Raw genomic sequence first — 71788 nt, 5'->3', positions numbered from 1 at the left:
GGGTGGAGCTACAGCTGCTCGCCTACACCACAGCCACAGCAACACCAGATCCTTAACCCACTGAGTGAGGTCAGGGATCAAACCTGCAACCTCATGGTTACTAGTCGGATTCATTTCTGCTGAACCAAACAGGAACTCCATCATAGCTTTTAAGCATCCATCTGGTGCAGCATCTTCATCCTGGCGACTCCTCTGGGATCTTTTGACTTTATCCCACTCCTGCTCCAGCTAATTCCTACAGCCTTATGGGGGGATGTAGAATTCCCCAAAGGGTGTGTTTTTCTCCATACAGTTGGATTAAAAACCAACATCGAAATTGAATGTGGAAGATGCAAAAGCCACCACACTTACCTCATTTCCTCCTTCTACCCCATCACCTCTTCCAACCCCCTCAATCTCCCAGAAACTGTTTAACCTGAGATTGGGTTGTTTTTGTAATTACTCCCACGCTGCCATGCCCAGCCTTAGACAGGTAGGATGAAATCAGTTGTTTGACAGAGGAATAGAAACTGGAGATGCCTTCAGAGACCCCATATGAATTATCTGTCCCACATTTAATACATGATGTGACTAGGGCCTAAAAAGTAACCAAACAGGAGTTCCCGTCGTGGCGCAGTGGTTAACGAATCCGACTAGGAACCATGAGGTTGCGGGTTCGATCCCTGCCCTTGCTCAGTGGGTTAACGATCCGGCGTTGCCGTGAGCTGTGGTGTAGGTTGCAGACGCGGCTCGGATCCCGCGTTGCTGTGGCTCTGGCGTAGGCCGGTGGCTACAGCTCCGATTCGACCCCTAGCCTGGGAACCTCCATATGCCGCGGGAGCGGCCCAAGAAATAGCAAAAAGACAAAAAAAAAAAAATAACCAAACAGCAGTTCCCATCATGGCTCAATGGTAATGAATCCAACTAGTATCCATGAGGATGCAGGTTCAATCCCTGGCCTCGCTCAGTGGGTTAAAGATCTGGCATTGCCGTGGCTCTGGTGTAGGCCAGAAGCTACAGCTCCGATTTGACCCCTAGTCTGGGAACTTCCACATGCCACAGGTGCAGCCCTAAAAAGACAAAATAAAAAAAAACCTAAACAAATAAATAATGAATGAGGGGGATGAAAGTGGTGTGTACCTTGGATTGTAATTGTATTTTTGATGTGACTAGGGATTTTTTTTTTTTATTGTAACCATTTTTATTTAATATTGTTCTGGAGACAGAGCTTACACAATTAGGAGAGAAAAGTATGAATTTTGAGGAAAAAGAAGTACTATGGATTTTTTAAAGTGTAAATTTTATTCAAGTGTGTCACATCCATTTTCAGTGGATTTCGCTCTGAAGGTGCTCCAGTGGTCTGACTCAGAGGTGGTGCGCCTCCAGCTGTGGGATATTGCAGGTAGGCTGGGAAGACTGGACAAGAACAAGGGAAGAAACTTTGGTTTAACCATCAGGCTCTCAGAAAAAGTGGGGCAACAACACCAACATTTTTTTTTCTCAAGTTGGGATGCTTGAGCTGCTCTGAGGATGGGCTGAATGGACGTAGAGCTTTTGTAGATGTTTTCCGCAAATGTTTTGCCCTGAATACATGTAGAGCAGTCTCTACGTGGGTGGAGGGGCTGGTGGGGTGGTGAACTGTCCAGACCATAGGTGGATGCTCCCACAAGAGGGAAAGAGTGCTCTCTAGGTTTTCAGCTGACTCTGGTGACAAACAAAATAGAGACAATAATAATAGCTAATGCTTATTATGTGCCAAGCACTGGTTCTAAGCATTTTAGATTCTCTGACTCATAACTGCTATCCTCATAACTACTCTAAAGTGTGTGCTCCCCCGACACACACACACACTTGACAGATGAGCAATCTGAAGTACTGAAAACTTGATTTGTCCAAAGTCACATAGTCAGTGATCGAGCAGGGATTTGGAATTGGGGGATCTGGGTGCAGAATCTGGACTCAGCCGCTATGCATTCTGTCCTCTTTCCCACAATGAAAATGGGAAGAGCAGGGTGTCAGAGAGCGTGCCAGGACTAGTTCTGAGAATCACCTTCTCAAGAGCTGTCTCCTTCCTTCACAGGCCAGGAGCGCTTCACCTCTATGACCAGACTTTACTATCGGGATGCCTCTGCCTGTGTTATCATGTTTGATGTTACCAACGCCACTACCTTCAGCAACAGCCAGAGATGGAAACAGGACCTGGACAGCAAGCTCACACTGCCTAATGGAGGGCCAGTGCCCTGCCTGCTCTTAGCCAATAAGGTGTGTGGTCAGTCTTGGAAAATGGCCCCTGACCTCAATCCGTGCTCAGAGAATAAGTGTGTCTAAAATGTACTCCTGTCATGACTTAATGAACCCGACTAGTATCCATGAGAACTCGGGTTCAATCCCTGGCCTTGCTCGGTGGGTTAAGGATCCGGCATGGTGTAAGTCACAGATTTTGCTTGGATCCCATGTTGCTGTGGCTGTGGTGTAGATGGGCAGCTGCAGTTCTGATTCAACCCCTAGCCTGGGAACATCCGTATGCCACAGGTGTGGCCCTAAAAAGCAAAAAAAAAAAAAAAATTAAATTTTTTTTTAAAAAGCACCCTGGGAGTTCCCTGGTGGCCTGGTGGTTAAGGATCCATCATTGTCACTGCTGTAGCTCAGGTCACTGCTGTGGCACTAGTTCAGTTCCTGGCTCAGGAGCTTCCACATGCTGTAGGAATGGCCAAAAAATAATAAAATAAAATGCATATTGATTATGAGTATCCAGTTCCCCTTCTCAAGTTGGCAAAATCTTATCTCCTTTCAAAAGATGTTGAGACTTTTGGGGGAAGAATGTTGACTATAGATTTTTTTGGCAGGGATGGGCAGGTCTTTTGAGGGCTACGCCCGAGGCATATGAAGGCTCCCAGGCTAGGGGTAGAATCAGAGCTGCTGCCACTGGCGTACACCATAGCCACAGCAATGCCAAATCTGAGCTCATCTGCAACCTGCACCACAGCTCACAGCAACGCCAGATCCTTAACCCACTGAGCAAGGCCCAGGATCCACCCTGCATCCTCGTGGATGCTAGTCAGATTCATTTCCTCTGAGCCACAATGAGAATTCTGACTGTAGGTTTTAGATGTTGTTTTCTAGCCATTAGTGGCACTGTTTTATTTTATTTTTATTTTTATTTTTTGTCTTTTTGCCTTTTCTAGGGCTGCTTCCTGCCGCATATGAAGGTTCCCAGGCTAGGGGTCTAATCGGAGCTGTAGCCACCTACACCACAGCCACAGCAACTCGGGATCCGAGCCTCATCTGCAGCCTACACCACAGCTCACGGCAATGCCAGATCCTTAACCTACTGAGCAAGGCCAGGGATCGAACTCGCAATCTCATGGTTCCCAGTCGTATTCATTAACCACTGCGCCACGACCGGAACTCCATAGTGGCACTGTTTTATAATCACAGGTATCTGAGTAATGTTCCTGTCCTTGGAAAGTTTATGGTGTTGACTTTTATTTATTTTCTTTGCCAGTGTGATCTATCCCCTTGGGCGGTGAGCCGAGACCAGGTTGACCGGTTCAGTAAAGAGAACGGCTTCACAGGTTGGACAGAAACATCAGTCAAGGAGAACAAAAATATTAACGAGGCGATGAGGTGAGTAGCGCGTGTTGTTCTGGGGATGGCACGAAGATTCACCCATTTTGAACCTTCTTTTCTTGTTTCTAAACAAATGAGAATAGACCGAGCCACTGGAATGCCAGTTTCTGAAGGTCAGGGATGCTGCTGTCTTCTCTCCTGAGATAGCTAGGGAGAGAGGGGCATTGAAATCCTGTAACTGGCTCTGCTGAATGCCATCTGGTTTTAAGACAGACTGTCTATGGAGTTCCCATTGTGGCGCAGTGGTTAATGAATTTGACTAGGAGCCATGAGGTTGTGGGTTCGATCCCTGGCCTTGCTTTTGGGTTAAGGATCTGGCGTTGTCATGAGCTGTGGTGTAGGTTGCAGACGTGGCTTGATCCTGTGTTGCTGTGGCTCTGGCGTAGGCTGGCAGCTACAGCTCCAATTAGACCCCTAGCCTGGGAACCTCCATATGCCGCGGGAAGCAGCCCTAAAAAAGGCAAAAAGCCAAAAAAAAAAAAAAAAAAAAAGACAATGTCTAGAGTTCCCTTGAGGCGCAGCAGGTTAAGGATCTGGTGTTGGCACTACAGCAACTCAGGTCACTCTCATGTACGGGTTCCATCCCTGGCCCAGGAACTTCCACATGCTGTAGGCATAGACAACGTCTGACATTTCTCCCTTTCTTCCATCCAGGTTCTCAGGCTTATTTTTTATTGTTTTTTTAGAGTCCTCATTGAAAAGATGATGAGCAATTCCAAAGAAGAAATGTCTTTGTCCACCCAAGGGAACTACATTAACCTGCACACCAAGCCCACCTCCAGCTGGACCTGCTGCTAATAGCATTTGGCTTGTGTTTGCTCACAGTCCTAGGAGGTCTTTCTCTGCCTTTTGGTTACCCACCCAGCAATTTTACTAAGTACATTTGAACTGTCTCTTGCCAACTATCTGGTAAGGAGGGCCATCGTCCCTAAGAAAAAACACCTTGGACCCTTGTGTGTTTCTGCTTCTGCAAGTTGCCTCTTGCTTGCAGCTGGCTTCCAGGGCTCAGTCGGTGCCCTCTGTAGAAGAAAAACTGTCTCATCCCTCAATTTGTGAGCTGGGATTTTGTAGGAAGGATTAGAAATCAGCATCTATATTTTAAGGATCATCATTCTCACGTGCTTTTGAGTGGATTTTTTTCCGTTCAATGTATATTGATATCTCCATCTGATAGGACTTCAGGTTGCAAGGAAAATGAGATCAAAGGTCATTTCCCCAATTCCTTGTAGGTCATTGGTTTCAGGTTCTTTTTGTCAGACTCTGAGCTGCAGAAGTGCGTTTGGGGCTACTGAAGGTAAACCAAAAGTCACTGTATTTTTTTAAGCTGAAGACACAATTAGCTTTCTCTTGTCATGGTTTTAAGACTAGTCAAGCTTAGAGTTCCTGCCATGGCACAGTGGGTTAATGATCCGGCTTCGTCTCTGGCAGCTTGGGTTCGATTCTTAGCCTGATGCAGTGGCTTAAGGATCCAACATTGCTGCAGCTGTGGCGAAGGTCACAGTGGCAGCTCGGATTTGATCCTCGCCAGGGAACTTCAATATGCCACAGGTGTGGCTGAAAAATAAACAAACAAAAAGTCAAGCTTTTAAACTATCTGTCTTACGTGGTGAGAGGGCCTCTTTCTCCAAAGAAATGAATTATCACATTAAGATTTTCTGCTGTGTCTCTCCCAGTGGAATGGGGGCAGGGTTTGCAGGTTTCTGGGTTGGTGTCTTGCCACATAACGCCACCAGGGCCATCCGTTGGCTGTGGTGCCCTGGTCTATACCTTTCAGCTCTGAGAGTCTGAATGGAAGAAGAGGGAGAGGTTAACAGATCAAAATCCTGTGGGGCAACTTCCATGAGCGCTATCGGTGGCTCGCACTTAACAGCCATAGGAAATAAATATCATGTATAGACGTTTGCCTGGGGGTGGAGAGTATACAGACAGAAAATCATTAGGTAATTTAAGTGCTAAATTGGATAGAGTTTTTAAGTATCAAATCACTTCTAGACGGTTTAATTTGTTAAATTCTCACAGGCTGGTGATTTATAACCTACTCAAAGTTATGAATATTCTTAGTGAACTCAGAGGCTTAGAGCTCTTTGTGAGACACTTATCAAAATAAGTGTTCTAAGTCAATGCTTCCGTCAAATCTGACGGATCAGAACCACCTGGGAAATGTGTTTAAAATTTTAAAAATAAAATGTTGTAAGATTTTTGATTCCCAGCCCAGCCTCCAATCTTTTTTTTTTTTTTTTTTTTTTTGGTCTTTTTATGGCCGCACCCGTGGCATATGGAGGTTCCCAGGCTCGGGGTCTAATCAGAGCTGTAGCCACCAGCCTACGCCAGAGCCACGGCAATGCCAGATCAGAGCCGCATCTGCAACGTACACCACAGCTCATGGGAATGCTGGATCCTTAACCCACTGAGCGAGGCCAGGGATCGAACCTGCAACCTCATGGTTCCTAGTCAGATTCGTTTCCACTGAGCCATGACGGGAACTCCCGCCTCCAGTCTATTGAATCAAAATGTCCAGGCGTGAAGCCTGGGAATTTGTTGTGGTTCTTTTGTTTTTCACGTCTTCCCAGGTGATTCTGATCAGCCCAACGTGGAAACCCTTGCTGGAGAACATGATAAAGATACAGAGACCCAGGCCTTCCCTTCAGAAGTGACTCTGGGCTTTTGTGGGCTCCGTTAGCTCTCCAGGTGATCCTGACACGCACCAGCCTTTGACAAGCACTGTCCTAAGAGAGAGCAGAGGCCAAATAGCAGAGCCTTCAGTGGTTTGCTTTTAATGCGAATTATTAAACATTTTGCACAATCCTTGGAGACCTCCAAGTTCTCTTTCGTATTAACCCTTTTCAGGTAGGGTTTTTATTACAGTGATTCTGAAAATAATAGTGGACTAACAAGTTCTCTGTGAGAAGAAAATTGATTTTTTTAATCACTGGTTTGAACCCCTGCAAAATCACAAATAAATGGAAAATAAGGATTACATTCATAGTAGTTATTGGCCTTGAATTGAATTTGTCAAAGTGTTATTTTATACCAATGGGGTGTTGTGGTAATGATACATTTTTCAAATACATTCTTTAAAAATTGAGGTAAATAATTTTTCTGGTTATCTGTTAATTTACTAGTATGAGTTGCCTCATTCCAGTTCAGTACTTGGTGTAGCTTCTCAAATACTGCTTGGAAATGTGACCATTTCAAAAATTGAATATGCTTCCTTTTCCCATTTGCTGACAGGATATTCCTGCCTTTTCAAGCATTGCTGCCAGCCCTTCTGGATTTTCTCTCCCAAGTGGTGAATATTAGGACCCTGAAACTAATTAAAGAAGTTGAAATATAACTAATTCCTCTCCCTGTCCCTATCTATAAAGAAAGGGGAAAGTGATTAAGATAAATAAGAAGAGGGGGTTCCTGTCATGGTGCAGCGGAAATGAATCTGACTAGTATCCATGAGGATGTGGGTTCGATCCCTGGCTTCGCCCAGTGGGTTAGGAATCCAGTGTTGCCATGAGCTGTGGTGTAGGTCACAGACCCGGCTAGGATCCCATATTGTTATGGCTCCAATTCGACCCGTAGCCTGGGAACTTCCATATGCCGCAGGTGTGGCCCTAAAAAAAAGAGAGAGAAAATATTGACATGATTAGAAATGTGATTATACTAAAAATAATTCGATCCCACCATTTGGATAAAATTTTGGGGAACATGGAAACTGTTGTGGCCCTTCTAGAGAAATTTCCTTGAGACAAGATGCCCCTCCAACCATTCAGCTGGTCTTTGGCCGAAAAGAAAACATGAGCATTCCCTGCAGAATGTTCTAAGAGACTCACGGAAGGGCTGAGAACAGAGCTGTGGGATCTGACTGCCCTGGCTTTCTACTTTGAACAGAATAGCTGAGTGACCCAACAAGCCAGGGAAGGGACTACAGGTCAAGGAAGGCCCCTCAGCAGTAAGTGATGGTTTGCTCTTTTGTACATGAGCCAGAATTGCTCCAGGATGATTTCCCTAATTCCCTTTCCTTAGCTGTTGCTGAGGAATATTTGGGTTCTTTATTTCCCCCTCTTATCTCCAGATTTAACCCTTTTCTTTAAGGGGTCTGTTTTCTGTCTACGGGACACTATCTCATGGAACAGGAGGCTTTTCCTGCCTGCCTTTCATAGGCATCCTGCTTTTAACATGATCTAAGGCCATGGGTGGAAGATGTAAAAATCAGAGTTCCCATGGTAGCTCAGTGGGTTAAGGACCCAACGTTCTCTCTCTGAGGATGGTGGTTCGATCCCTGGCCTTGCTCTGTGGGTCAAGGATCTGGTGTTGTGGCAAGCTGTGGTGTAGGTTGCAAATGTGCCTCCGATCCAGTGTTGTCGTGACTGGGATTCAGCCCCTAGCCTGGGAACTTCCATATGCTGCAGGTGCGGCCCTAAAAAAAAAAAAAAAAAAAAAAAAAGTAAAAATCTCCATGATAGGTATTCTGTAAAATCCAGTGACTAGATTGCTCATGGAAACAAATGTCAGTGCCCTTTTCTTCTTCACCCTTTTCTCCTTCACTAAGGAAGTATAAGAAGAGGCCTCAGCTGTATATATGACTCATTTATTGAAGCCAAATAATCCCCAAAGCTGTGAGTTGGAATTGGTAGGAAGCCACTAGAAAATGTGCATTGGAAAGAACTCTTACATGTATTTTTGATTCAGCCATAAATACCAGAGACACGAGAATAATCTACATATGACCTTTGTTGTTGTTAGAAAAGCCCTGCCTTCTCTTTGGCAAGTGTAATCTGAATTCTCTCCAGTTTTATCTGCAGAGTTTCAGTATAATAATGGTATTGCTCTGCTTTAGGGTTCTCCAGAGAAACAGAAATAATAAGATGTATTATATACATGTACACACACTCATACATGTAAAGAGATTTCCTTTTTTTGTTTGTTTGTTTTTTGTTTTTTCTAGGGCTGCTCCTGCGGCACATGGAGGTTCCTGTTCTAGGGGTCGAATCGGAGCTATAGCCGCCGGCCTACGCCACAGCCACAGCAACACAGGATCCATTGCCGCATCTGCGACCTACACCACAGCTCACGGCAACACCAGATCCTTAACCCACTGAGCAAGGCCAGGGATCGAACCTGCAACCTCATGGTTCCTAGTCAGATTTTTTAACCACTGCGCCACAACAGGAACTCCAAGAGATTTCTTATAAGAATGTGGCTCATATGATTCTGGAGACTGGCAAGTCCGAAAGCTGCAGAGCTGATGTCCCAGTTCAAGTCCCAAGGCTGGCACATTGGAAGAGCTGATATTCCAGTTCAAAGGCCTCCAGGGAGAAGAATTCTCTCTTAGTCAAGACAGGGTTCAATTTTTTCTTCTATTTGGGCCTTCAACTGATTGGATGAGGCCCACCCACATGGGGGAGAGCAATCTGCTTTACTCCATCTATTGGTTTAAGTGTTAATCTCATCCACAGACACCCTCACAGAAACCCCCAGAATAATGCTTGGCCAAATATCCGGGCACCTCATAGCCCCATCAAATTGACAAAGTTAATCATGACATGCACTTTACCTTACTGTGCGATGGTGCTGTTTTGATACTTTTTCTTCACCTTCAAGTTTAATTTGATTTATACTCAACGTCCATTTGACTAGGAACTAACTGCATGGTTTTTGTTTTGTTTGTTTGTTTTCTTGCTTTTTAGGACTGCACTGTGGCATATAGAAATTCCTGGGCCGTGGGTTGAATCAGAGCTACAGCTGCTGGCCACAGCCACAGCCACAGCCCTGCCAGCCAGATCCGAGCCATGTCTGCAACCTACACCCCAGCTCACAGCAATGCCAAATCCTTAACCTACTGAGCAAGGCCAGGGATCAAACATGCACATCCTCATGGATACTAGTCAGATTTGTTTCCACTGCACCTCTAACAACATGTAAAAAGGAGAAAGAAGATAGGAAAGGAAGGTGGTAAGATAGACGTTGTATCATTTTTCATGATATGAGAAGGGCAGCACGGAAGCACTGGGTACCAGTATCTGACTTGGTATAAACTCCTCCCTCAGATCTGTGAGTTGGATATGTGTCTTGCACTATCTTAAAAATAAAGCAAGCAGTTCTTCCCATTTCATGTTTGAGGGAACAAATATCTCACAATTTGAATGGCAGCCGGTTGAATTTGTAATAAAGCCAAGACATAACTGCAGATCTTCCAATTCCCTATCTCCATTCTGTCATTTAGGTTTCTGGGAAGCCTTTGACCTGAAAAACCTATTTTAGAAAAGGAGCCCAGACATTTAGAGAAACAGAACTGGTCCCTTTTGGGTTTGAAACTTTTGGTGTGTGTTAATAGATTTTGAGATCATATTTAGGTGTGGAATAGAGATGTGTGTGATTAAGTTGGGGGCCAAATTAAGTGCAGTTTAAATAGCCTGCAGTGCAGATACGTCCTGAGATGTTTGACAGGTTTCACTACCAAGATACATCACCCAAATGCAGTGACTGTCATTTAATTTTGAATATTAGCTTTCTTGTTTGCAGGTACAGAGATTTTTTTTTTTTAATTTTTAATTCTTGGAGTTCCTGTAGTGGCGCAGCGGAAACAAATCCGACTAGGAACCATGAGGTTGCAGGTTCCAACTCTGGCCTCACTCAGTGGGTTAAGGATCCGTGAGCTGTGGTGCGGGTTGAAGATGCAGCTTGAATCTGGCATTGCTGTGGCTGTGGTATAGGCTGGCAGCTATAGCTCTGACCCCTAGCCTGGGAACCTCCATATGCCTTGGGTTTGGCCCTAAAAAAGACAAAAAAAAAAAAAAAAAAAAAAAAAAAGAAAGAAAAATTTAATTCTTTTCTATTTTAGTTTATTATAAACTGTTGAATATAGTTCCCCCCATGCTATACAGTAGGACTTTGCTGTTTATTTTAAATATGCAAGTATAGGGATTTTAACAACTGTTCCATTTTCAACTGTTGCTGCCAGTAGCTAACATCTGAGTGTTTCTGTAAGCCAAGTACATGCTCTTCTAAGCACTTCACATGGGTTATTTTTATTTTCACAGTGACCCTATGATTCCACATATATAGACACATAAGGCACAAAAAGGAAGACTTTGCTCAAGGTTAGACAGCTAGCGAGTGGCAGACTGATTTTTAACCTTGAGCAGCGTGACTCTAGAAACTTCCTTTACTATAACACACTGCCTCCCATTTTGTACGTGTGTTTTTTGGTGGTGGCATCCTCAAAGTTTTCCCACAAAACGAGTTTTCACCATACTGAAAACAAAGAGTAATGTATTAAGTGGGTATATAGCTTTTCAAATACTTTTATAATGAAAATGTTAAATCTACTCATTAAGGAAGATGGAGAAAAGGAGGAAAATCCAAACCACCCATAGTCCCACAACCCAAACATAACCTCTGTTTACATTTTGATAGATTTGTGTTCAATCCATTTTTCTATTTCTTGTCTTATCTTTACGGTCACATCTGCAGCATATGGAAGTCCCCAGGATAGGGGTCAAATTGGAGCTGCAGGAGCCACAGTAACATGAGATCCAAGCCATGTCTGAGACCTACACCACAGCTCACAGCAACGCCGGATCCTTAACCCACTGATCGAGGCCAGGGATCGAACTTGCAACCTCATGGATGATAATCCGGTTCGTTAACCACTGAGCCACACCGGGAACTCCAAGGAGGTGCATTTTTAGATAGAATAAAGTGAAAAAGGCATGGGGGCATGCAATAAATGGCAGAGTGAGCTCAAAGAACAGCTAGAGCTGTGTGGGGTCCGAGGAAGGAAGGGACTGTGAGAAAATGAAGTTGGAGGTGAGACCAAATCAAGGAGAGCTCTGTAGGCCATGCTGAGGCATTTGAACTTCATCTTGTAGTGGAAAAATAAAAATATTCAAGGGTTTAATTGTTTTCTTAAATTTTTTTTATTGAAAAATACATAAAGATTATTACCTTTAAAAAATGGCTTAGGACTTCCCTGGTGGGCTAGTGGTTATAGATCCAGTGTTGTCACTGCTGTGGCTGGGGTTGATGCTGTGGTGAGGGTTCGATCCCTGGCCCAGGAACTTCCACATGCCGAAGACCTGCCCCCCGCCCAAAAAAAATTTAACAGAAATTTCTTATTTTAGAATTCAGGAGGTCGGAGATCTAAAATGGGTTGCAGTGGTTTAGAATCAAATTGTTAGGAGTTCCCGTCGTGGTGAAGTGGAAACGAATCTGACTAGGAACCATGAGGTTGTGGGTTCGATCCCTGGCCTCATTCAGTGGGTTAAGGATCCAGCGTTGCCGTGAGCTGTGGTATAGGTCACAAACACGTTGCTATGGCTCTGGCATAGGCCTGCGGCTACAGCTCCTATTCGACCCCTAGCCTGGGAACCTCCATATGCCGTGGGTGTGGTCCTAAAAAGCAAAAATAAAATAAAATCAAGCTGTTGGCAGGGCTGCATTCCTTTTTTTACCCTTTCTGGCTTCTGGAGGCCATGTACCTTCCTGGGCTCATGATCCCCTTCTTCCGTCTTCAAAGCCAGCAGTGGCTTTCTCACATCTAATCCCTCTGACTGTTCCTATCCCCGTCAGGACCCTTGTGATTGCATTGGGCCCACCCAGATAATCCAGCTTACCTTCATGTTAAGATCAGCTGATTAGCAATCTAATTCCCCTTCCCGCATTCACAGGTTCCAGAAATTAGGTCCTGGACATTTTTCAGGGATTGTGATTGTGCCTACCGCAGATAGGAAAACTGAGGAGCAATGGGTTGAAGAACTTGTCTGGCGTCACATAGCCAAGAGCAGGGCCAAGAATAAACAGCTTTAAAATTCAAATAGCACAGGCCTTTTTTTAGAAAGAGAATTCTTTTGTAATTTGACCTCTAAAAGACACCTTGATTAAAAGTATGAATATTCTTCCAAGTTTTCCTCTCCATATGCAGTCTTAGCTGTATCACCTCTTCCCCTTAAAAAAAAAAAAAAAAAAAAAAAAAGCTCGTGTAAGGTTTCTTGCAACTTGCTTTTTTCTTTTCCATGTATCTTGGATCTCTCCCCATGTAAAAACATACAGTTCTACCTACTTCCTTTTAATTGCTACATAGGATTGCATGGATGTATTTTAATTTACTTAACCAGATATCTATTAATATTTGGGTTCTTTTTCCTCTTTTACAAAGAGTGCCACAAAGTAACACCTTTATATATTTATAAACTTACATGAAATCTTCTTTAGGAGCTCCTAGAAGTAAGCCAAAGAGAATACACTCTTTTAAGTTTAAATATAGGGCCAGATTTCCCTCCAAAATGTTGGTACCAATATATACTCCCAACAATAGGATTTGAAGGCCAGTTTACCTATATCTTTTACAAGACTGTTTTCAGCCTTTACCAATCTGATTAGCAAAAAAAAAAAAAAAAAAAAAAATTAATTTTTTTGTTACAGGTGAGCATATATTTAAATGTAATTGTGGTTTGTATTTCTTCTGTTAGTCACCTATTTGTATCCTGTGTCTGTTTTTATTCTGTTGTCTTTTTCTTAGTGCTTTTGCAAAAGCTCTTTGTATATTAAGGATATTAACTTTTTGTCACATGTGTTGTAAATATTTTCCCCAGCTCATGGAGAGATTTTAAGCAGAGCAGTATTATATTTGTGCTCAAGAAATCTCTCAGGTAGTAGCTTAAATACTAGTATAAAGCTTTCAGACTTTATTAGGGGAGCTCTTAGGATGTATTGGAAATTTGAGTATAGGGAATTCCATGAATGCTGTGCTTTAGGAAGGTAATATTGTCTGTTGTATCTACCACAGATAACCAAAAAAAAGCAGAGAAGAGAGGAGATCCCATTGTGGCTCAGTGGTAACGAACCCGACAAGTCTTCATGGGAACACGGGTTCGATCCCTGGCCCCGCTCAGTGGTTTAAGGATCCAGTGTTGCTATGAGCTGTGGTGTAGGTTGCAGATGTACTTGGATCTGGCATGGCTGTGGCTGTGAGGTAGGCCGGCTGCAGCTCCGATTAGATTCCTAGGCTGGAAACGCCTATATGCCCCAGGTGTGGCCCTGAAACACAAAAATAAACGACTAATAATTGAAGAATGCATTAAAAAAAAAGAGAGAGAGAGAAGCTGTTGCAATAGTTTAAGTATGAATGGTGACAGTGGACACAGCAAGTGAAAAGTCAATTTGCGAAATGCAATGAAGAAAGAATCCAGAAGTTTCCTTGTTGAAGACTAACACTGAGGTGTCAGGGTAGAGCTGGTAGCACCAAGGACTTGAGCTCAGGTGATTAGGAAGAAGATGCTGCTGATAGAAATAGGGGAGTCAGGAAGAGAATGTGAGTAGGAGAAATAATTTGTTCAGCATAGATATTTTTATTTATTTTTATTTTTTATTTTTTTGATTTTTAGGGCCACACCCCTGGAGGTTCCCAGGCTAGGGGTCGAATCAGAGCTGTAGCTGCCAGCCTACGCCTAGCCATGGCAATGCCAGATTCCAGCCGAGTCTGCGACCTACACCATAGCTCACGGCAACACCAGATCCTTAACCCACTGAGCGGGGCCAGGGATCAAACCCATGTCCTCATGGATCCTAGTTGGGTTTGATAACCACTGAGCCACAAAGGGAACTCTGTTTGGCATAGATAAATTGAGCTGGTAGTATCCCAGTGGAAATGTCTGTTGGGCAGTTAGGTTTCTGGGTTGGAACTAAGAGAGTGGCAGAGAGGCTGGCAGTAGTTGGTACAATCATGCCCATGTTGGGCATGCTTGGAAAACCTCATTTCTCCTAGAAATGGTTAGGAGCTAGGGGAGAAGGAGAGACAACACCTTGGACATTCGTGGTGATGAAGAGGATTGTCACTTCTCACTGTCCCCCTCTCTCCATCTGTGAGCTGTGGGCAGCCTTCGTTAACTCTGTTCCCAGGGCTCAAGGATTGTTGTGTTCTGTTGGAGAATAAACCAGCTGATGGATTTGGGTTTTTTCCTTCAGTAAAGGTAGTATGATCCATTCTGCCTCCCACAGTGTCCACACTACTTTCACAAGGAAGCCCTTTTTATTGTTATGCCAATCTTGTGAAGGAGGTAAGAACCATATAACTATCTCCCTTTTACAGATGAAGGAGCAGTGGTACAGGAGTTTAAAATTTACTGAAGGTCACCTAGGTGGTAAATCATGGTGCTCAGAGTCAATATTCTTTTTTTTTTTTTTTTTGCTTTTTAGGGCCACACCTGAGGCATATGGAGGTTCCCAGGCTAGGGATCAAATAGGAGCTACAGCTGCCGGCTTACACCGCAGGCACAGCAATGCAGGATCCAAGCCTCGTGTTCGAACTACACCACAGCTCACAGCAACCTGGATCTTTAACCCACTGAACGGGGCCAGGGATCAAACCAGTGTCCTCATGGATACTAGTTGGGTTCGTTTCTGCTGCCCCAGAATGGAAACTCCCAGGATGAATATTCTTGATCACAAGTTTAGTGCTCTCTTTGGTAAACCTTGAGGCCTCCCCTCCAGCAATGTTCACTTAACAGTATTTGTTGGTGGTTTAAGTGGATAGGGCTATGTCTTCTTCAGTGTTTCAAGGGGAAGGTTTTTTTAATTTTAATTTTTTTTTTTTTTTTTTTTTTTTGGTCTTTTTAAGGCCGCATCCATGGCATATGGAGGTTCCCAGGCTAGGGGTTGAATCAGAGCTGTGGCCACCAGCCTACACCACAGCCATAGCAATGCCAGATCCAAGCCGCATCTGCAACCTACACCACAGCTCACGGCAATGCCGGATCCTTAACCCACTGAGCAAGGCCAGGGATCGAACCCACAACCTCATGGTTCCCAGTCGGATTCATTTATGCTGTGCCTCGACGGGAACTCCCTCAAGGGGACGTTTTCTATGAATTTTATTGGTGTTGAGCTAAACAGCAACTGTTGCTCTTTTGCCGGGGTAGGGGTGTGTGATTCTTCAATTTAAACTGAATGTCAAGTTGTACATACTTTTTGTTTTAGTAGCAGAAACCCACCTAAACTTAGCTCTTAACATTTTTCGAAATAGGGCGATGGAAGTCTGGAGCAGAAGAAATACACACTTGAGAAAATGAATTTAGAAGTTTAAATTGACTTTGGGAGATCCCCTTGTGGCTCAGCGGTAACTAACCCACCCGACTAGCATCCGTGAGGACGCAGGTTCCATCCCTAGCCTTGCTCAGTGGGTTAAGGATCCAGCGTTGCTGTGAGCTTTGGTGTAGGTCGCAGATACGGCTTGGATCTGGCGTTGTTATGGCCATAGAGCAGGCCAGTAGCTGCAGTTCAGATTCGATCTCTAGCCTGTGAACTTCCATATGCCTCGGGTGCAGCCCTAAAAAGCAAAACAATAAATAAAAATAAAAAGTAAATTGACTTTGGCCCAGTATTTTTCTGGCAGGGACCTGAGCCAATGGAGCATCCTGTTTAACCATGAACTCCAAGCAGGTTTTTGGCCTCTGGGATTACAAAAAGACTAAGCAGACACAAAGCTCTTCCGTCCCATCCTTTCTTATGAGTGTTGTGATGGGGATGAGAGTCAGCAGGTTGGAGGTGGAAGATTTAAAAAAAAAAAAAAAGAAAGAAAAGAAAAAGCCTGGAGAAGTTTTCTGTAACTTCTTGGCTGGGTCTTCAAAGACAGGTCCCTTTCCAAGCACCTGTGGTCAGTAGAAGCAGTGCCTGTCTTTAAACCTAGTCAGCTGTCTTTCATGAGGCCATGGAACTAGAATTGCCCAGCTCAGAGTAAGGGCTCAAAAATTTTTACAAAGCTGCAAGCAAAGACAGCATGGCCTTGAAGGAAATGGGTCTTTATTAGGCACAGAGAAGAGTCTTCAGTCTCACCAACCCTGCACTGCCACTTAATATCTTTAACATATGCAAGGGAGAAGAAGAAGGCTACTTTTTTTTTTTTTTTTTTTTTTTTTTTGTCTTTTTAGGGCCACAACCAAGGCATATGGAAATTCCCAGGCTAGGGGTCCAATCAGAGCTGTAGCTGTCAGGCTACACCACAGTCACAGCAACACGGGATCCCCACCCCACTGAGCGATGCCAGGGATGGAACCTGAATTCTCATGGATACTAGTTGGTCGGATTCATTACCACTGAGCCATGATGGGGACTCCAGAAAAGGCTCCTTAAACTAAAATCATAGGGGAAATTAAGAATTGGGTTTAAAAGGACCTCATTTCCAAGGGGAAAGAATAACTGTCTTTTCTGTCTCCTGTGCCTCTTTTGTTTTCATAATTTCTCCTAGTTTCACTAAGTATATTGTCCCTTCAGGGTGAACCAATGGTGCATCTAAGATTTGACCTGTCATAAGATCAGTGTCTTTCTTTAGTTTCCTACACGCTAGCTGTGCCTGACACAGGTGTCCAGGGTATCATCTGGGGATGCGCTGGAGGGAACCGACCTTGGAAGTTGCATTCCACGCTCCCTTGACTGCCAGGGACACAGTGCTGGGACTCCTATAACTCTGGACTTGCCAACTAAAAAGTAAACTAGAAATTCAAGTCCTACTTTACTTCCTTCCTAAGAGACCGTGTTTGTTAAAATGCTGAGTGAATAAAGCAAATAGAGGGAAGATGTTAGCTGAAGCTAAGGTGAAGAGATAGATAGACTATGCCCCTCAGCTTAGAAGAGGAAAAGCCTTCATTCAGTGGCCATCTGTGTGTTGGCCTTGAAATAAATTATAGTGCCAAGGTCTAGAAGACTTGTTCTGAACTTTCCACCTGCCTGGACATGTAAACTATGGCCTCTTCCTTTCATTACCTAATAAATGAGTAACATGAATTCCTCTGCCTCCTCTCACAATAACAAATAATGGTATTTGCTAAAATAATAGTAATCTGACCTAATAAAAGAGCTCCCAACAAAGTCATTCATGATTACTGTACCTCTCCAGTCTCTGCACTGGCATCTTGACAATGATATGGATGATAATACACTTAGTCAAAACATATAGGGACACCCACTAGGATGACTAATATCAAAACAAAACAGGAGTTCCCTAGCTCACCGGGTTAAAAACCTGACTACAATCCATGAGATCGGTTTGATCCCTGGCCATGATCAGTGGGTTAAAGGATCTGGCATTGCCATAAGCTGCAGCGTAGGTTGCAGATGTGGCTCGGATCCTGCATTGCTGTGGCTGTGGTATAAGCCGGCAGCTACAGCTCTGATTTGCCCCCAAGCCTGGGAACCTACAATACACTGAGAGTGAGGCCCTAAAAAAGACAAACAAAAGAAACCAACCAAAATAAGTGTTGGCAAAATTTGGAGAAACTGGAACCCTTGTACGTTGGTGGGAATGTTAAATGGTGCACATGCTATAGAAAATCGTACAGAGATTCCCCAAAAATTAAAAATAGAATTACTATATGACCTTTTTTTTTTTTTTTTTTTTTTCTGTCCTTTTAGGGCTGCTCCTGTGGCATATGGAAGTTCCCAGGCTAGGGGTCGAATTGGAGCTGTAGCCACTGACCTACACCACAGCCACAGCAATGCCAGATCCGAGCCGTGTCTGCAACCTACACCACAGCTCACAGCAACGCCGGATCCTTAACCCACTGAGCGAGGCCAGGGGTTGAACCCGAAACCTCATGGTTCCTAGTCGGATTCATTTCCACTGTGCCAGGACGGGAACTCCTACGATATGATCTATTCCACTTCTGGGTATATACCCCAAAGAATTGAAAGCAGGATGAATAAAGAAGAGAGATTTATATATCGTGTTCACAGAAGCAATTATTCACAATAACCAAAACCCGGAAGTGATCCAGCTGTCCACTGACAGTTGAATGGATAAACAAAATGTGATATATATATATATGAAATATTATTCAGCCTTTAAAAGGCAGAAAAAATTTTGTTTTTTTTGCTCTTTGCTTTTTAGGGCCCCACCCACAGCATATGGATGTTCCCAGGCTATTGGAGCTGTTGCTGCCCTCCTACACCACAGCCACAGCAACACCGGATCCAAGCCGTGTCTGTGACCTATACCACAGCTCCATAGCAAAGCTGGATCCTTAACCCACTGGGCGAGGCCAGAGGCTAGGGATTGAACCCGCAACCTCATGGTTCCTAGTCAGATTCATTTCCGCTGTGCCACAATGGGAACTCCCCCCATTTTTATTTTTTAATTTAAACTACCACCACCAACTTTCAGCAGAGAAAAGGTGGAGTGACATGGAAGAGGAAATACGACTTGTTTAATGCTTTGCTTGGTGGACTGCCATTCTCTTCCCTTAGGGAAGCCAGATTTTACAAGGGGAAACTTTCAGGCGGTGATAGTGGTGGGTTTGTTTGTTTGTTTATGGAGTGTATCTTCAGTTGGTTATTAACAGACTCCCTGTGACAGGGATTGAAGTCTATTTTACAATGGTGGGGTACACACTGGCCATTCATATAGGGATCCTGAGCTCCACCTCTGAGTTTTATGCATCTAACTAATGTTCACAGATTTAAATCTAATAATCTGAGTTACCCTCAGCTATTTCACTTGTGTCTTGAGCCAGCTGCTCCCCCCCACCATCCAGGGATAAGGGATTGAATTTAACAAATACTTATGTTGCGCTTACTGTGTTCCAGAGACTGTCCTAAAGTTGACTGATTAAAGTCAACTCATTTAATCCTAATAATTCTGTGAGTTAAGTACTATTGTTCCCCATTTTACACATCAGAAAACTGAGGCCCAGAGAAGTAAAGTTATGCAACTATTCAGTGGTGGACCTGAGGTTCAGTCTGAAACACCTTCTGGTCCAGAGCTCATGCTCCTAATCATTTGGTCCCCCAAAATGATGCTCATGACTGGGATTTTAAAGACCTCAAAGTGATCTCTAGGGGCAGAACAGAGAATGGAAATTTGTCGTGAAGTTATTCCTTGATTATGAGCCTGCCTCTCTGGTCTAGCAGCGGTTGGGGTCTTGAGGGCTAATGTTGAAGCACGGAGAAGGGGTTTGTGGATTTAAGGTCAAAATTTTTGAACCTATGGAATTTCCCTCCAATTCAGAAGCAGTACCTTCCTGACGAATCAGCTGCTTATCCCACAGATTTTGCTATTAGTGGAGTTTCTAGATGATCAAGCCAGGTGAAATGATACATCATTAAACTAACACTAAAAGACACTGAATCTTTCGTAAATCTTTTTTCCTAGTCGTCCCAAGATGCGACCCAAGACGAATCTGCAACGCAGGAGTGGAAACCAGGGGGCGGGCCGAGCAGCGACCATTTTTGTTTTGCGGCCTTGCGCTCTCAGAGCATCTTGACTAACAGGATCTCACGGAGGGGGCGGGGCCTGAGATACGTGATGATTCAAACGGACTAATGAGCTCGGCGCATCTGGCAGAGGCCACCAATGACCGGTCCTGTTGGGGCGGAGCCCACAGGCCCTAGTGGGTTTGGCTGTACCGCGGCTTTGGCGCATTTTCGGCTGGTTTGATTCATCCATTTTGAAGAGACGGGGGAGCGGGGGGCTCGTCAGATTAAGGGGCCCTGAACCTAGGAGCGGCGGAGTTTGAGAAGCCAGCAGCTCGGGGTTCGGCGGCAGCGGCCCTATCGGCCGAAGTTGGGGGGGGTGGGGCGCCGAGCGCGCGGGGTGGGGGGGGTCCTGGTCTTTGGCTTCTCGACTCGGTCCTGTTTCGACAGCGAACATGTCTCGGCCTGTCAGGTCAGTGCGGAGTCCGAGGCCTGGAACGGGTTGGAGGGGGTTGGGGTGAGTGGTAAAGGAGTGGGGGACAGAAGCCTAGAGTCGGCCTTCTCTTGTGCCACGCGCGGCCTCCTCCCTTTCGGGGCCCGCGCGCGCCCTTGAGCGTGGGGGGCCTTGCTGGCGCGCGGGTCTGCGTGGGGGTGGCGGCCGCGCGCTTCTGCGCGCGCTTCTCCCCGCCCCGCGCTGCTGCAGGGCTCGGGGCTGCTCTGCTGCCTCCCCCACTCGCCGCACTGGAGCGGGCGGGGTGTTCCCTGAACCGCCAGCGGCCGGAGGGGGAGGGGTGTGAAGTCAGTGCCCCCACCCAGGCCCCACCTCCTCCGGGCCGGCCCCTTGGAGCCGGCGGGGGTGGGGGACTAGCGGACTCAGTCTCGGCCCCCACCCCCATAATTGAGGGGGGTGGCGGAAGACTGCCCTCTATCTCCAGTGGTTTACCCCCTTCCCCCCTCGGCTTGCGTGGGGCGGGGGGAACTCAGCCCTCTTTCTCCAGCGGAGGGGGGGGGTTGTTCCATCCAAAGGGGGAGGGGCGACCCTGCTGCCGGGCCCCGCCTCCGTCCTCCAGGGTCGCAGCAGGGCCCCGCCTCCCGGATCGGGCCGAGCGTGGGCGGGACCCGTTCTTTTCCCCTCCAGCCAAAGTGAGAGTTCCGGACTAGGCCCTGGAAAATGACTGCAGCCTCTCGCCCAAGTCGGAGTTTTGAGTGGGTTAACTCCCTTCCCCCACACCCCGAGTTCGCTTTTCTCTCCGGCTAGGAATGTCCTTCCTCGGGGAAATGTCCCCTACTCAGGGAGGTGCGGGTTAACTGCTCGACCCAAATCCCGGGTGGTTCTCCTTCCCGCTACCTCTTTCTCTCCTCTTAGCAGTCTACACGTCTCGGATGTTTTTGTAACCTAATCTTTATCCCGGATAACTTTAATGATAAAGGGGCTAGATTTCGGTTAATCGTTAGACTTTATTCTGAGAATTTCAACAAGTTTGTTGTTCCCCCAGCGGACGGTGGAATCGCCCTTTGCCGTCTACTCCTGGCTGTTGTATGGAATGTGCCATTTATGGAGGGGTGTGGCTTAGTCCAATCTGTTGAGGCCTGTTGCAAATAAATGTTTTTTTTTTTTTTAATGTAATATGCTTGATGCTTTCAGCGTGAGATATTGGCTACTTCGCATAGCGTTTTCTGGATAAATAGGTAAAGGGTTAGTTTTTTAATGTTTTAACAGTTGTTGCTTCCCGTACTTCATTCCAAGTTTTGTGAAAAACGGAAGTATTTTGACCTAGAGCTCTAAAGGGAGGTTTGGAACCCCGGAAAGGGTTTTGTTCCACACCATTCTGTTTCCAGACTAGATCATCCATCTCCAGCTGGTGGTAGTATGGGCTGCCTACTCCTACGCTCGGGGGTGGGCGTGAGGAGGGTGCTAACTACTACCTGACTGCTTTTCTGCCTCCTAATTTCAACCCGAATCTCCGTTAATTCAACATCACCACTCGGAAGAGTTTTGCCGACTTTTGGGCACGGAATCGGAATAGATATTTCAGATTATGGTATGAATATTTTTGGGGCATTCTAATTGACCACTGTATCCCATCAAATTATGTAGAGATTTTCTTAAGGCTCAGGACAAATAGACAATATAATAAAGATTTTCATCTGGATTGGATCTTCTGTCTTCTGAAAGTAAAATACTCTGTGGTGAAATTGGACTATTTTAAATAATTGGACCTTTTAACTGCAGTTCACTAGGTTTTGGTGACTTAATTTTTTTTTGTAACTCTCTTACTCATCTGCCTGGGTTTGTGTTTCCAGATTTAGATGTGGGAAAACGAACAGAACTTTTTTTTTCTTGAAAACTTGGATTTTTAATATCAGCAGGTGGGGATAAATATATTAAGCACACTCTCAGTTTTTCTGAAGGCATTGGAATTTGTGCACAGTTTTTTCTTGCTCAGTGTATTAAAAGTAATTTTAACTATTTGCCCCAGTTGAAGAATGAAGTTAATATATCGTGGGCTTTTGGGGGTCACTTCAGATTATTAATTTCAAAGCAACTTGGTTTCTGATTATATATTTTAGTGATGAAGTCTCTTGTAACAATTTTTTAAAAGTCTAACTAACATACTCTTGACCAATAATAAAGCAGAAATAATTAAACTTGAGTTTGGTGGTTTGTTAAATTTTGCAATAAAAAAAATTCTGTCTTAGGAAAGTACTTTTGTTTCAAGGTGTAATTGAAGAATCTGTGTGCTTGAGGGAATTTAACAAAAAAAGATAGATGTTGACCTAGTATCAGAATGATCAACCTTATTTAAAAACAAAACAGTGGAGTTCCCTGGTGGTTACGGATCCAATCAGGCATTGTCACTGCTGTGGCTCGGGTTTGATCCTGACCCAGGAGCTTCCACATGCCTTGGGCTCCTCCCCCCCAAAAAAAGAATAAAACAAAAAAGCACATGTTGGAAAATACCTGTGTCCTTACATCTTCTTTTGGGATATATTTCTGCCCTTAGGCCTGTGTATAGTTTTGAGGGTTTTCTAGTTTTAATTTTTACTGTAACTATTATTCATTTTCATTTTAATATTAACCTAAGTATTTAAAGAAGATTTAGAAATGTACTAAATGGCTGCTTGACACCAGTTTCCAGATGAATGGAATGATGAACTGGTCAGTTACAACAGGGTTTTCCACAGACCTGAATGCAACACCTGGCTAAGTAGTTTTGTTCATACTCTATTGCTGTCTTCGCCTTTTATGGTATCTGCCTCATAGATCAATGAGAGCTCAAATGTTATATAGGACTTGGATTCAAATTTATAGCATAAAATTATGGTCTAGTAGCCAGAAAGAAATAGAGGCAAATTCCTTTACAAGTGACCTTATGTGGGGATCTGGACAAGCGAAGTGCCTTGCATCACACACTAGTAGGTGCCAAGATTCAGCCTAGAACTTAGATTTCTTTCTAGTCCTGCTTATCCTTATCCTCCCCACTTTCCGCATAATCACTTTCCTTCTGCCAGATAAGTATTGATGTCATTGTAGCATATGGCACTTTTAACTTTCCAACGTGTTTTCATGACCCTTATCCTTGTGAAGTAGGAAGGAAAATGCTATTAGTTGTAAAAGATGAGAAAGAAAGCTCAGAGATTTACTGACTTGCCCAGATTAGAAACCAAGTTTTTTGCAATTCAGTTTGGTATATTCTCCAGAGATCCTCTTCCCTAATTGAAAATGGTCCAAGTCACTGAGATCAAGCTGTTTGCTTTTTCTTAATAACATAAGTGCACTCGATGTCTTCTTTTGTTTAGTACTTGAGATGGCAAGGAACCTTTAACATGGAAAGTTTGGGTGTGAAATCATGGGCTCTTACAGATGGATATAAAAATTGTTTTGTATGTTTATAATTATGTTGAGAATTAACAGCCTTCCCAAGATTCCAAATTGCTTTCTTTTCAAAGAGAATTTTGTTTGGATTGTGTCTGGATTTTAAAAATTGATATTCTGTCTTAACCAGAAAATTCGTTTCAAAAAGTCTTCAGTGAAAGGGAAAACTTAGAAACCTGAAAATTAAAGATAGCTTGGAATTTATGATATCAAGTATACACAGGAAGACAATAGTATACTAGTAAATGTGGTTTTAGATGAGGCCTGATTCCTTGTATCTCTTCTTACTCTCTGTCCAGATTGTGTGTGTGTGTGTGTGTGTGTGTGTGTGTGTGTGTGTGTGTGTGTGTGTGAGAGTGATTTATTACTTATGTGTCACTTTCCTCTAAAAAGGCATAAACTCAGAGTTCCCATTGCGCCTCAGCGGTAACAAACCAGACTAGTATCCAAGAGGTAGTGGGTTTGATCCCTGGCCTTGCTCAGTGAGTTAAGAATCAGGCGTTGCCCTTAGCTGTAGGATAGGTTGCAGACGCAGCTCACATACTGCCTTGCTATGGCTTTGGCGTGGGTTGGCAGCTACAGCTCCAATTTGACCCCTAGCCTGGGAATTTCTGTATGCCTTGGGTACAGGCTTAAAAAGACACACACACAAAAGGCATAAACTCTTCTGTAGATTTTACCTTCAAAGATAGTCACCTAATAACTTGCAAAACCTGAATAGTGGGGGAGTTAATTTTATAACAGCACTTTATAAAGTATTCAACATTTTCCAACATAAATGTATTTAATCTGAAAATTAGAATAAGACAATGTTTAAAGTTTGCTTTTTAGAGTATAAGAATAAATGTCGAGTCTACTAGAAGCTTTTGCTTTTATCTTTATTATGATTAGGTAATAGAAGATTTTTAAAAAATTCCCATTTAGTAGATGACAAAATGAGCTTAATATGTTACTCAAGATCATGGAACTATTAAACAGAGCCAAGATTTGAACCGGATTTTCTGAATACAATGCTGGCATATTTTCTGTATTCAATTTTATATGTGTGGTATCCCTGTGTGGTATCCCTCTTGCCTTCCTCCTAGTGTTCAGTGTGAAGATGGTCAAATGCTGTTTTAGTCGTCTCTAAATAGTGTGTATTCTGTGTACACTGGTTTTTAAGCAGTATATTTTCTATATTTGAGGGGAAATATATGTAGCTAAAAATTTTTAAATAGTTTTTTTAACTCAATTTTTAAAAGTGTTTTGTTTTGAATTAGAAAGAACCTTCAATTTACTAGTCATGACTTCGAAGTCAAGGAGCTAAAGTGTAGAAATAATAGTAAAGCTGGATTTAGACTGCATGAGTCTTACCTATTTTCCTCTTTACTAGATTTACAATTATTGTATTTGATTCCACATGGAATTATTACTGGTCCACTACCGGTGCACAATCCCTAGTTTGAAACCATTAGGGGGCCTGTATTTGTGGAGGTTCAGGTTTTTCAAGAATTTTAAGAAGTGCCTATGCTGTATAAATAGTGTATCATCACCAGTCTGGGGGTAGTGCTCCTATAAGCAAACACAGTAATACTCTAGTAAAATTTCCAAATTTTCACACTTAAAAAACAAATCCTCAAAATTCCTGACGTGTGGGTTAAGAATCCGACTCTAGTGCCTGGGGTCACTGCAGAGGTGCAGTTGGATCCCAGACAGTGGGTTAAATGATCTCATGCCGTGTTGGCAGCTGTGGCTTAGGTTGTAGCTGCCCCTCGGATTCAATCCCCGGCCTGGGAACTTCCTTATACGGCAGGAGCGACCATAAAATGGGGGGGGGGAAATGCTAGGAAGTCCCTTATTTACCCTTCATGTTTATTTACTACCATATACATTATGAAAAAAACTTTGTTTTTTCAGAACTTTCTGAATTTCTAAACTGTAGATGAGAGACTGTGGACCTCCAACAGCAGGAGTTAATTTCTTAACCTTCAATTTTAGAAAAAATAAAATGACTGGAAACTCGATAGAGCTATCACTTACTAAGGAACTCTTTTTTTTGTGTGTGCCAATTCCGCCAAGTAACACATTTTTCAAAATCTTGAAACAACTCTTTAAGCAAAGGTACATATTATCCCTATTTAGTATGTGAGATAGCTAAATAAATTAGTAACTTGCCCAGTTCACCTAAGCATTGAGGCGAAGCAGGAATTCAGATGGAAGTTGTGGCCAACTCAAAGCCAGTGTGTTCTTTTCATGAGACACTACCACAGGGTGTTACTCTTCCTTGTGGTAGTAGCACACTCTACCAACTTTAAAGTCAGCTGGGGGGGGGGGGTGTGGATGGAGAAAAGGACAATTTTGTGAAAGGAAAAGGAGACTATGTGAAGGACCTGAATATACACCTTGGTGTACGAAAGAAAGCACTGCATAGTGTGAGGCTTTTGTGGGAAGAAGCGTGAGTGTTAGATAAGTGGCATTGCTTTAACTGCATACATTTCATAATTCAGGACACTTCCCCCTGACCAAAATGACTAGATTCCAAAGCCACCCAAAGGACACTGCAAGAAAATTAATGGGCTCATTTTACATACACATATAGATGCAAGAGTGCTGAACAGAATATTAGCTGAGTCTAGTATGTATTAATATGTATATATGATCAAATAGGATTTGTCCCAGGAACAAAACTTAAAATCTATCACTGATTCATCATATTAAAAGACCAAAGCAGAAAAACCATGGCATTCATTTGAAAAGGTCCAGCACTTACTGTAAAACTCAGTACATTACAATTAGAGGAAATTAAGATGAATAAATTGGAGTTGATTTAATTTAATAAAAGTTATAAACTCAGGTAAGTGTTTTAGTGTTTTAAATCACTTCAGGACAATTAAGTTAATAAAGAAGACAATTTTGAGAGAAGAAAGGGATGGTTTTATTTCTGAAATTGAAAAAACAAAGCCACCATATCGTGTATCTCTGGGACACCATCCATGTCACGGCTACATTATATAGTCCATGTGAATGGTGCTCCTCTGGGGTGTATTTAGAGTCTGCACAGCCAGATTTAGAGTTTGCAAACTTTGGTCAGTTGACCTTAATAATGAAGTTACTGAGCATGCTGTGAAGTGTTACTTCTGTTTACATTTTTTTGTTCTTAGCTGCAAAGATAGATAAAAACACGACCTTGTTACTCTAGATTATGGAAAAGTAGCTTTTTGGATTGTTGAGACTAGAGATAGCACTTAAGAGACTGCAATGTTGTGGACAAGAAGAAAAAACATTTAATTTAGCACAGGATGACTTGGGTCAAACTGGAAATCCCTTTGTTTTGTCTCAAAAAATGTATTACTGTCTAGGCACTAAGAAGTATAACTGATAGTTACAGAGTTGCATTGCCGTACTTTAAAATAGCTAGTATCTGAGTTCCTGATATGGTTAAGGACCTGACACAGTGTCAGTGAGGATGCACCTTCAATCCCTGGCCTTGATCAGTGGATTGAGGATCTGGTGTTGCGGCAAGCTTAGTCATAGGTCCAAGATGCAGCTCAGATCCAGTGTGGCTGTGGCTGTGGCTGAGGCGTTGTGGACCTCAGCTGCAGTTCCAATTCAACCTCTAGCTGGGAACTTCCATATGCCATGGTGAGGCCATAACACAACAACAATAACAAATAATTAGTATCTAAATAGCCATAATTACAGGTCATTGAAATACTTTAGATGAAGAGACCACAGATTGCCAAGAGTGTTTCAACTGGCAATAGCATATTTTCAGGTGCCCCTTGATGTATATATATATTTTTTAGGGCCACACCCATGGCATATGGAGGTTCCTAGGCTAGGGGTCAAATTGGAGCTATGGCCGCCATGGCTGCCAGCCTGCGCCACAGCCACAGGAACTCAAGATCCAAACCTCCTCTGCACCCTACACCACAGGTCACAGCAATGCTGGATCCTTAACCCACTGATCGAGGTCAGAGATAGGACCCCTGACCTCATGGATCCCCATGGATCCTAGTCGGGTTCATTATTGCTGAGCCACAATTTGGAACTCCCCATATCTGTTTTTTGAATTGTGCACCTTTTCAGTTACCTGCAAAACAGTGATCTTTGGGGAGATTTCATCTGTCAAGATAAAATGGCCCTGAAGATGAACTACTTGAGAACATTGAAGTTCCACTAAGAAGTAAGGACCCAGGCTGCTATTCATTGGGCTGAGATAATAGTCTATCTTTACACTACTGCTGTAGTGTACACTACTATTCATACACTACTGCTAGAAAGATGTATAACAATCCTTTGACTCCTGCTTTCCTACTGAGAAATGAGACTGTCAGAAACTTTGCTGTTTGAGATTATATCACTGAACAGTGAAATACAACTTTTTGTCAGGAAAAGCTAAGTCCTTTTGACACAGAGCATACCCTCGATTTACAACTTTAGGACTTCAAATGAGGGGTTGCTGGACACAAAATTCACATCTGCCTTAACTTCTTTGCCAAGAAATAGGACCCAATGTCCACTTCAGGGTCCATAACCTGGCATAGGCTTCTTATCACACAATCCTACTATGCTTTGAGCCTATCAAGACACTGCTTCATTCATATTTCGCCTAAATTCTACCCTTCCCCAAACCCTTTATTTTATTTATTTATTTATTTATTTTTGTCTTTTTGCTATTTCTTGGGCCGCTCCCGCGGCATATGGAGGTTCCCAGGCTAGGGGTCGTATCGGAGCTGCAGCCACCAGCCTACGCCAGAGCCACAGCAACACTGGATCCGAGCCACGTCTGCAACCTACACCACAGCTCACAGCAACGCCGGATCCTTAACCCACTGAGCAAGGGCAGGGACCGAACCCGCAACCTCATGGTTCCTAGTCGGATTCGTTAACCACTGCGCCACGATAGGAACTTCCCCCAAACCCTTTAGTTTTCCCATTTGAAAAAATTTTAAGAGTTCTTTCACGTTCTTGATGTTTTAATTTTTTATTTTTGAATTTTCACTTTCTTGTGACCGATTTTGAATTCTGTTTAATTGTAGAAAGCAGAGTAATGTAAGATACAGTCAAAGCAATATATCTTAGCCAAAAGGAAGGTGAAGCTCAAGTGAAGCAATTGTGAGAAATTACCCTGAATTGAGTTTATGTAACCTAGCTTCTATGATCTAACTTTTACATATCCTGAAATTTGGCATGTGAATAATTTTGAAGGGTAGAAGAATGGAGAGAGAGGTAAATGTCCAAAGTTTTAAGGGGGAGGGGTGGGGGGGATGATTGTTGATATGCAGAAACTTTGAAGGAAAAAAAAGTAGAGACAAATTTTAAGAGCTGCTTTATGGAATAGAATTTAGATTTAGCCCATGGTGATAGCGGAAAATAGACAAGATAGAATCAATTTTAGAGACATTTCACCTGAGAAGAACTGCACTATCAAGTTTTCTTGGAATTGGTTGCCTTGGGAGATCATGAGAGGTTCTCAGTCCTGCCCTTCCAGGAACATTTGTTGATAGGATAACATGTTTTGGGTTAAGATTGGAAGAGACTGTCTAAGGTCCAATAGTTTGGGTACACCTGCTGGTGTATCGCCCTTCCATCTGTATCCCCACAGGCCGGCAAACAGTGATAGGTTTTATGAGTACTTAAGTTTAAAAAGTGATACATGTGTATATGTATATATTTTTTTGGCTGCAGAAAGTTCCTGGGCCAGGGATCAAACCCCCCATGGCAATGACAACACTGAATCCTTAACTGCTAAGCCACCCGGGAACTCCAAAAAATGTGATTTTCTTGATAAAATAGGAAGAGATGTTATACTTTTGTGGGTGTGGATCAAAAACAAATTGTTTTTTGTAAAGGTAAAATTTAAAACTGCTTTGGATGGAGTTCCCGTCGTGGCGCAGTGGTTAAGGAATCCGACGAGGAACCATGAGGTTGCGGGTTCGATCCCTGCCCTTGCTCAGTGGGTCAAGGTTCCGGCGTTGCCGTGAGCTGTGGTGTAGGTCGCAGACGCGGCTCGGATCCTGCGTTGCTGTGGCTCTGGCGTAGGCTGGCAGCTACAGCTCCAATTCAACCCCTAGCCCGGGAACCTCCATATGCCGCAGGAGCGGCCCAAGAAATGGCAAAAAGACAAAAAAAAAAAAAAAAAAAACTGCTTTGGAAATCGCTTTATTCTAAAGCAGTGATTCTCAAGACTTTTTTGATGAGGTTCCAATAAGAAATACATTTTACATTGCAATTTGCTATGCACAAGAACACACACACCTGAAACAGTTTTCAGGAACTTGCCAGTAATATAGGTACAGTTTTCTCTGATATTTTCTTTTCTTTTTTCGTTTTCTTTTCTAAGCTGTTCCTGCAGCATAGAGATTCCCAGGCTAGGGGTCAATTGGGAGCTGTAGCTGCCGGCCTACACTACAGCCAGAGTAATGCCAGGTCTGAGTTTACACTGCAGCTCGTGGCAATATTGGATCTTTAACCCATTGAGTAGGGCCAGGGATTGAACGCGCATCCTTGTGGATACTATCGGGTTTGTTTCTGCTGAGCCACAGTGGAAACCCCATCTTTGTTATTTTCTTTTTCTTTCTCTTTGCTTTTTAGGGCTGCACCTGCAGCATGTGGAAGTTTTCAGGCTAGGGGTCAAATCAGAGCTTCAGCTGCTGGCCTACGCCACAGCCACAGCCACGCCAGATTAGCATCCTCAAGCCACTGGGTGAGGCCGGGGATTGAACCCGCATCCTCATAGATACTACTCAGGTGCTTAACCTGCTAAGCCACAATGGGAACTACTGACATTTTCTATTTGCTTTTTCTTCCTGCCTGCCTGCCTTCTTTCCTTCCTTTCTCCCTCCTTTTTAGATCTGCACATGTGGCATATGGACATTCCCAGGCTAGGGGTCAAAGCAGAGCTGCAGCTGTCAGCCTACACCTCAGCAATGCCCGATCCGAGCCTCGCCTCTGACCTACACCACAGCTCACCGCAACGTCGGATCCTTAACCCACTGAGCCAGGCCAGGTATCGAACCCGCATCCTCATGGATTCTAGTCGGAGTCGTTAATGCTGAACCACAATGGGACCTCCTTTCCTTCCTCCCTCCTTCCCTCCCTTCCTTTCTTCTTTCCTTCCTCCTTCCCTCCTCCTGTCTTTTTTTCTCTTCTTTTTAAAATGCTAGTTATTAAACATCAGTGTATTTCAGGACCCAATAGTGGGCTGTGACTGATTGAAAAATATCGTTCCAGATGTTTACCACCCTAAGTGATTAGTGAAAAAAACTGTTAGCTATATTTCATTTCTCAAAACTCAGGTTTGAAGTGCACTTTAAGTATCTAATGGGAAATTTGGTGAATTCTAGAAAGTTAGCTAGGTGTTTTCTTCCCGCATTAGCCAGAATAATATGATTTCTTCAGGGTAAAAATGATCAATTTGAGCTAATTAGTGTAGTAAATTGTCTAAACGTCTCTCTGATTTGCCTTGAGAAAACGATTTTGTGCTCTTTAAGTTGTATAAAGCTTAAGGTGTCAATAATCAAATGTGGGTTTCTATTTTAAAGTTCTGCTTCCTCACCTGGATCGTGATTGTTTCTCCATATTTTGATGTGCAGGTTTGTTATAAAGTGGCACTGGATCTACGGTTTTTAGTTGTTTTCTCATCTATAAGGTTAGGAGCGTTGGATCAGATCATCTCAAAGGTGTGGTAATTTCCATCTCTGAAATGCTGTTGATCCTTGACTATCAGAATGTTAGTTTTACATACCTCACATTTCAGGAATATTGTTTTGGTCTTAAAACAATTTGGTTGCTCTTAGAAGAAAAGAAAAGAAGAAAAAAAAGCATTTGGGCAGCAGACTCACCTGGAAAAAAAAGTTGGTGACAGAGTGGAAGAAAAAAATCCAATTTCTTGAGTTATCCTCGTTTGGTGTTGAAAAGAGATTTTAGTGGGGTTTTTTTTGTTTTTTGTTTTGTTTTGTTTTGTCTAGCTTCCAACTTGACATTTCATTTTTGCATTTAAAGCCCTCTGGTTGGTTCACTGTGACCAAGATACCTTTAGAACCTAAATAGCAGGCACATAATTGAAGTTTTTGTGTTCCTATAATTCCTATTTTACTTGTTTTCCTTGCTGGGTTAAGTTATCTTTCCTAGTGCAAACTTTCAGACTTTCCAGTTGATTTGAGTGATAGAAGTTGATCTAACTTGAATGGTGGATTTAAAATAGCTACTGTTGCTACTTTCTCTGGCCTAAATTGTAACTGAAAACATTATCATAAAGTTGGAAATAATATACAAATAGGGAGATACTTTGGTATTGCTTGTTAAAGAATAAGCACCAAGCTCTTTAAGACACTCTTTTTAAATAGTATTAGAACCAGTACTCTAAGATATTATGTTTTTAAAAGGAGTGACTTAATCATGCTGTTCCAATAAATAATTGTGTTACTTTTGTATTCAAATGTGTTCAAGATTGCAATGGTATTCTGGATGGAACAAGTTCATGCTTACAGGAAATGATGGCTGCTATTTATTAGATAATTGTGTACCTGGCACTTAGAACAATCTTGAGAGTTAGGTTTGCTATTCCTATTTTACACATGAGGAAAGTGAAGCTCAGTGAGGGGAAGTAACTGGCAGAGCCAGGATTTAAACCCAGTTTTTAAAATCTGTGTTTTTAACTTCTATGTTAAAATTTTGTATTGTCCTCCCGCTTGCAGTTTTTGATGCTCATTTTACACTGAGGAGTTGGTTTAGCTTTAGCATTCAATTTAAGTAATAGCTTTTTTTGTTTTTCCTTTTTAGGGCTGCACCTGTGGCATATGGAACTTTCCAGGGTAGGGGTCGAATCGGAGCTGCAGCTGCCAGCTTATGCCACAGCCAGATCCAGGCCGTATCTGCAACCTACAGCACAGCTCACTGCAATGCAGGATCTTATTTAACCCACTGAGTGAGGCCAGGGATGGAACCCATGTCCTCATGGATACTAGTCAAGTTCTACCTCTGAGCCACAACTGGAACTCCAGTAATAGCATTTTGAGCATTTCCTGTGCCCTTAGACTTAAATATTGCTCTTAAGTGTAGTGCTTCTGCCTCCAGGATATCTTCTTAATTTCAAGTTTGCATAGAAGTTGTTTATCAAAAATGTATTTCAGAGTTCCCGTCGTGGCTCAGTGGAAACAAATCTGACTAGCATGCATGAGGACACAAGTTTGATCCCTGGCCTCGATCAGTGGGTTAAGGATCTCACCTCCTGTGAGCTGTGGTGTAGGTCACAGGCGAGGCTCGGATCTGACATTGCTGTGGCTGTGGTGTAGGCCGGCAGCTGCAGCTCCAATTAGACCCCTAGCCTGGGAACCCCCCTTTCCCACGGGTGCGACCCTAAAAAAAAAAGACAGAATGTGTTTCAACACTAAATAAGGTAAATCTTTAAGTAATGGAAAATAGTATGTTTTGAATAAGCATCTTTAAAAAGCAAGAAATAATCCAAACTATCATTATAAATCATTATAATGAGTTATGGTGAATGTGATCCTTATAAATGCTGTTTAAATTATTTTTTCTCTTCCTCTATTTAGCATTTATAGTGTTTCCTTTTTATGTATTTATTTATTTTTGACTAGTCACCCTTAACACAAGCTTGCTTCTATATTCCTATTTTGCTTTACTCAGGTTTTATACGTTTTGTGATAAATGACATTGGTTAAAATAGTTCTGGCCATTTTCACATAATTAAAAGTCAAAATATTTTATGTTTCAAAGGAAGGAGGATTCTTTCAATTTAGTTTTGAAAAACTTAAGTTTAATTACATGTATAAGGTCAATATAGTCTCCATGGCATTTTGGTAGTTTTCCTTTGCTGAAAACTAGGATAGGAAAAAAAAATGTACTAAATCATTGCCTTTTAATTTTCTTAGATTTACAATAGCAAATTTTTTTTTAGCTTGGAGAGAAGTAAATTTTCTTGCGTAATTAAGGGCAGTAGAATTAAACACCTGATAGGTTGTTAACTGCAGTGGCATATACGTCTTTTCTACTGACCACCTTTCCTACCCTAACCCTTTGCAGATGCCAGGTTCATTCACTCATCAGACCTTTCCAAACGAAGGAGGACAGTCCCTGTCCTCAAGAAGTTCACATTTAACAGGGAAGACATAGTTAGGAGACCGTGTGTGTGTAGTAGGAAAAGGGACTAAAGGAGTGCCCATCGTGGCTCAGCGGTTAACAAACCCACTCATATCCATGAGGATGTGGGCTTGATCCCTGGCCTCACTCAGTGGGTTAAGGATCCGGTGTTGCCACAAGCTGTGGCTTAGGTTGCATACCCGGCTTGGATCCTGTGTTGCTGTGGCTGTGGTGTAGGCTGGCAGCTGTAGCTCCGATTCGAACCCTAGCCTGAGAACCTCCCTGTGCTGCAGGTGAGGCCCCCCCAAAAAAAAGACAGAAAACAAACAAAAACTAAGGGAAAGGAAACTGCCCAAATGATTAAATTATTTAAACAGAGTAGAACTGATTAAAGACAGTAAAACTCGGGGCAGGCAATGCAACTTAAGATTCTTGTAAGTTCTGCCGAGGGTGAGCTGTGGTTTAGGTCGCAGACACGGCTCCGATCCCGAGTTGCTGTGGCTGTGGCTGTGGCCAGCAGTTGTGACTCCAATTCACTCCCTAGCCTGGGAACCTCCATATGCTGCGGGTGCAGCCCTAAAAAGACAAAAAGAAAAAAAAAAGAAAAGAAAGAAAAAGGGACTAAAGATGTTGAGAGGAGATGAGGTTGTATCTGAGTAGGAGTCAGTCACATGAATAGCATTCTGAGCCAAGGTTAACACAACCAAGTGTTAGAAAACAAACTGATTGGTGGGATTAAACCTCCTGGAGTTGCTTGATTGATAAGTGGCAAGAGATTAGATCCTAAAAAGACTTTAAGGAGATTGGATATTATCCTCTATATTATTTTCTAAAATTAGGTTTCTAACAGGGCTCTTAAATTTGGCCCTAAGAACAAAAAGCTCAGAAAACATTTTAGTGCCTGCTTTTTTTTTTTTCCTTTTTAAGACCACACCTGTGGTATATGGAAGTTCCCAGGCTAGGGGCTGAATCAGAGCTGCAGCTCACAGCAATGCCAGATCCCTAACCCACTGAGTAAGGCCAAGGATTGAACCCTCATCCTCTCGGATTCTAGTCAGGTTCATTACCACTGAGCCACAACGGGAACTCCTTGAGTGCCTACTTTTTTACCTTGTTCTGTACCAGAAATGTGGGTCTGATGTAATTGTTACCTTCAAAAAGCTCTGATTAGTGAAGAGTACAAATGGTACAGCAGTGTGTGTTAAGATGTTTGGTGTGCAAAAGATGGTTGACCATTTGCAATTCAAAAAATCTTTTTCATTGAATTTGATAATCTAATTTTATTTATTTATTTTTTGTCTTTTTGCCTTTTCTAGAGCCACTCCCTCGGCATATGGAGGTTCCCAGGCAAGGGGTCTAATCGGAGCTGTAGCCACCAGCCTACGCCAGAGTCACAGCAACTCGGGATCCGAGCCGCGTCTGCAACCTACACCACAGCTCACGGCAACCCACTGAGCAAGGCCAGGGATCGAACCCGCAACCCCATGGTTCCTAGTTGGGAACTCCTTGATAATCTAATCCAACTTTTTAGATCTGTCAAGCAACTTAGGTTATCATTTCCAGTAGAGGAAGTAAGGACCAGAGAAGTAAGTGACTTGCTTGAAGTTCTAAAACTGAAACCCAGGATTCCTATTAATGGATTCTGTATTTTTACTACGTAATTCCTTCCTGGAGTGCTTCTAGTGACGGATTAAGGAAGTGACAAATCATTAGCAGATCCCCAGGTCAGGGATTGAACCTGTGGCACAGCAGTGACCCTAACTACAGCAGTGACAATGCCAGATCCTTAACTGCTGACCCACCAGGAAACTTCTTTTTTTTTTGTCTTTTGTCTTTTTTTTTTGAGGACCACACCTGTGGCATATGGAGGTTCCCAGGCTAGGGGTCGAATCGGAGCTATAGCTGCCGGCCTACACCACAGCCACAGCAACTCAGGATCCAAGCTGCATCTGCAACCTACACCACAGCTCACAGCAATGCCGGATCCTTAACCCACTGAGCGAGGCCTGGGTTGAACCTGAAACCTCATGTTTCCTAGTCAGATTCGTTTCCCCTGCGCCACGACAGGAACTCCCCACCAGGAAACTTCTTACCACATTTTATTTAAAAAAAATTTTTTTTTTTTTTAGCCATGCCCTTGGCACACAGAAGTTCTGGGGCCAGGGATTGAACCTGAGCCACAGCTGAAACCAGAGCCACAGCAGTGATAACACCATATCCTTAATCTGCTGAGCCATAAGGAAACCCCTTTTTTTCCTCTCTTAAATTAAGGATATATCAAGGCTATACCTTCCTCCACATCTGAAGCCCCAAACGGGTTCAGAATTCACTCCTACCCCTATAATTTTCACATAGTATATGCAAATTATACCTGTACTTGAATTCTGACTGTCCTGTTTTTGCATTTAGATGGTGTCTTAATCTATGAAACCAGGAATAGTCCTCTGCTCAGGTTTAAGTGTAGTTGGTGGCATGTTTCTCATAGGTCTTTCAGTTAGTTCACTTGTTCAGTTTTCATTTAGTTTCAGTGCATCCGTGGCTCTTTTTTAATTTTATTGAAGTATCGTTGATTTATGTTGTGTTTCTGCAGTACAGCAAGTTGACTCAATATATGTATATACACACACAATATATATATATATGTATATATACACACACATATATATGTTCTTTTTCATGTTGTTTTCCATTATGGATTATCACAGGATATTGATTATTGTTCTCTGTGCTACACAGCAGGACCTTGCAGTTTATGCATCATATATAATAATTTGCTAACCCCAAACTCCCAGTCCTTCCCTTTCTCCATTTCCCTCCCCTTGGCAACCTCAGGTCTGTTTTCTGTGTCTGTGAGTCTGTTTCTGTTTTGTAGATATGTTGATTTGTGCCATATTTTCAATTGTACTTACGCGTGATATCATATGATAATTTGTCTTGCTCTTTCTGACTTATCCTTGTTGCTGCAGCTGGCATTATTTCATTCTTTTTATGGCTGAATAATATTCCATTTTAGAGACATACCACACTGGAGTTCCTGTTGTGACACAGCGGAAATGAATCGGACTAGAATCCATGAGGATGCAGGTTGGATCCCTGGCCTTGCTCAGTGGATCAGGGAACTGTCATTGCTGTGAGCTGTGGTGTAGGTCGCAGATGCAGCTCAGATCTGGCATTGCTGTGCCTGTGGCATAGGCCGGCAACCATAGCTCCAATTCAACCCCTAGCCTGGGAACTTGCATATGCTATGAATACAGCCCTAAAAAGGAAAAAAAAAAAAAAAAAAAGGTATACTACATCTTTTTTATCCATGTCTCTGTTGTTGGACATTTAGGTTGTTTCCATGTCTTGGCTACTGTAAATAGAGCTGTTACAAACATAGGGATGCAGGTATCTTTTCAAATTATAGTTTTGTCTGGATATATGCCCAGGAGTGGGATTACTGAATCAAATAGCAACTTTTTGTTTTTTAGGAACCTCTATACTGTTTTCTGTAATGGCTGCACCAATTTAGATTCTCACCAAGAGTGTAGAAGGGTTCTTTTTTCTCCACACCCCCTCAAGCATTTGTTACTTGGAGACTTTAGTGATGGCCATTCTGACCAATGTGAGATGGTACCTCATGCACTTTTAATTTGCATTTCTCTAGTAATTAGTGATGATGAGCATCTTTTCATGCACCTGTTGGCAATCTGTATGTCTTCTTTGGAGAAAGGTCTATTTTAAGTCTTTCTGCTCATTTTTTGATTGGGTTGTTAGGGGTTTTTTTGCTATGGAGTTGTATGAGCTGTTTGTGTATTTTGGAAATTAAGCCCTTAGCAGTCGCATTATTGCAAGTATTTTTTTAGTCTGTAGGTTGTCTTTTTCATTTTGTTTATGGTTTCCTTTGCTGTGCAAAAGCTTATACGTTTGATTAGGTACTATTTATTATTATTTCCATTTTTTAATTTCTATTTTTTTTTTTTGCTTTTATTTCCATTTCCCATCTAAGGCTCTTTTAAAGGCCAGGCTGTTTGGATACTAACACAGAAGCTCTTATATCTCTCTAAGGAAAGTTTTAGGTTTAGACTATGAAGTAGGAAAATGGAAATTAAATTTGTTTGAGATATTGAAGATGCCTTACCCAGTAAGAAGCACTTAAAAAAATTATTGTCAAGTTGATACTTTTCAAGATAATTTGTATCTTTAATAAAAAGCATCTTTTGAATGAATCAATTTTTTCTATCCTCTCCTATGTAAAGCTTAACTTACCATCACCATGGTTTGTATATAGTATATTTAAAAGTCAAGTCACTTTACCATGAAAAAAAAACCAGCAATAAGCTTGTTTATCAGGTATACATGAATGTGTGTAAGTGATAGGAGTAAAATAACATTTATAGTTCTGGTTTGTATGCATATGATATTTCTGTGTATAATGAATAGTAGTTTGGCTCATTTTGCTGTCTTATGTACTTGTGGGAGGTGGGAGGGGTTGTTTTGTGGGAAAGGATAGTATTTGAGCTATCCCTGAGATGAACAATATTGTTGTTCAAAATACTTTTGGCTTAAAGCTGCACTTTTCTATAACAACGTGTGACAGGTCCAAGCTTCTTGAAAAGTAATTTTCAGAGACCTTGTTCTAATTCTGCATGAAGTAGAAATGTGTGTTCTAATATCTTAGAAAAGTCCTCCACTTTTGTGATCTTAATTAGAATCTCTTCTTTCTACAGAAATAGGAAGGTCGTTGATTATTCACAATTTCAGGAATCTGATGATGCTGGTAAGTTTCGTGATTTCAGTAAGTTGTAAGTTGGGCTGACGAGTGGAAGAATAGCCAGCTAATGTACTTTTTTAAAATTAAGGTATAATTAATTTACAATGTTGTGCCAATTTCTGCTATACTGTCATGTATATATTCCCTTATATTATCTTCCATTGTGGTCTATCCCAAGAAATTGGATATAGTTCCCTGGGCTATACAGGAGAATCTCACTGCTTATCCACTCTAAATGGAATAGTTTGCATCTACTAACCCCAAACTCCCAGTCCATCCCACTCCCTCCCCCCTCCCATTAGGTAACCATAAGTCTGTTTTCCATGTCTGTATGTCTGTTTCTTTTCTGTAGATAGATTCATTTGTGCCATAATTTAAGATTCCACATATAAGTAATATCATATGGTATTTGTCTTACATACTTTTTAAATTATTCTTTCGGAATACATTTCATTTTTTTATTTTTAGACTGTTGATGTATATACATTATGTTGGTCTCTGTGACCCAAAACAAAAGTTGAGCTTGCATGAACTTTAACTTTAGTAAATCATTGATAATAAACACTTGAATAATTTTTTTTTTCTTATCTCGTTTTGAAGTCCAAAGGTTAAATGGGTGAGAATTCTGAGGCAGTGTTTATTAGTTAATGTAACTCCTGCTATAATCACATTAAGGCTCATACCTTACAACAGAGAGTATGTAAGGTTTTTTGGCATAATGAAGTAAGAGGAAAGTATTTTGTAAAACACTTTGATTTGTGAACTAACTCATAGAATGAGTAGTGTATCTTAAGTCTTAACCCTAAAAGGTTTCTTATTTTAATTTTCCAGAGGTAGTTACTATTCTTTTTTAATCTAACTTTACTTTTTAAATATAATATTATATATTTTTGGAAAACTTAGAAAATGCAGCAACATATAAAGAAGAATTTAAAAAAAAATTGCAACTTCCCAGAGGTAATACTAATATTTATTAAATGCTTGCTAAATGTTCGCAGTTACTTATTTAATCCTTAGATCAATCCCGTTAAAGTGGGATTATACTATTTTCATTTCCATTTTGCCTATAAAGAAACTGAGGCAGAAATATTGTTCGTGGTCCCTTTGCAAGCAAATTGCCATTTTAACCTTTTTTTTTTCCTTTTTACGGCCACACCCAAGGCGTATGGAAGTTCCTGGGCTAGGGATTGAATAGATCCAGTCTGAGCTGCAGCTGCCAGCCTGTGCCACAGCCACAGCAACGGGGGATCGGATCCAAGCCACATCTGGAAGCTATACTACAGCTTGTGGCAACCCAGGATCCTTAACCCACGGAGCAAGGCCAGGGATTGAACCTGCATCCTCATGGATATGGTATTGGGTTCTTAACCTGCTGAGCCACAGAAGGAATTGCTGTTTTCACCTTTTTGTTTGAAAAGCCTTTTGTCTTTTTTTTCCTTTAAAAAATATAGTTGACATCTTTCAATGGAATTTTGGGTTCTATGCACCTCCCACTCCATCCCACTTATCTTTCTTATGTTACTAAAAGTTTATGCTTGTTAAAGGTTGTATAATATTCCACAATTTATAATTACCAACCATTTAATAATTGATGAAGCTTTAGACTGTTCTAGATCCTCACAATTATATATATAATGGTGTAGTAAACAGTTTTGGAAATAGCCACCTTTTAAGGTTTTTTTAATAGGGCTTTTATTTTTTTTTTAATTTTGTAAATTTGTTTTTATTTATTTATTTTTTATCTTTTCTAGGGCTGCTCCAGCAACATATGGAGGTTCCCAGGCTAGGGGTCGAATTGGAGCTGTAGCCACCGGCCTACGCCAGAGCCACAGCAACGCAGGATCCGAGCCGCATCTGTGACCTACACCACAGGTCATGGCAACACCAGATCCTTAACCCACTGAATGAGGCCAGGGATCAAACCTGCCACCTCATGGCTGTGATATAATTGTATTACTATAATAGTTTCCAAATAAATATGAAGATGTGGCAACAATGATCCAAGCCACATCTGCGACCTATATCACAGCTCACAGCAATGCCAGATCCTCGACCCACTGAGCAAGGCCAGGGACCTAACCCAACTCCTCATTGATACTAGTCAGATTTGTTTCTGCTGCTCCACAATGGGAATTCTCAAGAATTTTTTCTTTTCTTTTCTTTTTTTTCTTTTTCTTCCTAGGGGCGCACCTCTGGTATATGGAAGTTCCCAGGCTAGGGGTAGAGTCAGAGCTGCAGCTGCCGGCCTCTGCCATAGCTCACCAAAACACTGGATCGTTAACCCACTGAGCCAGGCCAGCGATCAAACCCACATTCTCATGGATCCCAGTCAGGTTAGTTTCCACTGAGCCATAGCAGGAACTCCAAGAATTATTGTTATTTTTTAATGTTTTTCTTTTTTATCTGCCGTATTTTATAATAATTTTTTTTATTATAGCTAGTTTACAGTGTTCTGTCAATTTTCTACTGCACACCAGTCAAACATACATGTTACATTCTTTTTTCTCACATTATCATGCTCCATCACAAGTGACCAGACATAGTTCCCAGTGCTATACAGCAGGATCCCATTGCTTATCCACTCCAAAGGCAATAATTTGCATCTATTAACCCCAGATTCCCAGTCCATCCCACTCCCTCCCCCTCCACCTTGGCAACCACAAGTCTGTTCTCCATGTCCATGATTTTCTTTTCTGTGGAAAGGTTCATTTGTGCCATATATTAGATTTCAGGTATAAGTGATATCATGTGGTATTTGTCTTTCTCTTTCTGACTTCACTTAGTGCGAGAGTCCATGTTGCTGCAAATGGCATTGTTTTGTTCGTTTTTATGGCTGAGTAGTATTGCATTGTGTATATATACCACATCTTCTTAATCCATTCATCTGTCGATGGACATTTAAGTTGTCTCCATGTCTTGGCTATTGTGAATAGTGCTGCAGTGAACATGCGGGTGCATGTGTCTTTTTCAAGGAAAGTTTTGTCCAGATATATGCCCAAGAGTGCGATTGCTGGATCATATGGTAGTTCATACTTGGTTTCCTAAGGTACCTCTATACTGTTTTCCGTAGTGGTCATACCAAGAATTATTTTTTTAATGAAGGAAAATTATTTAGGAAATCCTGCCCTCTCGTATTTATTTATTTATTTATTTAGGGCCATACCCGTGGCATACAGAAGTTCCAGGCTAGGGGTCAAATCAGAGCTGTAGTTGCCGGCCTACGCCACAGCCACATCAACACCAGATCCCAGCCTCCTCTGTGACCTACACCTCAGCTCACAGAAATTCTGGATCTTTAACCCAATGAGTGAGGCCAGGGATCAAACCCGCATTTTCATGGTTACTAGTTGGGTTCCTTACTGCTGAGCCACAACACCAACTCCCTGCCCTCTCATCTTTTACATAACATGAGAGAATTGTCTCAGTAAATACAGTGGTAATTTTGACATGTAAGAATCATAATATAGTTCATTGAATCTTATTTAGATGAAGATTATGGGAGAGATTCGGGCCCTCCCGCTAAGAAAATTCGATCATCTCCCCGAGAAGCTAAAAATAAGAGACGATCCGGAAAGAATTCCCAGGAAGATAGGTAAGAGGCACTGTTAATCTGTTTTTTTCTTACACGGTCACTACTCTGAGATGGGGGAAGTCTCTGGTCTCTAAACTGGTGGAACTTCCAATCATTTTGGGGAAGTGCTTATTGTTTACTTAATGTTGTTTTGCATATTTCCTATTATCTCAAGCAGTGCTTTTGAGTCTAAAAGTTAACCTCTTTAAGATCATGAGGCTTGCTTAGACTCAACCTGGAATCCAAGGTAAGCTCCGAGAAGGCCAGAATGACTTTTTTGCTGCCTCAAACCTCTGACGGTAGGCAGAAAGATGGTTTAAGTATGTGATTTGTTTCCTAAGGTTAGTATTGGTATTTTCATTGCAGTAAAAGCAAAGAATAAGTGACCTTTCCTATTCAGTTACAAATAACTGGCAGAATCACAATTTACAAGAATTTTTTTTTCTTTCCTTTTTTTTTTTTTTTTTTTTTGTCTTTTGAAGGCCACACCCAAGGCAGAACTTAGAAGAATCTTAAGTTGCATTGCCTGCCCTGAGTTTTACTGTCTTTAATCAGTTCTACTCTGTTTAAATAATTTAATCATTTGAGCAGTTTCCTTTCCCTTAGTTTTTGTTTATTTTTTGTAGTTTTTTTTTTTTAGGGCCGCACCTGCAGCACATGGAGGTTCCCAGGCTAGGGGTCGAATGGGAGCTACAGCTGCCAGCCTCTGCCACAGCCACAGCCACACAGGATCCAAGCTGCATCTGCGACCTACACCATAGGCCATGGCAATGCCGGATCCACTGAGCAGGGCCAGGGATCAAACCCACAACCTCATGGTTTCTAGTTGGATTTGTTTCCACACGCCACTCCTTATTTGTTTGTTTTGTGTGTTGTTTTTATGGCCACAGCCATAGCACATGGAAGTTCCTGGGCCGGAGGGTTGAATCCAAGCTGCTGCTGCGTCAATGCTGGATCCTTTAACACGCTGTGTGGGGCCAGGGATTGAACCTTGTCTCTTCATCAATCCCAGGCCGCTACAGTCCGGTTCTTAACCCACTGTGCCTCAGTGGGAACTCCTCCTTTCCCTTAGTTTTATAGAGGATTTCAGTTAGTTTTCATGAATGAGTTGTATTTTTAACCATAATTGCCTCATAAGACCAGGGTATTGTAGCACATACACTTTCATACTCCATGTAGCAAGACTCTAAGACCTCCTTGATGGTGATGGTGGTGAGAAAGATGAGAGTTGCCATTTATGATTATTATATGCTAGTATCTATTATGTGATAATTTATATTCGTTATCATTTACTTCTCACAACACCTTTATCAGGGTAAATAATATTAACTTAGAGGGGTCAGTGATTTATCCAAGGACCAGCAAATGGACTAGCAGGTTTTAAAACCAGGTCTGTTGGCCTCCAAAGTCCTTTTGCTTTTTTTTCTTTTTAGGGCTGCATCCCGAGGCACATGGGAGTTCCCAGGCTAGCGGTCGAACCAGAGCTGCAGCTGCCAGACTACACTACAGCCATAGCAACGAAAGATCTGAGCTGTGACTGCAACCTACACCACAACTCTCGACAACGCTGCATCCTTAACCCACTGAGTGAGGCCAGGGATCAAACCCGCAACCTCATGGTTCTTGGTCAGATTCGTTTCTGCTGCCCCACGATGGGAACTCCGAAAGTCCATTTTTTTTTTAACCATTAGGCTATATTGCTTCTAAACAATACTATTAAGTATGAGCAGTTCAAAGAAATGAAATAATACTTCTCACTGTTTCTTCCAAAATGTTTACTTTTGAGCTAAAATTACTGTAATAAAGCCCTAGGCAGAATTCTTTGCACTCTGAATTCACAAAATGCAAAATAACAATAATAAATATATTTACCTAGTATTTTATTTGCTTGAATTGCTAACTTCTGCTATTCTCTTTCCTGGAGAATTTTCTTTTTCTTCCTTTTTTTTTTTTTTTTTTTTTTACTCAATGAATTTTATTGCATTTCTAGTTGTTCAACGATCATCACAACCCAAACCCAATTTTATAGCATTATTTCCTGGAGCATTTCTGAAAGGAAAATTTTGAGGGAAAAAAATAAGACAAAATTATACTGTAGGGAGATAGCGCTTCCATAGTTTCATAATAGATCTCTCTAATCCAGTTTTATATAGCAGCCCAACTTTGAACTATTTGTCATTATATTCATTTTATTTCTCCTAGTGAGCATCTTCACGGCCTGTTATAATTATGTCTCATCAATGTAACTGATATCTAGCCTAATTTTTTCCTTGTTGCAATAATTTGGTTTTATTACTGTCTCCTAAGTGTCCAGGAACGGTTGAAATAAATACAGCTTTTATTGCCGTTTGTATTAAGTGCTTTGTATGTTGATTCCCTCAGACCAGTGTTATGTTGATTTTTCTGTTGGTCTTTACTGAAAAGTTCAGCCTTTACTTGACTTCGCTGTAATGGGGCGCAAGGATTAATGGTCCCTATAAAGTCACTAATAAAAGAACTAGAGAAAATGATATCGTTCTTCATCATTGTAATAGACTTGTGAATTAAATGCTGATTTTGCATAAAATATTTATGCAGAACAGTCACAGGTTTCAGAATTATAGTGTGTTTGGATCAGATGGCTTAGTAAAAGAAATGCGTTTGGGTTTTTCTCTTTGTTTGGGAATCTTGGGTTCAGTAGTTTGTCATTTGAGTGTGGTCTAGTTTATGGGAATACCAGAAGAGATGTGCAAGATCTGCTGTTTGAGAAAAGAAAGCTATGAAGGCAGTTTTTATGTGTGACTATTTCTTTTTTTGTTTGTCACAATTTCTCATGGAATCATAACATGTTGGCACTGAAAGGTACCAAGTGATGTGCCTAAGATCATACATCTAATTAATTCATGACAGGCAGACCACGAGAACTGGGATTTCCAAGTTAACGATCTGTGAGGATATGGAGTGTGCATCTTTGTGACCTAAAAAATTATTTTAGATAATGATTATTTTCTAAAAAATTATTTTTTCTAAAAAATAATATAAAGTGTGCATCTTTGTGATCTAAAAAATTATTTTAGATAATGATTAGTTTCTAGAAAATTATTTTTCTAAAAAATAATATAAAGTATGCATCTTTGTGATCTAAAAAATTATTTTAGATAATTATTTTCATTGACTGTTGAAGTTCCTTAACTTCATATTTTGCTCTGCAGTGATCTTGGGCTCACTTTTGTTTTCTCCATGGTACAAGGCAGACCTGTGTGTTGCGGTTTCTGATGTATATACAGCTGGAGGCAAAAAGTGTTAGAAGATAATCTGTTAATTGATTTGTTTTCATTTTGTTTTAGATAAATTTTTAAGCATATTGTAATATATATAACTGAACTCCAATTTGCTTTAATAATTATATTTTAGGTGGATTTTGTTTGTTTGTTTTTGTTTGTTTTTTGTTTTGTTTTGTTTTTTAGGGCCACACTTGCAGTATATGGAGGTTCCCAGGCTGGGGTCAAATCAAAGCTACAGCTGCCGACCTACACCACAGCAACAGCGATGCAGGATCTGAGCCACGTCAGCGACCTACACCACAGCTCTTGGCAACACTAGATCCTTAAATCCCCTGAGCGAGAGACCAGGGATCAAACCCGCAACCTCATGGTTCCTAGTCAGATTCATTTCTGCTGGGCCACGACGTGAACTCCGATTTTTGGTGGTTTTTTGCATCTGTATTTGTTGCGATCCATTTATTTGCCTACTTTATACCACTATTAATACATTCTATAATTATTTTCAGTGTATTCATACTCTGCTTCTGACTACAGAGAATTTTTCTTTAGTAAATGTTCTTATGAACCAGGCCTTATCCATAGGTGAGAAGTTTTTAGCTTGTGTTAAGCCTTCTTTTCTTCCTTTGGCTCTTTGGACAATGCAGTGTTTTCTAAAAGTAGATAAAATTGTTCTTATCCACCTGTAAAGTAGGAAAATAATGGAAGCAATTTCACTCCTCAGCATCTATTTGGATATTTTATGTATAAAAGAGGTTTTTTTGGGTTTTTTTTGTCTTTTCTAGGGCCACTCCCTTGGCATATGGAGGTTCCCAGGCTAGGGGTCGAATCGGAGCTACAGCTGCCAGCCTACGCCACAGCCACAGCAATGCAGGCAACCTACACCACAGCTCAAGGCAAAGCCGGGTCATTAACCCGCTGAGCAAGACCAGGGATTGAACCTCCAACCTCATGGTTCCTCAGATTCGTTAACCACTGTGCCAAGATGGGAACTCCTAAAAGAGGTTTTGTTTGGCATTCTTTCCAGTCAGATACCAGAGATCTGTTTCACTTAGATTTTGATCTAAGACTTAAACTTTTCCCCCTTCCCCTTACAGTGAGGACTCCGAAGAAAAAGATGTGAAGACCAAGAAGGATGATTCTCATTCGGCAGGTAGTAAACAATTTTTAATGCAATAGATTTCATTCTATTTGTGTGTTTATTCATTGAAATGATTAGTTTCAATCTGACACTTTTTAGCCAGGGAGTAGTCCTTTGAAACAGTAGCCACAGAGGGCTTTTCTGTAAGAATTTTACCTTAAAAGAATTAATGGGGAAAAAAAAAAAAAACTAAAGAAAAAGAAAAAATAAGAAGGGGAAAAAAAAGAATTAATGAGATTGTGACCAAATTAAATGTTAAATCCTGATTACTTGTTCTTCATATGGGGGAGATATTTTTTTAAATTTAATTCTCATTAAAATTGAGAGTTTATTCCATATTGCTCCCAACCATTTTAGTTTTGACCTACATTCCCCCTTCTTTTGCCTTCCTGGATCGCCCTTCAAACGAGACTGCTTGGAGTTCCTGTCATAGTACAGTCGAAATGAATCTGATTAGAAACCATGAGGTTGTGGGTTTGATCCCTGGCCTCGCTCTGTGGGTTAAGGATCCGGTGTTTGCTGTGGCTGTGGTGTAGGCTGGCAGCTGTAGCTCCAATTGGACCTCTAGCCTGGGAACTTCCACATGCCGCAGGTGTGGCCCTAAAAAGCCAAAAAAAAAAAAAAAAAAACCCACACACAAAAAAAGAGACTGTTGTTTAGCTACTGTGTAGAGAGTAGACAAAGTTCCAGTAAATTCACTCCTCTGAGCTGTTTTGCTGTTACTTTTTTTCCCCACGTCTGCTATCTGATTGCCTAAATTGAAAAGAAATTATATTAACCTTTTGCACTACCTAGTGATGTTGTAATAATATAACATACACTTTTATTTGTCCTATGAACCCTAATTTGAATCTCTGACATGTGTGAGTTTATTGAGCACTTCAAAATGAATAACTTTTTTTGTTTCGTTTTGTCTTTTTGCCTTTTCTAGGGCCGCACCCGCGACATATGGAGGTTCCCAGGCTAGGGGTCGACTCGGAGCTGTAGCTGCCAAGCCTATGCCAGAGCCACAGCAACGCGTGCTCCGAGCCACACCTGCAACCTACACCAGAGCTCACGGCAACGCCGGATCCTTAACCCCACTGAGCAAGGCCAGGGATCGAACCCACAACCTCATGGTTCTTAGATTCGTTAACCGCTGCGCCGTGACGGGAACTCCAAAATGAATAACTCTATACCAGTGTTAATAATAAGCACAGCTCCCACCAAAACTAAACTTTGGGTTTAGTTTTGAGTCTACCAAAGTCAGCTCTATTCCCTGTGTCTATTTGTCTCCAGGTGAGGTTTTTGGTACTGAAAGTGATGACTTGAACACTGACCATGGCAAAGCTTATAGGACTACGAGTGATTCCAGAAGACTAACAGCTAAACCTTAGCAGACCAAGGGAGCCTCAAAGTCCAGGAGAAGGGCTGTAGGTGGAGAGTAACACAAATGTAACTTGGTCTAGAGCCAGCAGGCTGGCATCCTGCCCTTTAACCAGATTTATTCACAACCACAACTGTGTGTTGAAAAGACTTTTTAATTGATAGACTATCATATGTGACAGTAATTTTTTATTATGAACTTGTTTTAAGATCTAATTGATTTAAATGTGTATTTTAAAGACTTCCCTCAATTCCTCCTCTAAACTGAAATGGCCACACCTCATCCATTGAAAAGGCTATTAGTTTGGCATTATTTTAGGTTCTGTGTATTTTGTATCTTAGCATAAATATCCTTGGAAGACAATCTTTCCCTGTTCTACTATTTTAAAATATTTTTCTAACTTTAATGTCGAAGAACGATGAACATAGGTTTGAATGTCATTGAGCATTTTAGGGCAAAGCAATGATGTAAGTTTAAAGCATGTTACAGGAAGCATGTGTTCACACCTAAATTCAGCTTCATTATTACTTAAAATTACAGGCCTGCAGTATTTTATATGTAATCGTGGGGGCATAGTCTTATTCAGGTTCATTCTTTGAATTTTAGCTCTTTTGTATATTTCGTAGGAATTTTTAAGGATAGAATTTACTCGTTTAGAATGGGATGAAAGTTTACATCTCTTAGTGACTTTTCTAGTCAGCTGTCAAATTTGATCATTGCAGAGGACAGTGAAGATGAAAAAGAAGATCATAAAAATGTGCGCCAGCAACGGCAGGCAGCCTCTAAAGCAGCCTCTAAACAGAGGGAGATGCTTATGGAGGATGTGGGCAGCGAAGAAGAGCAAGAAGAAGAGGATGAGGCGCCCTTCCAGGAGAGTACGTAAAGCCGGCTTGTTACTTTGCTCATGATTGTAGCTTGTGACCTTGATTACTTCGGCGCTTTTGTGGCTGCTCGGTGTTAAAACCAGTCCCTTAAAGTAGGTCTTACTGTTAAAAGAGATGATTGTTTTGATATTTATCTATATTTTAAAAGGTTCAAGAGTTCCCGTCGTGGTACGGCAGAAACGAATCCGACGAGGAACCATGAGGTTGTGGGTTTGATCCCTGGCCTCGCTCAGTGGGTTAAGGATCCGGCGTTGCCGTGAGCTGGGGTGTAGGTTGCAGATGTGGCTCGGATCCCACGTTTTGCTGTGGCTGTGGTGTAGGCCGGCAGCTGTAGCTCTGATTCAACCCCTAGCCTGGGAACTTCCATATGCTGCGGGTACGGCCCTAAAAAGCAAAAAAAAAAAAAAAAAAAAAGTTCAGAGATTCCCATGTTTATTATCTCCATCCTTTGTACTCAAATACTGAATGAACAATAATTTCATCCTTTGTACTCAAATAATGAACTGGAGTTAACAATTGCATGGTGGGCATCATGATCGAGATTCATGTGTTGGCCTGATGGAGCGGGGCGTAGACCTCTCCCTGCAAAAAAAGGTGTTAACAGAATATAGATGTTTCAGGGATGACCTGAATTAATTCATTACATGTATATTTGCTTTGTATGTAGTTTCCTTATTTTCTTTGTTTATAATCGGGCCAGATACCCCAAATCAGTTGAGTTTCGTTTCCCCAGTCACATCAGGGTTATAGGGGATTGATGGAACTACCAAGTTATTTGATGCCTTCATTTGTTATCGAGATTAAGTCATCTCTCTTCCTGTTTTCAGCCTCCTTTTCAAACAAGTCAGTCATGTAACTCTCATGTGCTTAATGCTAAACCGTTTCACAGGTGGGGCCAGTGACAGCTCCAGCCAGATTGGTAGTCCAGCTGCAAATAGAATCCAAGAGTGTTTGACTCCCCAATCCCATCCTCCCGTCATTCTCAGCACTCTCTCCCTTTGTTCACTTGGAAGGATGTATACATTAAGTTGGACGTTGAAATTCTTCTTTCCTCTCAGAAGATTCCGGCAGTGATGAGGATTTCCTAATGGAAGACGATGATGATAGTGACTATGGCAGTTCAAAAAAGAAAAACAAAAAGATGGTTAAGAAGTCCAAACCTGAGAGAAAAGAAAAGAAAATGCCCAAACCCAGGCTAAAGGCCACAGGTAAGCTCTGCAGAAGTGAAATTAAATTACTGCTTTGAAAAATTTTAAGGCGTTCCCGTCGTGGCTCAGTGGTTAACGAATCTGACCAGGAACCATGAGGTTGCGGGTTCAATCCCTGGCCTCACTCAGTGGGTTAAGGATCCGGCGTTGCCTCGAGCTGTGGTGTAGGTTGCAGATGTGGCTCGGATCCCTCGTTGCTGTGGCTCTGGCATGGGAAAAATTTTGAGAACTACGCAGCTTTCTCTACAGGTTTTTTTTTTTTTGGCCGAATCCATGGCATATGGAAATGAGTGAATCTGAGCAGCAGCTCTGACCTATGCCACAGCTGCAGTAGTGCTGGATCCTAGAACCCACTGTGCTGGGCATCTAACCTGTGCCTCTACAGCAATCTAAGCTGACCCAAGGTGCTGCAGTTGGAGTCTTAACCTGCTGCGCCCCAGCGGGAACTCCCAGAAGTTCTTCATTAGGGCTTGGCACTGGCCACATACTTAATAAGAAAGAAGGATCCTGTTCTCTATCCCTGGAAGTATCACTTATTTATTAATAAAGACTCCAGCCCCTCCAAGAGGCTTACAGCTTAGCCCTGTTCCTCAACTCTTGCTTGTACATAGGCGAGATTTGGGAATGACCTCGGGCACAGTAGTAGAAACACTGCGTCAGCATAGCTCTGACTGCCTTTTTTTCCCCACCAATGTCTCGGCAGCTAGTAAAGACTTGAAATTGGAAAATGCACACCTATTGTAATACATGTAACTTCTGTGGTTGATCTCTACACCATCTTCTGTGCTGACAGAGTAAAATCACACTTGACAGCAGAGATTCATTTTCTTGGGCACCTGTAGTTTCTGCCTGATATTGATTGGAGCTAGTTTGTCCTTAAATCAGAAAGCTGAGAGTTCCTGTTGTGGCCCAGCAGTAGCAAACCCTGCTGGTATCCATGTGGATGTAGGTTCCATCCCTGGCCTTGCTCAGTAGGTTAAGGATCCGGTGTTGCCCTAAGCTGCAGTGTAGGTCACAGACTCAGCTGGGATCTGGCATTGCTGTGACTGTGGCATAGGCCTCAGCTGCAGCTCCAGTACGACCGACCCCTAGCCTGGGAACTTCCATATGCCACAGGTGGGGCCCTAAAAAGAAAAAAAAAAAAAAAAAAATCAGAAAGCTAGATTTGCCTTTTTTTTTTATTCTGGCAAATAGAACTGTTATTCATCATTTCTTACCCTTGAGAATGATGGAACTATCAAAAGTCATTTGATGGCTTCAGTTTCTACTCAGGATAAGTTGTATCCTCTTCTTCACTGGATTTTTAAACATAAACAACTTTTAGTTTCACAAGCCACTAAGGATGATGTGCAGTTTCTATGGCATCCTGTTTCCTTATTGTAAACATGGCTGCTAGCGTGGAGTGCCTGTCGTGGCTCAGCAGAAACAAATCTGACGAGTATCCATGAGGATGCAGGTTCGATCCCTGGCCTTGCTCAGTTGGTTAAGGATCTGGCGTTGCCATGAGCTGTAGGTCAAAGACGTGGGTCTCGGACATGGCTTGGATCTGGCGTTGCAGGTCAGCAACTGTAGCTCCAAGTCGACCCCTGGACTGGGAACCTCCATATGCCTCGAGTGTGGCCCTAAAAGAGAGACACACACACACACACACAGTTGCTGCTAACATAATATTACAGTGTTGCTAAAAAGTGTTTGGAAACCAGTACCCACCTTAATTTTTAGTAAGTTGGGGTATTGTCTTTATAGATTTTTCTTTCTTATGGATTTTTTTGTTTTGTAGCTGATTTTTATTAAAGACATTTCCTTCCCCTTCCCCAAACTGGTGTTTTTCTTCTTTCAGTGACGCCAAGTCCTGTGAAAGGCAAAGGGAAAGCGGGTCGTCCCACAGCTTCAAAGGCATCAAAGGAAAAGACTCCTTCTCCCAAAGAAGAAGACGAGGAGCCGGAAAGCCCTCCAGAAAAGAAGACATCTGCAAGCCCTCCACCTGAGAAATCTGGAGATGAAGGGTCTGAAGATGAAGCCCAGTCTGGGGAGGATTAAAAGTGATGATGGTTTGGGGAGAGATTTTATTAAAAAAAAAAAAGAGAGAAAAAAAAAAGAAAAAAGAAAAAAGAGGGAAAAAAAAAAAGAAAACCTACTTAAGATAGAATATGGTTTTGGCTATGGCTTGACTCATGGGCTTTCAGTGCTTTTTTTTTTTCCTTTTATCGAAAATAACATTTTCTCTTTCTCTCTCTTTTTTTAAGAAAACCATTGTATGTTTAATTTACCTTTTTTTGTCTATTGGTCTTCTCTTTGTCACTCCCCCCTCTTCCCCCTCCCCCCCTTCCCAATGAAAGCCATGTTAAATTAATCACTGGATTGACTGCTTCATCTTTTATTTTGAATGGAAGATATGCCACAGTTGTAAAGCAATAAGATTTGAGGTGAACACTATGGAAATTTTGCTTTTTGCTAAATGGTAGCAAGTTGAACAGTAATCAAAAAACCATAGAGGGTTTTAGTTGAAAATGATTGCTTCTTTCTCTACCTGAACTTTAAAAAAAAAAAAAAAAAAAAAAATCAGTCATCATCTAATACAAGTTTATATTCTATATACAAAACTAAGGATGTCTTAAAAAAAAATCATGACTTTAAACTTCCACCGACGGGGCAGGTAGGAGATAAAAATGAATTCTGAATTGTTCCTAGAAGTATTCATATTTTTTACCTTGGGGCAGGGCAGGGAATTGAGGTTACCTGACCTTGTTTGAGAGTGTGGGTTTTTTAAAAAAAAACTTCATCACTTGTTTGTTATCTCTAAGAGACTCTGAGCCAAGTGATCCTTTTATCCTGCTACAGTCTATAAAGAACTTAAAAAAACAAGGGCCGCCAAAACTTAAATCACTCTCGATTTCCTCTTTCATTTTCTAATGGCTCATGTTTTAAAATATATATATATGTATCTATTCTGTTTCTTGGATAAAATTTTACCAAGGATCAAAAAAAAAAAAAAAGAAATTCTAGAATTTAAATGGCGAGATCTCTATATCACAGTGACTTTCTTCTCAAACTGACATGTTTAGGTTTTAAGCAAATAAAGTACCAGTTAATGTGAAACTTGATCACCAAGACTTGAGGTTTTTCCTTTATGAGAACAGAGAATTTGAAATTCTTTTATGCCATCAGTGTGCATTCAGAGCTCATGAACCATGCTCCGTTTTTAACTGGGGATGGAATGTTTTCCTTTTCCTGCACCGATCCTCCCATTTCTTTGTAGAAACACAGTGTGAAGTGCATCTCTTGGCTGCCCCGCTAGTACACAGACTCCTACCGCACAGCCCACCCCCAGTGTCCCCCAGTCCTGCTCTAGACCCTGATTGCTCCTTGCCCTGTTCCTCACTCCCTTCACGTTCTGTGCCTGATGGGAGTATGTGAAGTGCTGCTCTGACACTGCTCAGTTAGCTTTTGTCTTTTGACTGGCGCCCTTGCTTACCGCTCATTGCTTAAAGCAGGAGGTAAGGGGAGCTGCAGGGCTGGAAAAACCATACCTTCAGGAGGCTTATGTGCTGTTGATCACAGACTTTACATGCCTTATGAAGGCAGTCGGGAGACGGATCTGTAGATTGATTTGCTCCTCTACATCCTAATAACGAGTTAACGGGAACAAGGTGTAGGGGTTGTAGGGTGTGGAAACGAATTGAAAAATGAGTGAACTGTAACGTCTGCCTTTCTATCTAGTTTGCTTCCTTGATATTATGCAATTTGCTTTCTGCCTGCTAACAGCATATTTTTCTCTCCAGCAACCTGGCTTTCTTACAGATGTTCATAGAACAACAACAACAAGAAGTTACTTAAGGAATATTTTTACTCTGGTAAAGTAGACACTGTAAGGAATATCCTTACTCTGATGGTTTTTTTTTTTTTTCCTTTTAGAAAGCACCCGGTGGCAGAGTCATTTCACTGTTGCACTGTGTGTGTGAAAGAATGAATTTGGAGATTTTCGTCCTTGGCCAAAAAAAGCAAAACTTGAACATAAGTAGCGATTGGATGATTATCTTTCATGCCGATTAACTTCATAGTTGTGAACTTTGTAATGAGCGTGTTAAAGATTATTCTCTCTGCTTTATGAGTTTGTTCAGGTATTTTAAACAAGAAGGTTCGTGTTCCCATATTAAAAAAAACAACAACAACCTATCAGTGTTTCCACCACGCACTTCTATTTTTAGGGGTTTCTCACGTCAAGTCTTACATTCCTAGTAACCTTTGTGGTTTCCTTAGATTACATTTCATGAAGATTGGGGGGAAGGGTCTTTGACAACTTGAGCCTTGTAACATAGTCCCTTTACTGTATGAATCTGCACTAACCTCTCTGCGATACCCACGCACATCCTTTAGAGGTAATTCCGTCGTCTAGGTTATTTGCGTGCGTTTGGCTAGGCTTCCTGAGTGGGATCTCTTTCTTAAAGATTAATTCATGAGATTGAAAAGTGTATTCTGTATTTCTAATAGACTGGACAGAAGGATCTGTGTCCCCAAGAGGCAGGCTCCGAATGACCTTTGTTGTCTCCATTTTTACCTGATGATTCCAAACGCTCTGGTCTTCCCCTCAAATCATGCCTGCAAATAGGACAGCAGTGGTGTCTCAACTGGAAACAGGTGCTCAATAGTCAGGCTTGACAGTGATGTCAGGACGGGTTACAAGCTCTAAGCTGGTAGTGACTGGCCACTGGCGCCCCCCTTGACTCAACGCCCTCTTTTTCTCTGGTGTGCCTATGGTGAAATGGCGACAGCGTTCACCCTTGTGATTTGCAGTGCTCAGGAAGTGGGAATTCCCTTTGAGAGTGCTTGTTTGTGTTCCCTCGGTTCTCTAGGTCGGCTCTGTTAGGTTTGCCTCCGGAACATGGGTGTCGGCAGCTATGCTGACTGACAGACACTACATTCTCGTTCTACTAAGATGCTTTGTTTCACGCTTCCGTCCCCAACCTGGACACACACAGAACGAGAACTGGGTGGCGTCCATCTATTTGTAGCTTGCTGCTGCTTTTAGCCTTCCCCATCTCGGAAGGGAATCAATGGAATTGGCCCAAAGGATACATTTTCGTTTCAAGGATGGTGGATTTGTCCTGCTTTCCAAAAACCTCTCTCCCTGACATATTTCCACTTCCTATGGAGTCCGTGAAGGAGAAATCAATGGCTGTGTCCTCCTTTAGGGAGGTAGTGAGTGGAAATCTTTGAGTCTGGAAGAATTGTGGTGGATTTCCCAGCTACTATGGAGCTTTGATACCAGTTGTGTGTTTTTGTTTTTCACCGTAACTGCTTTGCCCCAAGTTCATCTCTCAGTTCAATTCTTCCTCTTGGTACTGGTTCAGGTAGCATTTTCTTGCAGGTAACTAATCAAGAGTGGAATTTGAAGTTACAATCCAGTCAAGTGTTTGAGGTTCTTTAGGATAGGATCAACTAAACTGAACTTGACACTTTTTTTTTTTAACATTATTTGTGTGTGGTGTGTTTTGCTTTTGGTTTTTAATCCATGAACATTCAAGTAACAAGTGGATTTTAAAGTGCTAGGTGGGGAAAGGGAATAGTGCTTTCCTTTAAAAAAATAAATAAATAAAAAGTTTAGGAGATGCTTTATGAGTATTAAAAAGGCAAGAGCAGAATTAAATTTTCCCAGGAGCAACAGGGAAAGCTTTATAAACGATTGTGTGGCCATTCTGGCTTAAGCTATGAAGAAAGGAAGTTTTGATTTGATCGGTTCTTTCTGTGCCTGCGTTACCAGTAGCTACACTGAGAAGAAGCTATCACCTTAGGAGTTTGGAAAGGAAGGAACCTGGCCTGTGGTTTTTATGGCATTCAGACAAAACAAGTACTAAACGTCTCCTGTCCAGGGATAGCTCCTGAGGTTAGAGAGTTGTCCTTTTCTCTGCGTGGAGCTGGGTTTATTTGAAAAGGAAGTTAGTTTATTTGAATAATGGGACATCAAACTACCTAAGCCAAATTTCAGTATAGAACCCATTTTCTCTTTTTTTCCCTCGATAAGCTAGATACAGAAGACTCCAAACCCCAGGTCCCTAAGTTACACTTCTTTTCAAAGCCTAATTCACAGAATTCACAGTGGTGCTGACTGTGTATTAACCACTATTTGGAAAAATCCTGTAAACCTGCCTGTTGCCATGCCAATGGAGTGACTGAACTGGTGACATCGGAGCATGCTTTGTGTGGCTGGTGGTAATGCCACCATTGTGCATATACTTTGTACATCAGGGGTGAAGGGAGGGTTTTCTAGATTATGGGGGGAGGGTAAAATTGGGACTTTTTTTTTGGTTGTTCCTTTTTTGATGGGGTGTAGGGGTGTAGTACTCAGCTTATGCCCTAAATAACTTGTATAAAAACCCCCAAAGTATTGTGTGGGTGTGTGGGTGTGAGTGTGTGTGTTTGTTATATGTCTGGCAAATGAAACCTTTGTCTTCTGGAAATTAGTGAATTCCTCTCTCTCTCTTTTTTTTTTTTTTCCCCTCCAGAAGTATTTGTTACAAGATTTGTAAATAAGAGCTCTACTTAGTTTGTTTACCATGAACATGTTGCAGCAAAAACCTTCTTACACCTAATTCCTGCAAGATGGAAGGAAAGACTTTAAGACTTGCCAGGTTAAGCAGCAGCCAAGTTCTCAGTCATGGTTTGCCTTGATTCATCTTTCAGACTTCGTTTCGCCATCTCTAAACTTCCCAGTCTTCCTTGATTTGAGTCCTTAATCTTTTAGGTTCTGAGCAGGAAGGGTAAAAGAGAAGAACCTGCCTAAGTGTATTTAATTGTCCATGGGCTGAGACATCCCTTAATACTGCAGTGTTGCTGGATGTACGCGATCAGACACCAGAGGGTTGGGCATTCTTGCAATACCTTAAACAGTGCTGAGATCTGCAGCATGGTACTAAGGAAGTTAAAGTTTGAATGTAACCACTTTATTTAAAAAGGTTTTTTTCTTTTATTTAAATGAAATGGAGTTGAAGTGAACATGATTTTGTTGACCATGTTCGTGAATTATAGATGCAACATGCGTTGGTAGACTTGTGCGATGGTCTTTTGTGATACTTAATTTTACATATCCCAGTCTCTGTATGTATCTGCATAGACAAAGAAAAAAAAGACCCGAACTCCTGCTTTCTTTCTTTGAAGGGTTTCCAGGACTGCGTGTCTGTTCCTGAGCTCTCTTTTAAGTACGTGTATCCTTTGCTTGTATTTTGTATTAAAAAAATAAGAAAAAGAACCCTTTATTGTTGAGCATGTTGGCATTGTCCCCTTTATTTTTTTCTCTTTTTGGGACATATGAAGCAAGTTATTCTTTTTTCTGTATCTTTTTTTCTTTTGTAAACTTTTTCTGTTTTGTTTAAAAATGGCTTTATAAAAGGGCTTTTGTAACCCAGATGTGTGCTCTGTGTACTTCTTGTAATACTCTCAAACAAATGCACCGACTTACACAGCTGATCACCTTGGCCTGTCAGCTCCCAGTCCAGCCGGACCTTGGGGGGAATCTGCTGTCTGAACAAATTCTTTAGAAATGAGCTGCGACCCTCACTGTTGTCGGTAACAAGAAAAGCACTTCTTGTCCTAATTCTTTCAGCGTATGGAATCGAGAGGCAGTAGATAGGCTAATTTTTGATTAATCCAGTGGTTCACTGGGTTAGGAATCTGACTGCTATGCCTCAGGTCACTGCAGAGGCACAGGTTTGATCCCTGGTCGGAACAGTGGGTTGGTTAAAAAAGGACCCAGTGTTGCCGTAGCTGTGACTTAAGTCTCAACGACAGCTCCAGTCTAGTCCCTGGCCTGGGAGCTCCATATGCCTCAGGGTGCCCAGAAAGGGGGAAAAAAAAATCAAGGGGGCACCGGACTGGGTGCATGAGGATTCCTAGTTAGCATTTTTCCTTACGTTCATGTCGAAGGTTATGCAGTCTTATGGAGGGCAGAATTCAACAACCACATGTAATAAAGGATAATATTAAAATGGGCATTTGTTGGGAGTTCCCATTGTTGCATAGGGGAAACGAACCTGACTAGTATCCATGAGGAAGAGGGTTTGATGCCTGGCCTCACTCAATGGGTTAAGGATCTGGCATTGCTGTGAGCTGTGGTGGAGGTTGCAGATGCGGCTTGAGTTGCTGTGGCCGTGGCGCAGGCTGGCAGCTCTATAAGCTCCGATTAGACCCCTAGCCTGGGGACTTCCATATGCCATGGGTGCGGCCTTAAAAAGGCAATAAGTAAATGAATAAAAATTTAAAAAAGAAAACAGGCATTTGTGCAATTTCAAATACCCATAAGAACTAAGCTGTCTTGCAATTTACTTAATTATTACTTCTCATGTGGAGAATATGGTACTGTAGCTATTAGGAATTTTATCCTTTTCAACCTTTTCCCTTGTTTACATTCTTGCCTTGTCATCCAATTATTGTAATTAACATATAAACTCACCTTGACTTTGAAATTAAATGCTTTTTCCGCATGCTCTTATCCTTTAGTGACTAGCTAACTTGGCTTTTTTCTTATAAAGTTGTTTGTCCTAGGTCAAAGTTTACTTCAGAAGAACATTAACCAGACACTTTTCCTCATAAATCTGGGGGTGTTTTATGATTAACATGCCACATTTCAGCACTTTGCAGTTTATGAAGTTTTTATTTACAAAGTACCTCGTTTAGTTTTCTCAACAACTGTAAGATCACTCAGATGTTTGCTGTTCCTCCAATTTTGTAGAAAATAAACTGGCTCAGGTAGGATGTGATTTGTCGTGGCTAGTATGTGGTACAAAGGTTCAAATCAGATAGTTCTCTAAATTGTTTATTTGTTTGTTTATTTATTTACTTGGCTGCACCTGCAGCAGCATGTTCAGTCCCAGGCCAGGGATCAAATCCAAGCCACAGCTGTGACCTACACCACAGCTGTGACAATGCCAGGTCCTTAACCCTCTGAACCACAGCGGGAACTCCTCCCATTATCTTATATAAACTCATCCCTTGAGCCTTCCCACTGATAATAAACTGAGCATTTTGCTGTTCTTTAGCATCATTAAGTCACAGTGATACTTGAACCGGTCCAATGAATTACATCGAAGATTTAATAGGAAAAATGTCTGTTCCATGAGATAGGAAATTTTTCATTAAATACTTACATTTACTTTAAAAACCTCCATATCCATAGCCATGCAACTTCGACGTATGCAAAAAGCTTTTCTTCTCTTTTTCTTTTTGATTATGTTTTAAGGTATTGACTGTAGAAAGGAAAATGTCATCTTGACTGTACCGCCCTGATCCTTTACCAGTAGAGGGCGGTGTTTGTCCTCCTTCTGCTTAGCCAGTGCACCCATTGCTTGCCCATCTCATTTTTAGATACTGTCTCCTGGGCTCAGGGTCTGCTGTATCTGGACACCCTACTGAACATGCTTAGGTTAGAGACGTTCTGCGATCAGCCACAGTTTCTGAATGTCAGTGGCGAAATAGGATCTCTTGATTCAGGCACACCTAGCTGCTTATGTTCTTGTTTTACAATGCCTCAAACCTACGTGGACAACATCCCCAGATGCAAGACTATGTTGAGATTTCAAAATGCAGCTGTGAACCCTTGGCTCTATTTTGAAATAGGTGTTGCCTTTTGAAATTGCCCCCAGCTCAAAAGCCTTGTCTCTTGCACAAGCCGCCCGGATACCTCTTGTCATACGACAATACTGAGACTTCTTTTCAAGGTAACATGATACCTTGGTTCCTTTTGCTTGCTTCTCTTCCTCCATTATTTTAGCGGAACGAACTGGGACCCATTCCACCTGCTTTGGCTGGGCCACCGCTAGGAGAAATCAGCTTTGCCTAATGGGTGTGCTCTCTGTTTCAATATTAAAGTTCTGGGCAAATACTGTAAAATAAACGTTATGTTGATTCTGGGGTCAGGGAATGAGAGAGTGCAGCCAGAGTTTACATCCTTGTAAAAAAGAAAATTACTTTAAAATATAACATAAAATGCTAAAAGGTAATAGTTTGCCTTCATTTGGCTCTAAACTGGCACCCAGAAATGACTGGTTTAAAAGCCTAACTTTGGAGTTCCCACTGTGGCAAAGTGGGTTAATGACCCTGTTAGTCTCTGTCAGCTCAGATCCCTGGTCTGGAAACTTCCACAAGCCAAGGGTGTGGCTGAAAAAGAAAACACACGTAAAAAGTGAAAATAAAAACCTAAGAAATAAGTCGTAGATGAAAAAGATTACATATATATTACTATTATTGGTAGTGTTTTAACTATTAGGTTGATGAAAAGAGAGACAGGTACACACATACACACGCATACAAGCTCTTTTATTAAATGTGCAAGACCCACTTCCGTGACTGATGTAATGTGTTTAATACACTTTTTCCACCTTGGGTAGGCACAAGATATGTAGTCTTGGAGCTCCCGTCGTGGCTCAGCAATTAATGAACCCAACTAACATCCATGAAGACGCAGGTTCCATCCCTGGCCTCACTCAGTGGATAAGGATCTGGCGTTGCTGTGAGCTGTGGTGTAGGCTGGAGACACGGCTCAGATCCCATGTGGCTGTGGCTGTGGCGTAGGCTGGCCTCTACAGCTCCGATTAGACCCCTAGCCTGGGAACCTCCATACGTCTCGGGTACGGCCCCCCAAAAAATTTAAAAATATATATATGTATTCAGGGCTTTCCTGACTATACGAGATTAGGGTTGATGGGTTAGGTAAGGTTCTGAAGGAGGTAGAGAGTCACTGGAACAAGAAAAATGATGGCCAAAGTTTTAGGATAACTACCAGTTTGGTAGCTCTACATGATTGGTTATATGGTAAAAATTGATTTTCATCGATGACCTCAAGCTGTATAGTGATATAATTAATAAAACGCAGATTGTGGGAATTCCCTGGTGGCCTAGCAGTTAAGGATCTGTTGTCACTGTTGTGGCTCAGGTTCCATTCCTGGCCTGGGCGCTGCCAAAAAAAACCCCCAAATCATTAGATTGTGAAACACTTGTCTTCACGCGGAAAGTGCCTACAGACAGTAACATACACTGGATCCTCACTTGGTGACTGTAAATTCGTTCTCTAATTCAACCCAAAGGAATAAGTTGCTGATCATTTAAAAAACATGGTTTCACATCTACGGTGGCAAGAAGAATGACGTTGCACAGCTCTTTTCTGAGACACTAGATGTCTTAAGAAGTTATGGAGGACTTGACATTCTGTTTCGATCTTGGAACATAATCTAGGGCTTTCAGTAATCTCACTGCATATCTAATGCTTGCCACAGCTCAGTTACAGACTCCAAGCTCCCCTGTTTGGTCTTTTCCTCGCCTCTGACCTAATTTACCACCCTCTCGCTTCTCCTTTTCTTACTTTTGTGAATGAACAGTTTCTAGGGGGTTCGTGGTTTTTGAGGCAAATATACTGTTAATACAGGTAGCCCTAGAAGTGGTTGGGGAACCAACCGTCCTGTAGAGACTCACACATTTGGCTCAAATACAAGATAAATAGCCTTTCCTGGTAAGCCTGGAACAATGCAGAGCTTAGATTCCAAAGCTCCATTGTAGGGAACTGCAGCTGCGACTTCAGGTATACAGGATACAGGCGGCGCCTGGTCGAAGAGAGTGGCTATTGCCCTAGACCTTGCACAATAGGCTAATCTTGGGCCATCGCAAATCAGGTCACTCCTCCTCTCATCCTGCTTTCCCTCATTCTCTTCCCACGCCCTCAAGTGAAGCAATAAGACCTCATGTTTGGCGCATGGGCATTCACTCTTCTTCAGAGTCAACCTAGAAGCAGATGCCCGCACTGGGAGATCCAAGCCTAAGCGGGGACACCCACAGGACGCCCAACCGTGGAAATGGGAGGTCCTAGAACATCTGTTGCTTCTAGAATTCACCTCTCATTTAGCCAGCAATGTTTATCGACAATGAAAATTACAGCGACTCTACTTACTGCAAACCCCCAATTGGAACTGTGAGGAAGATTTTGGTCTTCCTCCTCCTTGGGAAAAAATCAGTCTTCAGATACAGTCTGGCTCTGAGACTATTTGCAGTTTTGTGTTATTGTTATGGTTTAAGGAACCAAAGAATGAAATATTTAAAACTGGATTATTCCAGGAAATGCATGTGATTTGTATAAAAAGTGCAACAGATGTTAAGCAACAGAGTTGAGAACAGCACGTAACACCCACTAAAGCATGAGTTTTTTTCTTGAAGCCCACAGTTGTCTTTCCTCATCTTGTGACCTGTTCTAAGAGAAGCTTTGTGGCTGGTTGGGTTGAAGCACAGAGCAGCTTTCAGGGTGATCTTGGGCTGGTCACTAACCCACTGGCCCCCCATCTCTCCCCACCCCATGCCTGACCTCCTTTTTATCTTTTTAAAAATCTCTTTAAAATCTTTTTTTTTTTTTTTTGGTAATTTTAAAAATGTTTTATTTTCTAGGGAGTTCCCATCATGGCTCAGCAGAAACAAATCTGACTAGCATCCATGAGGACATGGGTTCAATCCCTGGCCTCGCTCAATGCGTCAAGGGTCCATTGTTGCAGTGAGATGTGGTATAGCTCAAAGACAAGCCTCGGATCTAGCGTTGCTGTGGCTGTGGTATAGGCTGGCAGCTATAGCTCCGATTCGACCCCTAGCGTGGGAACTTCCATACGCTTTTGGTACAGCCCTAAAAAGCAAACAACAACAACAAAGCCAAAACCAAACCAAAACAAAAGTTTTATTTTCTGAAGTACACGCACAGACATACAGAGTGGTATGTAGGTAGGCGATCCTCCAAGCAAAGGAACACTGATACATAGATGAATTGAGCAAAGGTGATCATAGGTTTCCATATGATTTTGTTATATTTATTTAGTTACCTTTTTAGGTTCACACAAACCATTTCATCACAATCTTTGTTAATGCTTATTTCTCCCTTTTTTTCTAGGTTCTTCATTTAAGGGACTAGATATGTTTAACTTATTAAAAATTATTATAGGAGTTCCTGTCCTGGCACAGCGGAAACAAATCCGACTAGGAACCATGAGATTGCGGGTTCCATCCCTGGCCTCGCTCAGTGGGTTGAGGATCCAGTGTTGCGGTGAGCTGTGGTGTATGTAGGTCGCAGATGCGGCTCAAATCTGGTGTTGCTGTGGCTGTGGCATAGGCCGGTGGCTACAGCTGCGATTAGACCCCTAGCCTGGGAACCTCCATAGGCCTAGGGTACAGCCCTAAAAAGCCTATATATATATATATATATATATATAATAAACCAATAAACCAGTAATAGTACTTTTCCACATAATTCTAATGCTGAATTTAAAAAATTTGTCTGAAGGAAACTGGCAGCATTTCTATATAGTTATACTGCTAGTTAACCTTCAGTTATTTGTATTGCACTTTTGGGGTTTTTTTTTTTTTGCCATTTCTTGGGCCGCTCCCGTGGCATATGGAGGTTCCCAGGCTAGGGCTCGAATCGGAGCTGTAGCTGCCAGCCTATACCAGAGCCACAGCAATGTGGGATCCAAGCCATGTCTGCAACCTACACCACAGCTCACGGCAACGCCGGATCGTTAACCCACTGAGCAAGGGCAGGGATTGAACCTTCAACCTCATGGTTCCTAGTCGGATTCATTAACCACTGCACCACGACGGGAACTCCGTTTTTTTTTTTTAATAGCCGCAGTTTCGGCCTATGGAAGTTCCCAGGCTGGAGGGTCAAATTGGAGCTGCAGCTACCAGCCTATGCCACAGCCACAGCCATGTGGGATCTGAGCACATCTGCCACCTACACCACATCTCATAGCAACACTGTATCCTTAACCCACTGAGTGGGGCCAGGTATTGGACTGGCATCCTTGTGGATACTAGTCGGGTTCTTAGCCCGCTGAGCCGCAGCAGGAGCTCCATCCTCCTTTTTGTCTAAAGAGGATTCTAAGGGACCGATTTTCCTCTGTTTAAAGGGCCGCTGTGGACGGGAAAGAGGCTGTATGCTGTTAATGCCTGGAGGGGGAGGCTCTCTGGGCACCTAAGAGGCTGCTGGCTTTGTAGACCAACCAGCCCTCAAACAAGGGCAGCAATGTACCTTTAGGCAAAAGGCATGGCCAGTGAAAACCTCACTCCTGCAGAACTGAAATTCTTTGAGCTTTGTCTTGAGGTTCAAATGAGTTATTCATTAGTAAGAACACTCTTGCAAAAGGGTAAACTTTAACCAGCCCTCGGTGTAGAGTAGCTTTAGAGGGGAAAGAGTGATAGAAACGCCCAAGTCACCTATGCCCGTGAATGGATTTTTGGGTTTTTTGTTTTTATTAAAGTACAGTTGATTTACAATGTCATACCAATTTCTGCTGTACAGCAAAGTGACTCAGTCATATATATTTTATATATATTTTATATATTTAAATATTATGTATTTAAATATGTATTTATATATTTGTGTATAAATGATATATGGGAGTTCCTGTCGTGGCTCAGTGGTTAACGAATCCAACTAGGAACTGTGAGGTTGCGGGTTCGATCCCTGGCCTTGCTCAGTGGGTTAAGGATCCAGTGTTGCCCTGAGCTGCAGTGTAGGTCGCAGACGCAGCTCAGATCTGGCGTTGCTGTGGCTGTGGTGTAGGCCCGCAGCTATAGCTCCGATTAGACTCCTAGCCTGGGAACCTCCATATGCTGCAGGTGCAGCCCTAGAAAAGACAAAAAGACAAAAAAAAAAAAAAACTGATATATGTTTATGTTATTTTCCATCGTGGTTTATGCCAGGAGATTAGCTATAGTTCCCTGTGCTGTAGTAGGATGTTTTTGTTTATCCATTCTAAATGTAATAGTTTGCATCTATTAATACAAGGGGTTCCTGGCCCAGGGATCAAACTCGTGCCACAGCAGTAACCAGAGCCATAGCAGTGACAACACGAGCTCTTTAACCCACTGAGCCACCAGGGAACTCTAAGGGCCTTCTAATAGTGGAAGTGCGTAGAACTGATCGGCCTTTAAGTGATTCTTAGCTTCTCATAGGAAAAAAATTCCACCTAATGCTTACAAACTGTATTCCCCGTTATGGGACATACATTTCAAATGTTTGAGGGAGCCCTCATTTGGACTGGAAAACTGATTAGAAATACTTATCAAGAGCATATTTTGGGGGCATGAAATCACCATATGTTTGTGTCTTTGGTTTTTCAAGTTTAATACCACAAAACTAAAGGAAGCCACAAAACTATCTGTGAGCCATTATCAGACACAAACCCCAGGGGCTCAACTGAACAGTTTGACTGTTGCAGTGTGATATCCTGTGTTCTCATGATGCTGGAGCCTTCCTAGAATGCTTTCTGCGGAGGGTCCTTATCAGGAGACCCTTTTATAGAGTCTTGGCAACTGAACCCCAGGGACGAGCTTCAGAATGGAAGCCTCCCTCCCCCGCAAATTCTCTTCAGTCCAAGGGGAAGAAATTTCCCAATTTTAACAGATAACGAAGAGGCCTTTTTAAAAAAAAATTTTTTTTGATTTATGTGAATTGAGTAACGGTTAGACTATAAATACTGAAATTCTGGTCAGAAGCCTGTTATCTTGTAATACCCTCTCCCATCAGATTTTTAAGAACATCCCCATTCGTGATAAGATAACTCTCAGAAGTTGCAAGTCCCTCTTGTCATGTTATCTTGCCTAAGGCGATAGAACCAGTCACTGGGTTTAGTAAAATTTTCACTTTTCTCCACCCAGTTAGCAGCCCAAAGCTGTGTTACTGTGCCTGACACATGCCCCCACCTCATTAGGATTTTGGATAAGTGTCAGCATTTAAGGTCGTGAGAACTGGATTTTCGTTCTCTTTTAGGAGTGTGGTATTAAGAAAACTTATCTGTAAACTAGGATAGCTCACTTCCCCGCTGGCTTAGCTTTCACAGCATTCTTGGAGTCAGAATGTGGGTTTGGGCGCAGACAGACAAGGTCCGTTCTCAACAGGAAAGCATCCAGCAGTGAAGGACCAGCCCGAGGAATAAGGAGCCCAGCTTCTTGAGCCCCATTTCTCTACTCACTTGACAGGCTAAGTCAGTTCTTGCATGTGTCAACCAAACTTTCAAAGAGATTTCTTTGCTCTGGAGCATTTGTTTCTTTTTCTGTTTTCAACATAAAATTCTTTGTGTGTGTGTGTGCGCGCGCATCCTCAGCAGGCAGACTTTCCCAGGCTGGGTTCGAACCTGTGCCACAGCAGTGACAGTGCCAGATCCTTAACCACTAGGCCACTAAGGAACTCCCTCAACACAAAATTTTTTTTTGGGGGGGTTACTTTTTTAGGGCCATGCCCACAGCATTTGGAAGTTCCCAGGCTAGAGGTCAAATCAGAGCTACAGCTGCCGGCCTGTGCCACAGCACAGCGACACCAGATCCGAGCCGTGTCTGCAACCTACACCAACAGCTCAAGGCAGCGCTGGATCTTTAACCCACTGAGTGAGGCCAGGGATGGAACCCGCAACTTCATGGTTCTTATTAGGATTCGTTTCTGCTGTGCTACGACGGTAACTCCAACATAAAATTCTTAATTGAGAATACACATATTCATTTTCTAATCAGAGTGATAATGTAAAAAGACTAATAAATAAATGCAACTGTTCCAAATATTGGAAAGGAAGGTGTTAAGCGTTCTGCAGTTTGATCCACTGTGGTGGCCCATGGAAAAGTGTTTTAAACTTTAAAAGTGGTTCTCAAAATGTGATCACCAGCTCAACAGCCTCAGCATCAGCTGGGAATTTGTTCAAAGCACAAAATCTTTGGCCTCATCACAAGCCTACTGAATCAGAAACTGAGAGTGGGACCCAACTGTCTGGGGTTTCCTTTCGGTTGATTCCATGCAAACTGAAGTTTGAGAACTCCTGCTAGTTTCAAACATGAAAAAGGATCAGCTGGACCAGATCCTTTTCTTCTTATTGGAAAAGGCGACTTGACCTAGATGGTATTGTCAAGACAGACCAGTCACTGCACCTGTCTGGGTTTGGTTCAACAGCACCAGTTAACTCCTATAGTTGCATCTTTTGAGGGGGCGGGGGGGGGATCTTTTTAGGGCCACACCCTCAGCATATGGAAATTCCCAGGGGTCGAATCGGAGCTGTAGCTGCTGGCCTACACCACAGCCACACTAACGCAGGATCTGAGCCATGTCTGCGACCTATACCACAGCTCACGGCAACGCCAGATCCTTAACTCACTGAGCGAGGCCAGGTATCAAACCCACATCCTCATGGATACTAGTCCGGTTCCTTAACCCCTGAGCCACAGTGGGAAAGCCTATATTTGCATCTTTATTTGCCTTTCCTTGGAAATACTTTTCTTCATTCTTGGACACTTCATCCCTCTGTCTCCAGTGATGAAATGGACTCTTTTCTCTTTAATGAGTCCCACTGTCTTACCTCCTCTGGCACCTCTGCTTTTCATCTTGTGACTTAAGAATCATGCCGGCTATCAGACTTCCTACAGATTCAGGCCTTGGTTTTGAGGTTATTTTCATCTTCTTTCTGGGAAAACAACTTGACCTTGAAAATGTCGTTGACAAACCGCAGACATTCACATTCAAGTGTGGAGCAAAGAGAACATACATAGTCACATCCTTGAAGGATCTCCATCGCACGGCGGAAAACTCATTTGGGCTGTTAACTTGTCATCCTTCTTCCAACATTAAGTCGTAATGACAGTAGCTCTGGTTTTTGCCTGGGTCCAAGGAATCGTCTTGAACATGCGACATGTCTAGTGTCAAATGAATCCTCACGACAGCCCCATGAGGTCCAGGTTATATCACTATGCCCAGTTCACAGAGGAAGAAAACCAAGTCTAGAAATGGTTAAGCAATGGGCTCCGGGTCACAGAGGCTGACAAACGCAAAGTTCTGCAACCTTTTTATTGACTAAGGTCAGCACTGATCAATTGCATTCTGGTCCCCAGAATACCCAGCCTCTAGCAGAAACATGAAGGAGCAGTGAATTGACCAAAAATAGATGAAAAGAGAGAGAGAATGGAAAAACAAAAAACCACAACTCTAGACGGAAAGTCAGGGACCTGGGTTTGAGTTCCGGTTTTCCACTAACCAGACACTTACCCTCCCTGAGTCCCAGTTTCTCAGTACCATCTCCAACTCAGGGTTGTTAATGAGGATCGTAAGTAAAACCACCCAGCAGGAGGCCTCACGGTGGCATCCCCCCCCCCCCCCAGGGCTGTGAGGTCAAAAACGCATCACTGGCAGGAGCAAGGAGCAGCCTCCATAGCTGGATCTCTGTGCCTTTCACGCGTGCTGCACAGGGAAGCTATGTTTCTCTGACTGTGTTTTCTCCTGAGGGTAGGATGATGGTGCAATCCAGATAAATAAGGGGATGGGAGGAAGGGCTGGGAAGCACCCAGCCAACCTGTCTCAGGGCTCCTGGCTGCCTATCCTCTGTGCCTCCTCCCCAAGCGCTCGCTCGCTTCAGGCACTATCTGTTTATTTATACACGTCCTGTGAAAGAGCTGGCAAACAACAGGCTTCTTATGTACCCTTTGGTACTTGTGGCTGGAGCCAGCCCGGGGTCTCTGTTGGAATGCCCTGACATTCAGGAAGGGCACAGGCCAGGCCTGCCTCAGAACAGCACTCTCTTGGCTCATCAGATCTCCCTGGTTAGGTGGTGGGTGTGGTGCCTGGCGGAAACGTGGGGAAACATCCTCTCTGGGTGCTTAGACTAGGAAAGCGGACTCTACTGTCGCGGGCTGGGGAGGGGGTGCTTGGGAGTGGTGTGAGCTCCCCCTCAGCCCTCCCCCCACCATGCTGCAATGGATTCCTGCAGAGGAGGGAGGGTCAGGGTGAGGGGGCCTGGATTTTCAGCTGCACCTGCTGGATAGGCTGCAATTGCCTATGGGGTCTCGAGTCTTGGGGGAATAGCTGATGGCGAGTGGAAAGCAACCTAACACCAGAAGTGGGGAGGGAAACGTCCCCAGAGAGCACTTCCTCTAGGATGTTGCTCACGGCTGCGGTGGCCCCGCATCGGCCGGCCTGCCTCCTAAATCCACTGCAGTTTGCTTTCACAAGGTATTTCATAGACCCTAGGACACCTAGCATTTGTCTTTTTGAGTGTGGCCTATGTGAACATGTAAGAGAGAAACAGGAAGAGCATCAAGTGCTTGTGTGCTTTGGAGCCTGGGAAGCTGGAAGGGGGGCTTCTCGTCCCTCTGGAGCCCCTCCTCTCTTGTCACTGTAACCGAAGGACATGTTGACCACCCGGGTCCTCCCGTTTCCCCAGGCTAATTACATGCTTCTTTATGAAAGGAAATAGTTTCTCAGCTGAGCTGGGAAACCCAAGTCCCTGGTGCCCCCTCGTCGTGGGTATCATGAGAAGGACAAGAAAGGAAGCAGCTGCTGGCAGTCCTCCCTGCCTTCCGCGGCCTCTCCAGGAGCGCCCAGCCCAGCCCACCCCAGAGACCAGGACGGAGGACTGGCTCCTTCTCTAGGCAGAAACCTCCCAACATGCCACCGGGCGTGGCTGCGACAGGGATGCTTTGAGGAAATTCGAGCAAAGGATGCGATTAGGTGGTGGATACAGGCTGTGTGTCAGAAAGGACCCCGAGGAAGTGGAGATGTTAATTCACAGCCCCTCAGCTGCTGCTTGGGAGTGAGAGGGAGTGTGTCTGTCCCCACCCCTGCTGTGTACAGCTGCTGGGGACAGAGCCGGCTGCTTCAAGCTTGGCTGGGGGAGGACTGGGAGTGGGGACGGGACCCAGTAGGGAGGCAGGGGAGGTTGGCTGAGGTCCCGGGACAAGGCTGTGAGATCTTTCTCTCCTCCAGGACCTCCCTCTGTCAGCCCAGTCCCTGGGAGGTGGTTGCAGAACAAAGTCCCACGTGGGACTCTAGGTGAGGGGGAGGTGGAGGGAGCAGTTTTGGGAGCAGGAAACAGCTGGACTGCTGCTTCCCTGGAAGGGTCACTCCTGAAGCAGATTCCCGGATATGAGGGTTATGGGCATCTTTCCTCTTTCCACTGTTGGAGAGACAGACAGACAGATAGATGCAGAGCGACGCACAGAGGAAAGATCCCACAATCGAGTCTCTGCAAGACCTACAGTGAGATGGAAAAAACTGCTCAGCTGGGAGGGAGACAAGCATGTGGAGCCACAGGAGATACTCTGCCTCTTTCCTGAAGCCTTTCTCTGACCCTTGATCTCAGGGCTACCCCGAGATTCCAAGTGCCTCTCCCTCCCAATTCTCCTTTAAAAAAAAAAAATACTAGGAGTTCCCGTTGTGACTCAGAGGGTTATGAACCTGACTAGTATCCATGACGATTTGGGTTCGATCTCGATCTCAGGCCTCGATCAGTGGGTTAAGGATCCGGCGTTGCAGTGAGCTGTAGCGTAGGCTGCAGACCCAGCTCGGATCCCGAGTTGCTATGGCTGTGGTATAGACCAGCAGCTGCAGCTCAGATTTAACCCCTAGCCTGGGAACCTCAGGATGTGCCAAAGGTTCAGCCCCCCCCCCCACCCCCCGGCCCCCGAAAGCAAAAATAAATAAATAAATAAAATACTATAGTTGGAGTTGCTGCTGTGGTGCAAAGGGATCAGCGATGTCTCTGCCGCGCTGGGACAGAGGTTCGATCCCCTGGCCGGGCACAGTGGGTTAAAGGATCTGGCCTTGCCACAGCTGCAAATGTAGGTTACAACCGTGGCTCGGATCTGATCCCTGGCCTGGGACCTCCATATTCCTCGAGGCAGCCAAAAAAAAAAAATCCAAAGTTGAGGAAATTGGGATGGGGAAATCAGGAAAAGGAGTGAAGGTTAACCTGAAGTTGTGGCATTTCCATGACCGTTCAGCAATTTCTTCCCTGAGGAAAATCAGCTAACTCATTTATTTTGCGTCAGCGACGTATCACAAAGAGCTGGGTAAAGAGGCAGAGAAAGGAAACGGGATACACAGTGGAGAGGGTGAGCCCCTTGAGAGCAGGACATCTCTCTTTTTCTTTTGTATTTGAAATTTTTTATTGAGATCATTGCAAATTCACATGCAGTTACGATAATAATACAGAGAGATCCCTTGTACCCTTTGCCCAGTTGTCCCCAAAGGAAACATTTTACAAAGCTCAAGTGTAATATCAGCACCAGGATATTGACCCTGACACAATCCACCAATCTTATTCAGATTTTCCATTTTATTCATGTATTCGTGCTTGTGTGCGTGTGTTTGGTTTTATACAACTTTATCACCTGTGTGTATTTCAGCCGTCACAATCCAGATTCTGACATTACAACACTACCGGGAACAAGGATCTCTTGTGTTTTATAATCACGCTCCTCACCCCCATTCTTGGCAACCATTATTCTATGCTCTATTTCTAAACTTGTATTTCAAAAATGTTATGCAAAAGGAATCACATAGCATGTGTCTTTGGGGGGATCAGCTTTTCTCTGAACATAATTCCCTGAAGATCCATCCAACTTGTGTGTATCGAAAATTCATCCCTTTGGGGAGTTCCTGTCATGACTCAGCGGTTAACGAACCTGACTAGTATCCATGAGGACTTGGGTTCGATTCCTGGCCTCGCTCGGTGGGTTAAGGATCCGGCGTTGCCATGAGCTGTCACGTAGGTCACAGACATGACTGGGATCCTGAGTTGCTGTGGCTGTGGTGTAAGACCAGCAGCTGTAGCTCCAGTTAGACCCCTAGCCTGGGAACCTCCACAGGCTGCATGGGTGGCCCCAAAAAGCAAAAAAAAAAAAAAAAAAAAAAAAAAAAAAAAAAAAATCATCCCTTTTTACTGGTGAGTAGTCATCAAGGTGTGTGGTTACCAGGGTTTATTTAACCCTTCACCTTTCAAAGGACATTTAGGTTGTTTCCAGTTTGGAGCTATTACAAATAAGGGTGCTATGGTCATTCATGACCAGGTTTTATGTGAACATCAAGT

At 42.6% G+C, this 71788-nt stretch overlaps 2 protein-coding genes across 6 annotated transcripts in view; both read left to right on the top strand.

Moving 5' to 3' along the window:
- RAB29 (RAB29, member RAS oncogene family) overlaps nucleotides 1-6588 on the top strand; it is a 9772-nt gene extending 3184 nt beyond the window's left edge. For all 4 annotated transcript variants that reach the window (XM_003357401.5, XM_013979618.3, XM_003357399.5 and 1 more), the window contains exons 3-6: nucleotides 1310-1381; nucleotides 2060-2241; nucleotides 3485-3606; nucleotides 4296-6588. In XM_003357401.5, the coding sequence (XP_003357449.1) occupies nucleotides 1310-1381; nucleotides 2060-2241; nucleotides 3485-3606; nucleotides 4296-4407 (488 nt within the window). In that variant the 3' untranslated portion in view covers nucleotides 4408-6588. The remainder of the gene's footprint in view (nucleotides 1-1309; nucleotides 1382-2059; nucleotides 2242-3484; nucleotides 3607-4295) is intronic.
- Nucleotides 6589-20056: 13468 nt separating this feature from the next.
- On the top strand, nucleotides 20057-57330 carry NUCKS1 (nuclear casein kinase and cyclin dependent kinase substrate 1). 2 transcript variants are annotated; one of them, NM_001244237.1, is given in 7 exon segments: nucleotides 20057-20254; nucleotides 38455-38504; nucleotides 41985-42090; nucleotides 46427-46482; nucleotides 48559-48711; nucleotides 49779-49928; nucleotides 51769-52014. In NM_001244237.1, coding segments are annotated over 7 exon segments (732 nt in total). In that variant the 5' UTR covers nucleotides 20057-20237; the 3' UTR covers nucleotides 51969-52014.
- The last annotated feature ends 14458 nt before the right edge of the window (nucleotides 57331-71788 follow it).

This window comes from Sus scrofa, chromosome 9, assembly GCF_054392235.1.
Source record: "Sus scrofa isolate SSC_HxYL_T2T_F1_AM1 chromosome 9, Sscrofa_HxYL_maternal_Yorkshire_Landrace_v2.0, whole genome shotgun sequence".
NCBI lineage: Eukaryota > Metazoa > Chordata > Mammalia > Artiodactyla > Suidae > Sus > Sus scrofa.
The sequence above is the reverse complement of the archived record's forward strand: the minus strand, read 5'-3'. Positions and strand labels throughout refer to the sequence as shown.

Excerpts from the sequence above, each read along its gene's own strand:
- NUCKS1 (XM_005667533.4), top strand. Across the intron at positions 46,483-48,558 it reads GGATGATTCTCATTCGGCAG|AGGACAGTGAAGATGAAAAA; the intron begins GTAGTAAACAAT and ends TGATCATTGCAG. Across the intron at positions 49,929-51,768 it reads ACCCAGGCTAAAGGCCACAG|TGACGCCAAGTCCTGTGAAA; the intron begins GTAAGCTCTGCA and ends TTCTTCTTTCAG.